General features: G+C 50.0%; 2 protein-coding genes across 2 annotated transcripts in view; one reads left to right on the forward strand and one right to left on the reverse strand.

Annotated features, from left to right (window-relative positions):
* The window catches only part of Fads3 (fatty acid desaturase 3), an 18,829-nt gene extending 9,959 nt beyond the window's left edge, over positions 1 to 8,870 (forward strand). The window contains exons 2-12 of the mRNA XM_032891583.1: positions 695 to 805; positions 1,312 to 1,509; positions 2,712 to 2,813; positions 2,920 to 3,042; positions 3,299 to 3,359; positions 3,805 to 3,881; positions 4,290 to 4,387; positions 4,800 to 4,896; positions 5,041 to 5,120; positions 5,239 to 5,364; positions 6,583 to 8,870. Coding sequence (XP_032747474.1) covers positions 695 to 805; positions 1,312 to 1,509; positions 2,712 to 2,813; positions 2,920 to 3,042; positions 3,299 to 3,359; positions 3,805 to 3,881; positions 4,290 to 4,387; positions 4,800 to 4,896; positions 5,041 to 5,120; positions 5,239 to 5,364; positions 6,583 to 6,634 — 1,125 coding nt within the window. The 3' untranslated portion in view covers positions 6,635 to 8,870. The remainder of the gene's footprint in view (positions 1 to 694; positions 806 to 1,311; positions 1,510 to 2,711; positions 2,814 to 2,919; positions 3,043 to 3,298; positions 3,360 to 3,804; positions 3,882 to 4,289; positions 4,388 to 4,799; positions 4,897 to 5,040; positions 5,121 to 5,238; positions 5,365 to 6,582) is intronic.
* A 3,989-nt stretch (positions 8,871 to 12,859) lies between these two features.
* On the reverse strand, positions 12,860 to 51,927 carry Fads2 (fatty acid desaturase 2). The gene is made up of 12 exons (XM_032891586.1): positions 51,398 to 51,927; positions 41,609 to 41,719; positions 38,662 to 38,859; positions 38,456 to 38,557; positions 32,125 to 32,250; positions 19,332 to 19,392; positions 19,010 to 19,086; positions 15,115 to 15,212; positions 14,845 to 14,941; positions 14,267 to 14,346; positions 13,382 to 13,507; positions 12,860 to 13,036 (listed from the first exon to the last, which is right to left on the reverse strand). The coding sequence occupies exons 1-12, from the start codon at positions 51,602 to 51,604 to the stop codon at positions 12,985 to 12,987; spliced, it is 1,335 nt and encodes a 444-aa protein (XP_032747477.1). The 5' UTR covers positions 51,605 to 51,927; the 3' UTR covers positions 12,860 to 12,984.
* Positions 51,928 to 70,554: the final 18,627 nt, after the last annotated feature.

Below are 70,554 nucleotides of genomic sequence, written 5' to 3' on the forward strand. Positions count from 1 at the left end.
CACACACACACACTCTTTACCCACTGCTGTGTCAGTGAGAATTGGATAAAGTTAACATCTGTGAGCCAAACCTTATTTTATATGCTGTTAAAAAAAAAGGCTATGGCACACAGAAAGCTTTTCAGAAGGGCTAAACTTGTTCATGGATGGACTTAGTCTTTCTGGAGTTCTTTCAGGCATATTGAGAAAAAAACCAGTACTCGATGATGCAGACGGGGCATGGCAAGTGAGGGCTGTTAAACAGGGTACTTGGGGCCTGGGAGGACTAGAGAGGGCTCATAGGTAAGGCTTACTCTCCTGGTATTATGTATATGACTGCCCAATATCTAGTTGACTTTCTGTCTGACTGTTCTGTCTGTCGATCAACAGCCTTTTTCCCCCTATTTTTAAAATTTAGATTTATTCAACTTTTGTGTGTGATTGTTTGCCTGCTTGTATTTATGTGTAACACACGCATGCTTAGTGCCCACAGAGGTGAGAAGAAGGCATTGGATCCACTGAACAGGAGTTACTAGTGGTTAGGAACCAGCATATGGATGCTGGGAATCTAATCTAGGTCCTCTGCAAGAGCAACAAATGCTCTCTTATTCACTGTGCCATCTCTCCAGCCCCTCAATGGCTTCCTCTTCTTGTTTCTGTTGGTTCTTCCTGGGCGCTACTTAAGCTGTTCACTGATTTGTCTGTTCTCCTTCAGGATGCCTTCCACGCCTTCCACCAGGATCTCCATTTTGTGCGCAAGTTCCTGAGACCCCTGTTGATTGGAGAGCTAGCCCCAGAGGAACCCAGCCAGGATGGAGCTCAGAATGTGAGGGAACAGCTGGAGGTCTTGGGGACATTGCCTGTTGCCAGTATCAGCTTGTTCTGTATTATTATTGGGGGATGCAGGCTGGGGCTGGGGCTGGGGCTGGATCCCCCTTCCGGGCCACAGTCAAAGGTGAATTCATAGCAGTGTTCTGTAGAGGTAAGCGTTCTAAGCCTGACTTAGCTAGGAACTTGCCGTGGGTCTCCAGTGAGCTCTCTTTCTGCTCCAGACACAGTGGAAACCCAGTCCTCCAATGAGGATATTTCTGAGCTTAAAGGGGTTTCCTCTATTGGCTCTGATTTTTCTGCTTATCACCCACCCCACATCTTTGGGGCCAGGGAGAGACTTGGCCACAAGCTAGTTCCTCAGGCCGTACCTGTCTGGTATTATTGTTCCTCCATTTATCACCCAGCAGTGGGAAGTGGGGAGGCATAAGGAAGCAATGGTAAGTTTCTGGAGACTGTGGCAGTCCCTGCTTCCTCATTTGCTGGACGGCTTCCCTGCCACAGGCCCAGCTGATCGAGGACTTCCGAGCCCTGCGTCAGGCAGCAGAGGACATGAAGCTGTTTGAAGCTGATACCACTTTCTTTGCACTCCTGCTGGGCCACATCCTGGCTATGGAGTTGCTGGCCTGGCTTATCGTCTACCTCTTGGGTCCTGGCTGGGTGTCCAGTGTCCTTGCTGCCCTCATCCTGGCCATCTCTCAGGTAACTCTAAGACAGCGCAGCAGATGTGGGGTTCAGAACATGTGGAGACGCAGGACGGTTCTCTTATGAATGAAAGAATGGATTGGTAAATGGATGAATAGTGAATGGGTGAATGAGAAAGTGAGACGCCAGAGGCCCTTAAGATCCACCAGATCCAGAGTGCCACAGCCCTATGTGTGACAAGACTTGTGTAGGTGAAGAAAAGATAATCCTTTGCTGCCTGTCACAAAGGTCACAGTTAACACTCCTGTGACAAAACAGATTAGCAAGAGAAAAACGTAGAAAATTTATCTCATCATAGTCTTGTGTGACACAGAAGCCTTCAGATTAAAGAGCAAAGACCAGAGTGAGCCATCTATTAATATTTTTTAAAGTAGTATTTTTTAAAAGATGTATTTATTAATAACTACACTGTAGCTGTCTTCAGACACACCAGAAGAGGGCATCGGATCTCATTACAGATGGTTGTGAGCCACCATGTGGTTGCTGGGATTTGAACTCAGGACCTCTGGAAGAGCAGTCAGTGCTCTTAACCACTGAGCCATCTCTCCAGCCCTTTTTTTTTTTTTTTTTTTTTTTTAAAACATATATGTTCTGTAAAGCAGGAACAGCCTGTAGGAATGGGATCCAACACGGAAGGTCTGTGTAATGGAAATAGAGTGAAAGAATCTGAGGCAGTGGAAACAGACCGGCTCAGAATCCTGGCAAGGCGTCTGCTCAGTCTTCTTGACCTCTTTCTGAGGCCTTCTTCCTTCCCAGGTGTGGGATGGAATGCTTTTTGAAATGGGTCTGATAAGCTCTTATTAGATAAGATAGCCCTTCTTCATGGTCAGCGCCAAGGCAAAAGGGAAAAAGAAAGCAATGATTTCAGGCCTTGAGGAAGAAGAGCCCTTGTGTCTATGGCCTGCTTCAGGTAGGGTGGAGAATTGTAGGCTGTGTTATTTGCCTTGGGGGATCCAGGGGAGCAGGAGACAGGACACTGTGAGAAGAACAGAAAGTTTGCTTCTAAACCCATTATTCAGAGGCATGATGTTTCTAACCCTGACGTTTCGATGCAGGCGCACCACCAAACTCAGTCGCACTGGTCTGGGTAAAGAGGCAACTGGTTTCAGTAGCGCATGAAGCCCTAGCCGCGGGTTGACCTCTGGGGCCAGTAGAGACTGGCACCTTCCGCCTCTACTCTTGACCTGTTCTCTCCCCAGGCCCAGTGCTGGTGTCTGCAGCATGATCTAGGCCACGCTTCCATCTTCCCAAAGTCCAGGTGGAACCATGTGGCCCAGCAGTTTGTGATGGGGCAGTTGAAAGTGAGTGTGGACCTGGGTGGGCATCTGGGCTGGGTCTGTTCAAGTGTCACGGGCACCAAGTCAGATCACAGTCTGACACGACCCCTGAGATCCCTTCTCCCCACAGGGCTTTTCTGCCCACTGGTGGAATTTCCGCCACTTCCAGCACCATGCCAAACCCAATATCTTCCACAAGGATCCAGACGTGACTGTCGCACCTGTCTTCCTCCTGGGGGAGTCATCTGTGGAGGTAGGTGGGATGGGCCATGATGGCTCTCAAGAGAGGCCTGCAGCTGAGGGGACTTGGCAGGGCCTGAGACCTCATGCTTGCTCCCCAGTTCATCCTGCGGTCTAGCTCTAGCCCCAGCCCTTCCCCCATCTCCTAGCCACCTGAGGATGAGTGGCTCAGTGGCTAGAATCTAGAGTTGCCTTTGACCTTGGCCTCAGCCAGCCCCCTGATCTTGGCCTGGAGAGCTGTTCTCCCCAGCCGACGCCTGTCTCCACAGTATGGCAAGAAGAAACGCAGATACCTGCCCTACAACCACCAGCATCTATACTTCTTCCTGAGTGAGTACCTACTGGCCCTTAGGGGTGGGTGGGAATGTGACAGAGCTGAGCCTCAGCCTATGCTGCCATCCTGAAGGCTCCCAGCCACCTTCTGCTCTGACTGTCCTCTTTCCCACCCTCCCTAGAGTCCCTTTGCCCTCAAGTGAGGGTTGTCCAGAGTCCTAAAGTATTTTGTAATTGCCTCTGCAAACAAGGACAGGGTAGACTCAAGGGCAGGAATGTGTAAGGCTGGCTCCTTACCTACACAAGGGACAAGGGAGGTGGGAGACAGGGCCATGAGCCAGCCAGCAAGGGACTGAGTATGAATAGGGCCTTGTGGGAACTGTGAGCTCAGCTCAGTGTGAGGTCAGCACTTATGTCCTCTGGGTGTTCCTCCTCTTCTCCACCCACACCACTTGGGTAGCCCATCCCTGTTCCTGCATGCCCTTATGCTCCCTTCTTGCAGTTGGCCCACCGCTGCTCACCTTGGTGAACTTTGAAGTTGAAAATCTGGCATACATGCTGGTGTGCATGCAATGGACGGTGAGTGGGTACTGCTCGGGGAGCATGTAGCTTTCTAGGAGAGGGCTTCAGGGGACAGCACTCTCTATCCCTGAGTGTGAACGAATGAGTGTATATGTGTGTGCACTGGTGTGATTTGTACGTGCTGTGGAAGAGCCCCCTTCCTAGGTAGAATCACTGGATTGACTGCCAGGCAAATGTGTCTCAGGCACAGGCTTCCCTAGTGCACCCTTCAAGGCCACTGCCATGGTCAGTCCTGCCTGTTGATAAGGAGGGGACCCTTATTTTTCCTCAGCCATAGTAGCAGGAGCCCATTGAGGGACAGAGCCCTGAAGCAAATGGGAGTTGAATGAGCCCAGCCCTTCCTCCTGCCTCCCAGGTCCCCCAACCCATGGAGGCCACTCAACACTGCCTCTGTCCTCCTCGTAGGACTTGCTGTGGGCTGCCAGTTTCTACTCCCGCTTCTTCTTGTCCTACTCCCCCTTCTATGGTGCCACTGGGACACTGCTCCTCTTCGTTGCTGTCAGGTATGGCCAGATTCAGAGTTACAGGGGGTGGGGAGGTCTCACACAGGTGGCAGGGGACTTTGACCACGGCCCTCCATGTCCTGCCTGCTGTCCCTCTGCAGGATGGATGGCAGTACCACCTCTTCAGGTGGCTAATGCGCATAATCAAACACTAGCAGAGGGGCCAGACCCTAGGGCTGGCAGGTCTGAGGACAGAAGCTTGGCTTGGTCATGGCTCTGTGGGTGACCCTCTTGAGAAAGGTTGGCCTGGGCTTAGCCTCACTAAAGACACTGCTCTATGAAATTTCTTTAAATGCTAAGGTGGGAGCAACTAGGTACTCCCATGGTATAGATGGGCCCAGGTCTGGGTTCAGATGCATGCCAGCTTCCACTCTGAGCTTCATGTGGAGTGGTACTGAAGCCTTCTTCACAGGGTGCTGGAGAGCCACTGGTTCGTGTGGATCACACAGATGAACCACATCCCCAAGGAGATTGGCCACGAAAAGCATCGGGACTGGGCTAGCTCTCAGGTAGGTACTGAGGAGCCTGGTAGGAGGGTATCCCAGCTGGGGAGTCATAGACTGGGAGGGATCAGGCTCGGCTGAGGCTGCCAGGTGGTGGGGTCAAGGTTCTAAGCCAACCTCTCTCGCTTGTACCCCTCCTGACCCTGGCAGCTGGCAGCTACCTGCAATGTGGAACCTTCTCTCTTCATTGACTGGTTCAGTGGGCACCTCAACTTCCAGATTGAACACCAGTGAGTGTGGCCTGGAGGGCTTGCTGGGTATGGGGTGACTCTGTGGGGTCCCTGGAAGATGTGGCCTGGGTGGGCTCCCTCTGGTGGTTCCCTACTCAGATCTGGTCTGCCCTTCCAGCCTCTTTCCCACGATGCCAAGGCACAACTACCGGAGGGTGGCCCCCCTGGTCAAGGCATTCTGCGCCAAGCATGGTCTACACTACGAGGTGAAGCCCTTCCTCACCGCCCTGGTGGATATCATCGGGTAAGACTACACTGGGCCCCTCAGGTTGCATGTCCTAGTTTCTTCCAAGGCTCTCTCCTGACTAGGTCAGCATCTTCTGCACCCTTGTCCTCTGAGGGGGCCCTTCCTAAGAACTGACTTTCTAGAGCTTTCCTGATTAGCCAGTGCTCCCCTTTCCCCACAGCATGGAGGGCTCACATGGCAGTGAGTCTGGCAGTCTGAGAGGCTGTGTCCCGGGAGCTAGAACTTACGTTCTAGTTGAAGAAACAGAAAGCAAGCAGTGTAGGCCTGGGGAGAAGGGTTAGTAGGTAAAGTGCTTTCCTTGGAATTGATGAAGACCTGAGCTCAGACCCTCAGCAACCCATGTAAACATCCAGGAATGACGGCATGTGCCTGTAAGCCCAGTGCTGGGAGGCAGAAACAGGGATCCCTGGCACTTACGAGCTAGTGAGCTCCAGGTTTAGTGAGGGACAACACATATGCATACATTGAGTGGGACGAGAGGGAGTGTTAGTGGTTAAACAAACACGCGCTGTTTAAACGAGTACATGACAGAACTTGAGAACCATTTTAAAAACATAATGAGAATGAGAACTAGGGTGGGGGCAGGACAGGGGGTGCAGAGGGCAGGCGGAGGGTGTAGTGTTGTTCATGGCATAGCAGGCGTAAAGTATGGCGAAGACGGTGTGTGAGCAGAGGCGAGAAGCAGAGAGACAACTGGTCACTGGGTAGAGGGGACCTGGCTGAAGAGTACTCCAGATAGAGGCCCTGCAGAGGTCCCTGGGGTAGGAGCGCGCTGAGGGCCACTAAGTGCTTGTACTTGTCCAGGCCGTGATGAGTGGGCTCAGCCCCCAGGAATAGCCTTGGAAGTAGGAACAGAGGTTGGATACTAGACCTGCAGACAGCTAAATATTATTCTTTTCCTGGCTTCTGTGCTTATCTTTGGCATCCTGATGGAGTAGCTTCTGTGTCCCACGTTTTTGGGTTACAGAGCCCAATGGGGAGAGGCAGAGGAGCGATGGCCAGACCCGCTGAGGCTCAAACCCGACTTGGCCACCTGCCATGCACCTCCTTGTTGCAGTCCAGATTCCACTCTGGTTAATGAGTACCTGGCCCCACACAGCTGCCTGTCCCGGGGGATGGGAACTCAGAAATGTCTTCACTGGACACTTCTTATGGGACACAGGGGGATGCTAATGCCTTCCAGTTGAGTCCCTGATCCCCATCCCTACCTCTCAGGTCCCTGAAGAAGTCTGGCGACATCTGGCTGGATGCATACCTCCATCAATGAAGGCAGCACCCTCGTGGGTTGTGAAGGGGGTAAGGGTCCAGACTCCAGCAATCACCAAGTCACTGGGCAAGATTGACAGCCATCCTCACCCCCTGCTGGGGCAGCCTGTCCGCCTGCCTGGTCCTGCTGGCTTTCCTCAGTCCTCAGCATTTTCTGTTCAGGAACCCTATGGCCATGGCACATGTCCAACAGGACCAGGGGTGGAGGGAGCATACTTAAAATGACATGGTGAGCATAGCATGTTTTCCCAGAGCAAGGATTGGAGGAAAACTTGTTATTTTTATATATAAAAACAAAACAAAACAAAACAAAAAATCAGACTCATGGAGCCAAGTGTTGGATTTTCATGGATTTTGGAGCCAAATCTGCCTCAGGTGGAGATGGGATGGACTGTAAGGGTTTCCCTTCCACCCTAAGCGCTCTGGGTCATGGAGGCAATAGCTACTCCATCTTGGCTCTACTCCTCCATGGCTTGTTCGTACATTGAGCAGCACTCCAGGGTGAGCTATGTATCCAAGGGCCCAAGGTTAAGGATCACACCTGCAGGAGCCTGGGTTAGGGGATGGGAAAGCCTGTTTTGTCTGTACTGGCTTCCTAAGCCCTCTCTATGCAAGAGGGCCCAGTAGTGGGAGCTCTGCTAGACTTGGCACTGCACCACAGTGGTCGTGCCGAGCAGGTAGCAACTCGAGTGTGGTCGTTCTGTCCCCGAGTCCTTGGAATCTACCGACTGTTTCTTGAGCAGGAGCTAACTTCCCACTTGGCCTCAGGATCTTCATCTGGACAATGGGTACAGTTGACAGTTGACTGCACCTGTCACCCTTTGAACAGCTCCAGGTGGAAATTTCCCTTTATCTTGGTTCTCTCCCCAGAGTGTTAAGGATGTTCCCTTCTCCTCAAGCTAAGCACGCCAGTCTGGAAAGGCATGCATCCCTTCCCTAGTGCTAAAAAGAAAAGAAAAAAAAAATCAAACTCAGTGCTGTAGGCATACTAAGCAAGTACTCCACTACTGACCTAAAGCCAAGCTCAGTGAGGAAGGGGAGGGACAGTGGGTCCTTTCAGCTCCAGCACCGACACCCCATGGCTCCAAGCTGGGCTGCAGAGCTTCTTTAAAGAGGTTTCGGCAGCTTTAGGCTGTAGCAAATGCAGCAGAAATGCCAAACTGGGGTCTCCTGTAGGAGCTGAGGCCTCACCACCAGCTGTAGGGTCGACCCCACCCTCGCTGCACTCCCTGTGACCTCCTTGTCCAAGGAAGTACCAGTAGAAGCCTCCTAGGGGAGCTAAGGTCCATCGTGTGCTGGGTCCTTACCTTGATCCACTCCACTTAGCTTCCACCTCCCTTTTCCTGGGTTTAGGTGGATGGGGATAAGTCATGTATCTGCTAGGACTTAAGGCTGCCTGACCTCAAGGGAGGAATTCAAGTTCTTAAACCCAAAGTGACGAGAAATAAAATGGAAGCCCTAGGAAGGCTCTCAGCAAACGGCTGGGCTCATACGTGTATTTAAAAGCTTTATGTGTGTGATCCCGTTGCCTCTGGGCTGTTTTTTCCTTGAGACAAGCTCTTTGCTTTCTCTGGACTTTATTTTCTTCCTCAGGAAAGGACCGAAGATCCCTTGAAAGGCACTTCTAAGCCCTGTACACATACTTGAAATCCAAGGTACTTAAGCTGAAACAGGAGGATGGCAAGTTCAAAGGCAACCAAGGCAACTTGATAAAATCCTGCTTTGAGATGCTAATAATAAATAAATATTTTAAGGGTCCAGGGAACGTCACTCAGTAGGAAGACTTCCAGCCTGTGTAGGCCCTGACCGAGTTCAAGCCTCCCGACCCCCGACCCCCAACACACTCCTATTTCATGCCTCGAAGCAAATTTCTTCTACCTAGAGTATGTCACACTGTCTATACCTCTGTTTCCACTGCAGGAAGTCCCTTTTCCCATCCCTAATTTAATGATCCTAGTATCACATAGGTATGGCCAATGGGGGTGGGGGTGGGCATCCCCTCGACACGTCGTCTGGCAGCACTTGGTCTCCACTGTGGCAAGATCAGATTTCTGTCGGTGTCTCTGGCATGCCTAGGGACATGTCCTGCTCAGAGGACTCACCCAGCCTGCAGCATCACCCACGGGTAGCCACATGACAGCAGTGTGGACTGTGTTTCATGCTGCCCCTAGTGGTGGGCACGGGGAGTGTGCGCTCTCCCTCCAAATCCAGTTATCCAATAAAATACCCTGCCGAGACCCCTGCCTTTAGGTCTCTTCCTTCTGCTTGGAGCCCATTACTGATAGGTCATCTTTGTCCCATCTTCCCCTGTCATCTATGCTATTGCTCCTGGCAGTGGGTCACTCCCACTCAGCTGAGTCCTTCCTGTAGAGATTATAGACCACACTTATTAAGGGGACAGGAAAAGGCCTTGGCAGTACCTTTGAAAGACCCTACTGTCTCCCTTTCTACTTTCTATAACTGAAAGCTTCCAGAGGGAAGTCGCAGCTCGTTTGTTCTTTCAGTCGACCAATAGCTAAGAGACTGCAGTGGCCAGCTCACATGAGCCAGCCTCTGCCTTTGAGGGTGCGGCTGCTAGTGTGGAGATAAAGGCCTTGCGAAAGGACGATGTGTAAACATACTGTGTCCTTAAAGGTGTCAATATTTTCCAAGCCCTGCTTCCTGGTACTAGTTCTTTTAGGCATTATTAGCTCTTGGACCAAATGGTTGGAAGAAAAACCCAAGTGCCTTCCAAATCCAAAGAAAATAGCCTTGATGCTGGCAGAAGGCCGTGGGGCCTCTGTGATGTGTTAAGACGCTGGGTGGTTTTGTTTCATTTGTCTGTGGAACCAGTCAGGCTAGAAATGTGCAGTCCTGTCAATCAAAAGAACACCAGTGTCCAGAACCTGTAGCAAGTCTTTTCCTCCAGCCCATTCACAGGTCACCAGATGATCTGCTGCTGTCTGGCCTGTCTCACAGCAGATGTCCTCAGTACAGTCCTTTCCAAACCAGCATAGCCAAGCCAGCTGAGCCGAAATGGGCCAAAGGCACGGTAGCCCAAGTGGCTGTAATCTCTGTCCCATACCTTCTTGCCTGAGGCCTTCCCTTCCCTTCCAGTGGCCCCTCGGGCTCCCATGGGGTCAGCTGAGCATATTAGGAGCTAGTCAAGCTGCTGATCACCTCTGGCCTTCCAGTTACACACACAGATAGACACGTACAGATGTGTAGGCTGCTCCAGCAGCCCCTGAGATGCCTGAGTCTGGTGTCTGGCGTCTGGCGTCTGCTTACACTACCTCAAAGATGGTAGGGTGTTTTATTTTTTTCAGTAGCATCCCATTCCTTGTCATTTCCTCCACTTGGACTAACTGCCCCACTGCCTGCCTCTACCCATGGGGCCTCCTGGACAGTATGACATTTGGCATGATGGGGGAAAGGGGACGAGATGGATAGAAGCACGAATTCCCCACGCATGCTCTGACTCATCTGCTATCACTGTGCTGCCTCGGGGTGAGTATCTTCCCCTCTCTGGTCTCAGCTTCTTGGCCTGTGAGATGTTAGGGTCTCATTAAGCTAGGCTTTGAATATTAGAGAGGTCCATGACTTTGTCAGGGGACAGAATGTACCCCACAACTTTGGGGATATTGGTCAAGAGCCCCTGAGGGTTGAGTTGAGCACTGTAACAAGAGGAGCAGAAATGGAGGTCCTCTGCTCTGGACTTTAGGGGGTGCTCCAGGCAGGAGCTAGGAGGATGTATGGGAGTCGGTAAGGTAGTTATCACAGAGAAATTACAAGCTCATGGATATGAGCCTAGATTTACCCTCACAGCTGAGACCTCTTAGCCCTGCCGTGTTCCCTTCAGTCACCCTCCTACCCCCCAGATCTCTGGGTGCCAGATGCCATAGACCCCACATTCACACTAGGCAGGGTTTGGCCTGAGACAGTCTGGGTATTGGGGGGCCAGGTCCAGTGCAAACGGCAAGTAGAAGACAAGCGTAGGTAAGTACTGAAGATGTGTTCAACAAAGTCTGCCACCACCAAAGTCTCCAGTGGACTTATCAGTCAGGTGAGGCCAAGGATCGTGGAGACTGACAGAAGTCAGCCTTGGAGGCATTTTGTCCCACAATTTTCTTTTCAAGGTGGAAATGTGGCAGTGAGTACCCTGGAGATGAGGTGGAGTAGGACTTATCCAGGGCCACTCAGCGCATCGGTGACAATGTCTGCCATTCCAAACCCTGTACTAGTTACAGTGTAGTCACTGGTAGTCACCCCCACGGAATGCCTACTCTCCCTCTGTACTTCTATGGATAGGTTCTGGTCACCTGTAGAGATGAGATCTCTGCTGGAGGTCTCCCCAACCTTGCTGGGAACAGCTATAAGGCTAACAAAGACCTCGGGAGTACGGGCCACTCCATGCCTGATGGCTCTTCTCTGACACCTCTGGAGTGACATGGCCCTCTGAGCCTGTTCAGAAACGGATGCTCCGAGAGAAGCAGCATGGGTCCAATTGCAAGGTGAACTGGGCAAGTACCCCAGGTGCAGATTATTCTGGCTTCCCAGGCTGCAGGTCAGATGGACCTAGGACCAGAGCCCTCTGTATGAACTGTTACCAGGGCAAAACTATACAGACCTTCCCTAGGCTGTAGAGAAGCCTCCAAGTGGGCACAGCAACACAAAATGAAAGCCTTGGTCTCCAGAACCTTCACTGTCTCTCTTGGCGAGAGGATCAGGGTTCTGTTCACCATGTGCCTTCACAGTCAGGCCTTTCTCTTGTGGGGCAGTACCTCCCTTCCTCCCAGACCCTGCATTACCACCACCCCTGTGACACTGGCATACGGGAGCACTAGTCATCCATTGATCTTTCTGAACTAAGGGCAAGTGAGAAAGAAATTACTTTCTTTTTTATTTCCCAAAAAAAGTAGAGGCTGGGAACAAGGTGATACAAATTACTGTTTTACTGCCAGCTCCTTATGGGTTCTCTGCCTCTGGAGCAACGCCAGCTGGTCTTTCTTGGCTCATGGAGTCCTAGAGGGCTTGCCCAGTGCAGGCCAACCGCTTCCTCCAGTTTACATATTGGTTAATCCAGTTAGATCTCAGAAGGACACAGCATGGGTCCCCTCCTCATATAGCTGATGTCCCCCCTCCCGCCCGCCCTCACATTTCCCTCAAGCCCTCAGTCTCCTCTTCCCTCTACATTCTTGCCCGAGCCTCACTGGGTACCCACAATGGCTCTCCTGAGATACTCCACCCCACCCTGTTTCTCCTGTCCTCCTGATAGCAGCAGCCTCAAGCCACAGCTTATACGGTGGCCTTGATGGCAAAGCCTAGCTCTACCTGAAGAGACTTTTGGGAGCTTGGCAAGGGGCATCTGGTAAAGATGGATTGTCCTAAGACCCAGCCAGCCTTCTGTTACTCTCCTATCAAGAAGCATTCTGTAGGAAATGTTAACACAACAGCTAAAACAAACAAACAAACATCTGTAAAGACAAGGGATGGGCCAATGAGAAGCTAAGTGCTGGCCAGACTGGCAGCTCTATTCTGGGGAGAGATGCTCAGGGGCGCTCCTGCAAGGTCACATTCTCTAGACCAAGCATCAGGAACTGGCCAGAGGATTTGGAAAAAGATCTGATCCTTCTAGAATCTTGGGCCTTTTATCTAAGAAGCACCTGATTGTAGTGGGAGAGGTTAAGGCTCCAAAGTGGTCAGACCCTCCTTCAACCTGGCTACTGCCTCTCCTGAGACCATACAAGGAACACTCCCTTTGGTTTCTGGAGTGAAAAAGAACCTGTACAAACTCTAGGGTCTGGAGTTGTGAAGGCGGGCACGAGAGGACTTTGCCTTGGGCCTCAGAGTCTAAGCTGGTCTTTGGCAGCCGGAAGGAAGCCCTAAGTACCAATCCCAGCCATGGGAAGGGCACTCAGAACGAAGCATGTCTTCACCCAAATGGCTACACCGTAATGCTGGCAGGGAGTGTAGAGCCAAGTCCTGGACCCCTGCTCCACAGACCCCCAGAGTGTGTGTGGGACTAAAGGGGCTGGGGACTAGGCTGCAAGGAGCAGAATTTTTTTACCAGGATCTTTAGGTGCAGAAGTTAGAGGCTGACACCTGGTACAGCCACCTCTTCAGCTCTTTGGGAGAAGGGGCTGGGAGGCAGAGGGGACAGGGCTAGGACTGACAAAGGGGGAACTCCATGAGGATAGGGTAGGTCGGGGTGAGGGAAGAAAAGAACAAGAAAGGATGAAAAACCAAGCACGGGGAATGTGAGCCAGCAGACCCTTCAGTCTCATGAGAACCCTTCAGAACAAAAGCCCTCCCCTCCCTCTGGCTGTCACCCAACTGTGCCCCCTCCCCAAGGGTGCCACGAGGTCTGCTGCTTCATTTGTGGAGGTAGGCATCCAGCCACAGCTCCCCAGACTTCTTCAGTGAACTGCAAATAGAGAAAGAGAGATGTCCAGGGCTCAGGAACCAGGATGGAAGGGAACCTCGGCTCCCATGACATGTAGGAAGTCATGCTAGGGTGGCAGGTGCTTCCTCTCAGCTACTAACTAAGGCTTGCCACTTACCACAGGAGCTGTGGGCTACTGACTAATGCACCCCAGGGAAACCCCTGGGAAAGGAGAGAGGGGAGGTTCTCTTCTAGCCCTGGGTGGACCAGAGGTCAGGGGTCCCTACTGTGAGCCCAGCCATGTGCCTCTCTCCTCCTCAGCCCCACCTCATCTCTGGCCCCTCACAGTACATCAGCGCTCCAGCCCTTGCCAAGCTCACCCCTCACCTCACAATGTCGAGCAGGGCCCTCAGCAGCGGCTTCTCTTGGTATTCAATGCCATGCTTGGCGCAGAGAGACTTCACCAGTGGGGCAATCTTGTGCAAGTTGTGTCTTGGCATAGTGGGGAAGAGGCTGGGAGAGCAGGTGGGCAGAGTGAGTGCAACCCAAGACCCAAGCTCTCCACTTCTTCTACAACCCAGGGAGGCAGGCAGGTCTGAGGTCCTATCTGAAACCAGGACAAGACTGTGGCTCCTACCAACTGCCTGCAGATGTTACTAGTGGGGTGTAGAGTGGCAATTTATGAACAGGGGCACTCCAGAAAGCCACATTGGTATTGAACGGCCAAACACAAGGGTCTTGTGTTTAAAAAAAAAAAGAGAGAGAGGGGGTATCAGGGTTCATGCTCCTGGTCTCTGCCAAGGCAGAAGACCCATGTAAAGTCAGCGCTAAGCCTCAAAAAGAGGAAATGAAAGAAACAGATGGGAGATGAGAAGATAAGAGATGATATGAAGGCAGTGGCAGCAGGGAAGGGACAGTCCTTTGGCCACCTGTGTACCAGATAGGCTATCTAGCTGGTCCTCAGTTCCCCAGCCATAACCAGGACCATTATAGGTCTGCAGGGTAGTCTTGCAAGCTTTCTGTATCTGCAAAGAGGCCACACATGAAGCAGTGTAGTCCCCACAGAGCCTGGACAGCAATGCCTCCAGGGCACGCTGGTCCCAGAGCCCTTCTCCTGCCCAGCTGTGCTCTAAGATGGGGCTGTAGTCTTACCAACAAGAGGAGATAAACTGCTTGACACCCTTGGCCTGTGGGTTAGTGGCCACCGCCCTCCCGCTCCATGTCTCCCCTCTTCCCCCTCCCGGACAGCCAGCCTTGCTGGGCTGCACTCACTGGTGCTCAATCTGGAAATTGAGGTGCCCGCTGAACCAGTCATTGAAGAAGGACTGCTCCACATTGCAGGTGGCTGCCAGCTGCAGAGGGGACAGGGGATCAGTGGCTGGGGTGTAAGAACAAAACCAAAAGTCCTGGATGTATCCCATAAAGGTCTCCTTAACCAGGGTCTCAGGGCCCCTCTCTAGGTCATACCGTTCTACCTGAAAGCCTCACCCTCCCAGATTCCCGAGTTTCCTCTGGTAGATTCTTATCACTCCTTCCATATTTCCTCCTGAGTTGTTTTTAACTTATCCTGGCCTTGGACTCCTGATCTTCCTGTCCCCACCTCCCAAGTACTAAGATTATAGGTATGGGCCACCACGGGGTGTGTATATTGTGTGCCAGTGATAAAACCCAGGATTTTATGCATGCTAGGCAAACATGCTACGTCCCCCCCCCAACCTTCCTACCATCCTTTCTTGCTCTGAGGCTGCCGAGTAGCCCTAGGGAAGGTTTGTATAGCCCCGGGCCCACAGAGGCAGGCATGGGCATGGGGCAGCTTTTCAGGGTTTCCATTTACCTTTGCCCCCCCTCACCTGGCTGCTGAACCAGTCCCGGTAGTGATCAAGATCAATCTCCATGACAATGTGGTTCATCTGTGTGACCCACACAAACCAGTGGCTCTCCAGGAACCTAGAAGACAGCGCAGCTCAGTGCCGAAGCCTCAGTGTGGGGGATGGGCAGCCACAGAGAAACAGACCCATTGTACTTACCCTACCCCCCATGGCAGGTACAGGGTTCACATCACAGCCCCATCAAAACCAGAGCTCTCAAAAGCATGGGGTGAACCAGCAAAGTTGGGGTACCTGATAAAGTTGAGGAAAACCAGGGCTCCTAAGATGCCATAGAAAGGGATATAGGTGTAGAAGAAACGTGCATAGTAGCTGATGGCCCAGGCCAAGTCCTGTGGGAGAAACACGATTAGACTTAACCTGCCCCGCCCTCCTTGGCATGGTGACCACAGAGGCATGTATACACACAGCTAACACTGCTTGTCACAGGTGTTCACAGGAAAGGAAGTTGGACACTGGGCCCACAGTCATGCTTGCCTAAGCCACCTGCTTGTATGGAGTTTGCATGTGAGTTTCAGGAAAGAAAGGGGATACTGACTAGAAGGTAGCCGGTAGGTTCAGAGGATTCTGATGTGAGCCTCTAACATGTGGCCAGGTCCTGGTTATCCTCAGCCTCGCCCCTAGTCAGGCACCTGGATTTCCTTCCTTTCTGAGGAGAAACAAAGCCAAGGGACACATACCATCCCTGCCAGCAACCCAGACTAGGTCACTTCTCCGGCTGGACTCTCCTCTTGGCCCTTCTCCCGGTCCCTCACTTTTTTTTTTTTTTTTGAGCTGGGGACTGAACCTAGGTCCTTACGCTTACTAGGCTACTTGGTTCTACTATTGAGCTAAATCCCCAACCCCCGGGCCTCCCTTTTGTCTGCCCCTCTTTGGTGGCAAGGTCCTAAGCTTGAATGGCTCCCCTGGGAAGTCTTCACTCTCTGTCACAGCCTCCCAAGCAGACCCTCATTCTGCTGAGAAATCTATGTCCCTCCATTTTCTCTGCTACTCATGCTGTGTGTGTTGGCTGGACCACAGCAAGAGTCTCCCTTTGCTCTCCAGCTGATGGTCTTCATGTATCCAGGGCAACCAATGACCTGTAGCAGATCCCAACTCCGCTACGACACCCTCCCATGTAAGCCGAGTGGCCACAGGCTACAGGACCCAGGTCCTTTTGCCTAAGCACCCTGATCCTCTTGGGGCCTTTGCACAAACTTTTCTAAGTCAGGAGTGCTCATGACCAGCCATGTTTATGCAGGTTATTTCATCAAGGACCCACCTCTTCGAGGCAATGGGAAACCCCACAAAGACATGCTGGTGAGATGGTTCAGTGGTTAAGAGCACTAGCTACTCTTCCAGAAGACAGGATCGACTCCCAGAAACCACATGGAGGCTCACGGCCATCTGTAACTCTACTCCCAGGTGACTGATACCCTATACTGGCCTCTGTGGGCACCAGACAGTGCACAGATATACATGTAGACAAAACACATACACATGAAAACAAGACAGAAGATCTTAATATGACAACAGAATCGGGCACACTGGTATCTTGGTTCGGGTATAAAATGAACAAAACCAAGAGTCCATTGATAGTGAAGACGTGGCAAATTCCAGAACGATTTAGGGGACAAGGGTGGCCCTTGTTCAGGGCTTGCTTGGTTGCAAGAAATTGAAACAGGTACTGGTGTCATTCCAGGTGGCCAGAGCGCTGCCAGCTAAGTGGGAAAGGGGATGGGCACCTTGGGAGGGCCAGAGTAGGAACAGTTACAGCAGCTGGGAGTGGCTGAATACAACATGCTCAGATCCAGGTGGCTGTCTTGGTCAGATGAAGCGGGGACAGCGAGTTCTAATTGTACTTTGATCACCACCCCCATTTTTTTTTTTTTTTTTTTTTTGGGTGCTGAGTTTGAACTCAAGGTTTCCTTCATGCTAGGCAAGCACTCTGCCACTGACAGCCCCACTTTAATCTACTGTGTAAATGTAATGCATTAGTATGCATGTGTGTATATTGTGTGCATATGCATAGAATTCAGCAGGAGACGCACACACACACACACACACACACACACACACACACACACAAAGAGGGGTGGGGGGGGGAGTGGAGGCAGGAAGATTGAGTTCAAGGCCAGCTTGGGCAACATAATGAGAGCCTATCTCAAAATGAAGTAAATAAATGTATGGAGAGCCCAAGAGGTGAAGGATTAAAGGCGTGTAGTATTACACCCAGCCTTTGATGGGATTTTAAAAGGCTAAGAAAGAACATCCAGTAAGGGGCTATGCACTTGTCCTCTCCTGAGGGCAGGGACCATGTTTTCATCATAGACAACTCTGCTTATGGTGAGTTTTCCTCAGGGCTTACTCTACCATGGGTAGGTACTTCTCTTGTATAGAAATCACAACTGTACTTCAATGTAAACCCAAGTTTACCTTCTCAAACCTACACACAGCCTGCCTCCCTCTATGGAGGTACCTCTAAGCCTGTTGTTTGGGGTAGAAACATGCCCTCGGTGATGGCTAATCTTGGCTGTCAGCTTGACTACATCTGGAATCAACTAAAAGAATCACGGAGGAATGAAGCCTTTGCCTTTTTCTACTTGTGTTCACTCTTGCTGGCAAGTTCATCTACCTTGTTGCTGTGGCATTCCTTCACTGGTGTTGGAGCCTACTCTCTAGGAATCCCTACTAGGACTCTAGCACCAGATTGGGACTTCTGAGACAGGCAGTCTCACACGCTGACCAACTGCCAGATCCTTGGCTTTTCTGTCAGAGACAGTCATTGTGCTACTCTATGATCACTGCCTGTAAGCTACTCTAGTAATCGTGTGTGTGTGTGTGTGTGTGTGTGTGTGTGTGTGTGTGTGTGATCATTCTGTCATTTCTGCTCTTCTAAAACTCTAACATACCTTCCAAACTCGTGACACTGACATTCTAACCTCCAGCACCTCAAATGACAATGTCTGGAAGTATAGGTCCTTCCTAATGCAGCAGGACTAGTGTCATCCTATAAGAAAGTAACAAATTCAGCTCAATTGATAAAGTGCTTGCAACTTTAGTGCCCAAAGCCTACACACAAAAGCTGGGCGTGATGGCACCCACTTGTAATCCCGGTGCTGGGAAGTACAGCCAGGCAGATCCTGGGCCTTGATGAATGGCCTAGCCTAATCCGTAAGCTCTGGCCAGTGAGAGGCCCTATCCCGAGAGCTGACACATGTGGTTTTGGTGGATTGAATGAGAATGCTTCCGCAGAGGCCCATCTGTGGGAATACTTGGTCCCTAGCCGGTGGAACTGTTTGGGAAGGATTAGGAGGTGTGCTGTTTCGGAGGAGCTGTCACCGAGGGTGGGCTTTGAGCTTTCAAAGGTTCACATCATTCCCATTAGCTTCATAGTTGTGTCTCAAGATGTGAGCTCTGAGCTACTGTTCCAGCTTGCCTTTCTGCTGCCATCTTCCCCGCCATGGTGGTCATGGACTCTCACCCTCCGAAACTGCAATCCCCCAATAAACTCCTTCTTTTAGAAGTCACCTTGGTCACGGTGTCTTATCACAGAAATAGAAAAGTAACTAAGACAGTTATTATCTGGCCTCCACATGCACACATGTGCAAGCACGCCTACCAACTGACATGCAACACACACACACACACACACACACACACACACACACACGAACAATGGAGGAACGCCTGAACACAGATATGAAAAGGCCTAGAAGGAAGATGATGTAAAGAGAGACAAGAGAACCTGGTCACCTACCAGTCAAGGAGAGGGACCTGGACCCCTCCATCCCCTACCTTACTCCCCAGCCTGAAGACAACTGATTTTAGATGTCTGTGAGGGTGAGAAAGAGAATAAGTTTCTGTTGCTGAGGTGATCCACTCCTGGTGGGCTATGTTAGCCTCTTGGCACACTGCCTTCAGGAACTTCCTAAGGGACTCTCTAAGGACAATGTTTGCTAGGTGTCTTTAGACCTGGCATGCTATGGCCTTCTTGGCTCTGGTGGCCTCAGAGACAGTTTCTTCCTAAGAGTGACAAAGCAGCTACACTTTGAGGGAGATGTCTGGGGACCCGCATGCCCACAGAGGCACCAGGGGCAAAGTGCTCTAGTCAAGCTACCCCACCACCAGCCATGACGTCCTGACTTACCACCCAGTCTCTGCGTCTGATCATGGTCATGATGATCTGGTACTGGAAGTACATAGGGATGAGCAGCGGTGGTCCGACTGTAGAGAGAACATGTGCCTGTCAGAGTGAAAGAGTCTGCTTGACCCACCCGCAGTCAGGTGCCTGGGAGCCTAGGTGATGCTTAACGGGGCCCATAGGTGTTTCCCCAAGCTGACAGCTGGCACCCCTCTCTTGAATAGGTCTGCAGTCATTTTCTCAGTTTGCAACCGGTATGAGAGGAAGTGAGCCAGAGGGGAGTGCTGGGGTGAGAGCAGGGTTGGGGAGCTCAGGCAACCATACTCACTCAGGAAGAAGTATTCATGCTGGTGGTTGTAGGGCAGGTATTTCAGCTTCTTCTTGCCATACTGAGGAGAAAAGACAGACAGTGAGCACCAGCCTCTGGTCTCCTGCCTCCAACACACTTTCTGCACCATCTCCTCAGCAGAGACCTCGTCTCTTTCCCATCTATCCCTATCTGGGTCCAACAAGGCTAGCGGCTGTCGATTTCCTTGGGCTTGGCTGCTCATGCCAGTGTTTTTATTGGAGCTTGGGTCAGACCCCTGGCCTGGGCAGCCCGGTGAGCTATGCTCAGGTACCTGTCCTGAGTGGACCAATTAAAGAAATGTGTTAACACAGAGAGAGAGAAAAAAACCCAAAACCAACCAACCAACCAACCAAACAATCACCAGAGACGAGGTTACCTTGTGAAGGAAAAAAATTAAGAGGTTAAGTGAACCCCGTCGCCACCACACCCTCACCCATCTTTTGGATTCTAAAATGAGGCTTTAAATCAAAGCAAGAGGTATAAGTAAGCAGGCCTGGTTATGGTGTGGCTCTGCTCATCACGGACACATCTCTGACTCTGTTCCAGTCTTCCATGCAAGGTACTCTGACAAGTTCTCAGAATTGTGTGAGATCTCTTTCTGGGAGACCAGCTCCTCCCCTGGCTGGCACGAGGCTTCGGCCTTTCCCTTCTCCCAGCATGCAGTTTCCTGGGGGAATTTCCAATTTCTTGGGGTCTATTGCGAGTCAAAGGGATCAGGCAGAAGCTTCTCTTTAGAATACTTTCATTCCTGCCAGCGCTGTGAGGCCAAAACCTTGGCCAGCCCTCGGGTCGGTGGCTGAAGTTCGGACTCACAGTTAATCACTACCCAAGGCCGGGAGAAACCCGCCTGCTTTGTGTTGTTTTCTTCTGCTGTTGTTTTATTGGGAGACTGAGGATGGACTGCAGAGCCTAACCCATGTTAAACAAGTCCTCTGCCACTGAGCCACTGACCTAGCCCTTTGGACGTGAACAATAAAAAAGCTCACACAAACCTAAGTACCCCACAGGGAGTTTTTGGGGCTGTCGCTATCCCTTTGGGAATGACAGAGGCTCCTAGGTCTCGATGGGGGTGCTCCCTGGAGACTATTAGCAGTTAAGAGACCCCAAACAAGGACCAGGAGTCCTTAACAGTCACCACCCCGGGAGCATCTAGTCTCTGGTATCTTGTGTCATTTCTATAGGCTAATCACTTTCCCCCAGAAGCCAACTGGACAAAAGAGGCCATACAGAGCTGGAGAGATGGCTCATCTATTAAGAGCATTTATTCTTCCAGAGGACCCAGGCTTGGTTGCCAGCACCAACATGGGACTCATAAGCAACTCTAACTCCAGTTCCAGGGGATCCGATGACCTCTTCTGACCTCTACGGGCACTCTGCACTCATACAGTGTGCAGACACATGAGCAGGCAACCAGTGTTTGTTTGTATGTATGTGTATGTACATATATATATATATGTAAAATTTGCATGCAATAAATAAAAGGTGGTGTGCCTGGAGACAGCTACTGTGTACTCATATACACAAAATAAAAATAAACCTAAAACAAAAACAAAAAAACCACCCACAGAAATACTATAAGATTAAGTTTTCATTTCCAGACGTGGGATATGGGGCTGCTTCAGACTGACGTCCACAGCAGCTGACTATGATTTGCCTCATGCTCTAGCAGGAGTGTGACTTTTGCCAGCTACAGATAGCTCCTGCGATTGTGTGACATCTGGAATTCTGGGGACTTTTCAGAGGGTGATAAATGCTAGGGCCCTGAGAGGCAGAGTGGACCGTGGCTGGCTGGAGGTGTCACTGGTCACCATTAGTTAAGTAACCGTGCGCAAACAACAGGAAGTTAGATATCCTGATGGCAAAGATCAAACTTGCCCCAGAAAACTCAGTGCTCCCGATCAGCAGGAAGTAGTCTAACGATAACACCACCCCCTTTCTGACCCCTGACTTTATTCAGGGACCTCTTTCCTTTCCTCTCTATCCTTGTTAATTCTCCTATCTGGGGTTAGGGGGGTTGAAGAAAAAGGTGGCAGAAAAAGAGTGGAAGAAAGAAGAACCCACAAAACAGCTAAGACAGGCTGCGTTAAGCTCATGCTTGGAGTCAACAGACCCAGACCTCTTAGCTGCTGCTTCTTGGCAACACAGAGCCCATGCAGGTTCCCAGGCCTCTCTGAGCATGTCTGGCTTCCAGATCGTTTAGTTGCTAAGTGTTGCCCATGGGAACTTGGACATAATGATAAGCTGACTCCCAGACAATGCCACCCTTTCCTCTCCAGACCCAAGACTTGAGTCACCCCCTTCAAAGGAGGGGTCTCAACTGAGAAGATGCCTCAGTAATATCGGCCTAGAAGCAGGCCAGCAGGGTACTTTCTTCATTAGTGATTGATGTGGGAGGGCCCAGCCTGTTGTGGGTGGTGCCATGTCTAGGAAAGTGGTCCTGGGTTCTATAAGGAAACTGACTGAGCAAGCCACGAAGGGCAAGCAAAGTGAGTTACAGAAGGAAGAAAACTTGGATGTCTCCTAGGCTGACACTTCTGTCCTCCAAGTGAGAACACAGAGTGGAAGGTGTGTGTCAGAATCACAGAGCTCCATGGGCTCCCACAAAGCAGGGGGGTGTGGGCAGGAACAGAGTCCAGCCTGTCCCCAGAATGTGCGTCTTGGTGCCAGTGGCTATGCTCACACGCCTGCTGAAGAACAACCAGAAATGGTCCTTTGTTCTTCGAGGCCTCCTGTGCCTGGGCAAGGATCTCATGCTTTCCCAGAAAGTATGTTACGTACACGCAGTCAGTCATTAGGGTCAGACCTGAGGCTGGCCTTGGAGAGGTCAGAGCCAGGGAACCTCAGAGGGGCCTTTGATGGTTTCACAGAAAAGGGAGGGGATGTGAAATGCTGGCACAGAGGAAAGAGAGGCACACAGGCTCCTAAGGTGCCCAATGAGTGGAGAAAGCAGCAGCCTAGGCAAATGTGTGGACAGGCCCTTCGTCCTGCTCTGACCTCCTCTGAGGAACTGGCATCCAGGCCCAGCCGTGGAATGCAGGATTCCCAGCCACAGTGGCCTCCCTTACCGATCATATCTAAGCCCACAGTTTATCTGTCCCTCTTTTTTTTTTTTTTTCTCTTTTCTTTTTTTTTTTTTTTTTTTGGGGGTGGGGACCGAACCCAGGGTCAAGTGCTCTACCACTGAGCTAAGTCCCCAACCCCTTATCTGTCCCCTCTTAAGACCGTGCTGGATAGTTTTATCTCAACCTGACATAAGCTAGAGTCACTGCAAAGGAGGGGGTCTCAACTGAATAGATGCCTCAGTAATATCGGCCTAGAAGCAGGCCAGCAGGGTATTTTCTTCATTAGTGATTGATGTGGGAGGGCCCAGCCCGTTGTGGGTGGTGCCATGTCTAGGAAAGTGGTCCTGGGTTCTATAAGGAAGCAGACTGAGCAAGCCACGAAGGGCAAGCCAGTGGGCTGCACTGCTTCCTGGCCTCTGCACCTCAGCTCCTGCCCGAGATGCTTGCCCTGCTTGAGTTCATGTCCTGACTTCCTTCAGAGGTGGATTAGGATGTGGAAGTTAAGGCAAACAAACCGTTTCCTCCCCAACTTGTCACAGTCACGGTGCTTGATCATAGCAATAGTAACCCTAACAGAGACTGAGCATCAGGAAGAACCTTCAGATCAGCAGAGGTCAAAGGGCGCCCTTAGAGGACCATAGGAGGGGTTGCCAGGTTGTATTTCTGTAGTAAGTACTATTTCCACTGGTTTATGACCACGGTGGAGGATGACTGGGACCGTAGGGCTGCCTCCAGCTAGCAAGCACTGTTGGTTCCCATGCATGCTTTCCAGCATCCCAGGCTGACCCACCAACATGGCCAGGCCACCCCAGGCAGAGGCAGGTCTCAGCACCAGCCTCTATGGATGCTCGACCTTAGGGTTGCAGGGACTCAGCACTGGAAACAGTTCTCCATTAAACCGAACTGCTTAACCTCCCTGACCTCTGAGTTCCTGGCTGCGAAGTGGAGGTATGACGTGTACTTCATAGGGATCGCAAGAGCCCAGTGGACGGATCGTGAGCCGAATGTCAGTGACAGTAACAGCCGCATGCACAAAATGACATGCTGACATAGCACTGCATGTGTGTTTCCTACTCAGTGTCCTCTGAAGGACAGCTACAAAGGGGTGTGTTAGGGTATGGCTGAACCAACTCTCTTATCTAAAACTCGTTTGCATGGTTAGTACTGACTGTCAACTCCCTGGGTGATTCTACATCCGAGTTCATTGAGGTTGGAAGATCTGCCTTAAATGCAGGTGGCACCACGACATGGCTTAGGGTCTTAAAATGAAAAGAAGAAAGAAAAGGAAGAAGAGGAAGAGGAGGAGGACGAGGAGGAGGAGGAAGAAGAGGAAGAGGAGGAAAAGGAAGAGGAGGAGGAGGAAGAAGCAATCTGAGCACCAACTTTTATCCCTCCCTCTGATTCCTCACTGGTTGCCCTTGAACTGTAAGCCAAAGAAACTCTCCCTCCCCTAAGTTGCTGCTTTTCAGTCAGAGCAATGAGAAAAGAAACAGGTAAACCCACAAAGCACAAACTGTGGTCTTAGGGACACATGACTCTTTTATTTGGTCAATAGCTTATTAAGTCATGAGACTGAAGAAAGAATGGACAGAAGTGTTTTCGAATGCACAGAGCTAGGAGGGTGCACACACAGCTTCTTTTCAGAAAGCTGGACTTAGCCAACAGAGCCATTCCCAAGGGCTGCAAGCTGGTGTCCCAGAAGGTAATTCTCTGACATGGCCATGAGTATGTCATTTCTTTCCTGCCTTAGTGGTTCTAGTTACAAAACGTCGATGACAGCTCCTGCCTCTCGGGTTACACAAGGAGTAAGTGGGGCGTACGCTGAGAGTCCTTGGGGTGCAGGTCCACAGGCTCACTCAGCCTGTTTCTCTTCCTTTCAGCTGGGAGCTACCAGCCCGAAGTGTGGGGAACAGAGGACACTGCTCATTCCCTTTCCTGTCTAACACAGGAAGTTTGGGAGACAACACGATTGGAGGGGAGGGGGCAGAAAGACAAACTGTACTTTCACCAACGAGGTAAGTGTGGCTTGTGGCCAGAGCCCAAGATGGAGCTGGTGGCACACACAGAGTTCTCACTGAACTGGGACAGCTGAAGCCCACAGCTGGGGACCAGGCAAGAGCAGTGGGCAGGAAGTGTTGCCAGCCCTGGCAGCCAGTGTGACCAGCTTCTTCACCAGCCACAGGCCGTATGTGACAGTCAATACGATTGTCAACTCAAGATCTAGAACCACTGAGGAGAAAAGCTTCCTCTGTGAGAGATTACTTAGATTAGTTCATTGAGGTGGAACCCTCCCACGTGGGTGGCGCCATCCCTTAGGCTGAATATGAAACAGAAAGCAAGCTGAACACAGCATTCATTTCCACTTCATGCCTATGGAAGTAATGCGCCCTGCCAGCCTCCGGTTCCTGCCACCATGCCTTCGCTACGATCATGGAATGTCTCCCCTGGGGCTTCAAGCCAGAATAAATCCTTTCTCCCCTAAACGGCTTCTTGTTAGGTTTTCACTTTTGCAGCAGTGAGGAAAGTAATTAATATATAAAATTAGTACCAAGAAGTATAGCCATTGGGTGATAATCCTGGCCATGGCTGCTGATGTTTGGGACTGGCCTTTGGGAAGAAGGTGGAGTTTGGAGCTGTAAGCTGAGGAAGTCCTAACCTGCTGTAAGCTGGGATTACCAGGCTGTTCTGCTGGGAAGGTCAGAAGGCTGAAGGAGTGAGGGAGGGAGGGATGGCTCAGGAGGTTTCAGAAGGGGACAAGCAAGGAGTCTTTCAGTAACTGGGTTAGAGGCTGCTTGTGTGATCTCCTGGCAAAGAATCTGGACACATTCTGCCCATGTCCTGAGAACCCGTGTGAGGCTGAATTAAAAACAATGGACTGACTAATGTGTTTGGTGGAAGAAGTCTCAGGCAGAGGGGGAGCCGTGTGTGGCAGTTCTTACTGTTCTGATCCAGATCTACAGCAAAAAAGAGCAACGGCGGAGGGGGAATATTAGAAGTGTGCGGCTCAAACAAAAAGATGTAGCTGACTCTCAACCTAAGACAGAGGCCGAGACTAACCAGAGGCTGTGACTGTGAGAGGGGCTGTGACTGTGACAGGGGCTGTGACTGTGAGAGGGGCTGTAACTGTGACAGGGCTGTAACTGTGACAGGGCTGTGACTGTGAGAGAGCTGTAACTGTGACAGGGGCTGTGACTGTGACAGGGCTGTAACTGTGACAGGGGCTGTGACTGTGAGAGGGGCTGTGACTGTGACAGGGCTGTGACTGTGACAGGGCTGTGACTGTGACAGGGGGCTGTGACTGTGACAGGGCTGTGACTGTGACAGGGGCTGTGACTGTGACTGGGGCTGTGACTGTGACAGGGGCTGTGACTGTGACAGGGGCTGTGACTGTGACAGGGGCTGTGACTGTGACAGGGCTGTGACTGTGAGAGAGCTGTAACTGTGACAGGGGCTGTGACTGTGACAGGGCTGTAACTGTGAGAGGGGCTGTGACTGTGAGAGGGGCTGTGACTGTGACAGGGCTGTGACTGTGACAGGGGCTGTGACTGTGACAGGGGCTGTGACTGTGACAGGGGCTGTGACTGTGACAGGGCTGTGACTGTGACAGGGGGCTGTGACTGTGACTGGGGCTGTGACTGTGACAGGGGCTGTGGCTGTGACAGGGGCTGTGGACTGTGACAGGGGCTGTGACTGTGACAGGAGGGGCTGTGACTGTGAGAGGGGCTGTGACTGACAGGGCTGTGACTGTGACAGGGGCTGTGACTGTGACAGGGGCTGTGACTGTGACAGAGGCTGTGACTGTGAGAGGGGCTGTAGTGGAGGTGCTGTAACTGTGGGGAGGGCTGTGACTGTGATAGGGGCTGTGACTGTGAGAGGGCTGTGACTGTGAGAGGGCTGTGACCCTGTGACTGGGGCTGTGACTGTGAGAGGGGCTGTGACTGTGAGAGGGGCTGTGACTGTGAGAGGGCTGTGACTGTGGGAGGGGCTGTGACTGTGAGGAGGGGCTGTGACTGTGAGAGGGGCTGTAGTGAGAGGGGCTGTGACTGTGACAGGGGCTGTGACTGTGAGAGGGGCTGTGATTGTGAGAGGGCTGTGACTGTGACAGGGCTGTGACTGTGAGAGGGGCTGTGACTGTGGGGAGGGGCTGTAGGAGAGGGGCTGTGACTGTGAGAGGGGCTGTGACTGTGAGAGGGGCTGTGACTGTGAGAGGGGCTGTGACTGTGAGAGGGGCTGTAACTGTGAGAGGGGCTATGACTGTGAGAGGGGCTGTGACTGTGAGAGGGGCTGTGACTGTGAGAGGGGCTGTGACTGTGACTGGGGCTGTGACTGTGAGGGGGAGTGACAGGGGCTGTGACTGTGAGAGGGGCTGTGACTGTGAGAGGGGCTGTGACTGTGAGAGGGGCTGTAGTGAGAGGGGCTGTAACTATGACAGGGGCTGTGACTGTAACAGAGCTGTAACTGTGACAGGGGCTGTAACTGTGACAGGGCTGTGACTATGAGAGGGGCTGTAGTGAGAGGGGCTGTGACCGTGAGAGGGGCTGTGACTGTGACTATGACAGAGGCTGCAAATGTGACAGGGGCTGTGACTGTGACAGGGGCTGGGACTGTGACAGGGGTTTGACTGTGACGAGGGTATGACGGGGTCTGTGTCTGAGACAGGGTCTGTGGCTATGACAGGAGCTGTGGCTGTGACTGGGGCTGTGACAGGAGCTGTGGCTGTGACTGGGGCTGTGACAGGAGCTGTGACTGTGACTGGGGCTGTGACTGTGATATGGGCTGTGATTCTGTCACAATCCCTGAATGGTACCCACGGAGCTATAGATTTTGGTGTTAGCCATTCTGGGTATCAGTCCTGCCCTGTCCCTGTGCCCTCTGGGATGTGAATGTTTGCCGTGTGCCAGTCTACGTCAGGAGTAAGGACTTGGGCTTTGATGTTACACGGGTTCACAGAAGAGGCTGCCAAGTCTCACGTGTGACTGTGCACTTGCACTTCTTTAAAAGGGTGCATTTTTACTTTATTTACGTGTGTATGTGTGCATGCATGAGTGAGGATACCCATGGAGGCCAGAAGAGGGTGTCAGATCCCCCGGGCTGGAATTACAGCACGGGTTGCTAGGATCTGAGCTCTGCTAGGAACGAGGTCTTCTGGAAGTGCAACAGTCGATTTTAACCGGCTCCTGCGCTTATACTTATGAACAAACAGTATTGGAACTGTTAGTGGACACTGTTGAAGCTCGACTGAACACATTTTGCCCTGTGAGATGCCAGGAGACTCCAAGAACAAGCGGGGGAAGCTTACAGCATAAAAGGGATGTGTTCAGGCATTAAGAGATGGCACTGTGACAGTTACTACTAATTATTAACTTGACAGGCTCCCCGGACTCACCAAGAATATTGCCTTTAACTCGAAGTCCTCATAAGCCCTTCCTTCTTTAAATCGCTTCTTGTCAGGCATTTTGTGGCAGTAAGAAGAAAAATAAATGATAAATCTGACACAGGCAATGCCATGTTTCAGGTTTGAAACGAAGTGTCTGAGGCCCGACAAGGGCCTTCTTTGTCTAGGGCTGAGGGGCGGTTTGGCAGGAGTTGCCACAAGGTCAGTTGCTGCCACTGAGAACTCACAAATGCATAATCAGAGCAACGAGTAACATGGCCTCAGCAGGCACTGGCAGGATGCTGGATGACCATGCAAGTCTCCAAGAAGAGAGCCACGTATGTCCTAGGAACTGCCGCAGGGACTGAGGTCTGCTAGAAGCAGGGAGATAAGGGGAAAGCTTGGTGTTTCCTAGGTGAATGGAGGAGGAAGCCCTCAGGCAGGTAAGCTGTTCTAGGAGCACACAGGCTAGACTCTGAGGACTCTAATGTAGTGAAGGGCTGGGACAGCAAACAAGAGTGTTGCATACACCACGGTTTAATAAGGGCTGAGAGTCCCCACCCAGTGCTGAGACCCCAAGCAGGAACGACAGAGTGGTGCCAGTAGAGAGCAGACATTGGCCTCCTTATTTATGAGTACAGTTGATTCATTGCCTTCCCAGGGCAGTTAAACCCTGGGGAAAGCTAGCATCATGAAGGAGCCTCATGGCTTACCACCTAGACACAATGACCCAGCCATCAACTGCATCCTGGATGCTGGAGAAGCCCCGTTAGTAAAAGGCCACACGTACACCTCAAAAAGGAGCACGCATGAGGTATTATGCAAGGCAGAATGCTTGGGCCAGGCCACATGGCCTGCATCCTGAGAGAGGACCAACAGTCTAGAGCAGACATTGGGGGATAGGAGAACTCGCTCTGTTGTTTGGGAAGGGCAATGAAGCCCCTCAGTGGCTGAGGGCACTGGCAGACTCCAGAGGATGTAAAGGCAGACCATTTCACACCCAACTCCTACTGGGGAAAAGTTACAAATTGAGGTCCACTGAGATGGCTCGGAGGCTAAAGGAAGTTGCTGCCAAGACTGATAACTTCAGTTAACATCCCAAGAACCTACACGGTAGAAAAACAGAACTGACTCCTACACGTAGTCCTCTGACCTCTTACCATGGTCCATACCCTCGCCCATGGACCACATACCAGTTACATGCATCAGTGTAAAACCTATCCCCCACCCCCAGGCTAAGAGCTGAGGTGTGAAGCCATAAAACACTGAAAATACTTTATGTGGAGAGCTTTGTTAAATTGAAAGGAATATCCAGAGAGAAGCTGAATGCCTATTGCCACATAAAACAAACTCAGAACACCCTCCCGGATGTCATAAATATGACCAGATAGTGGAAGTCTGCTCTTAACATTTCTCTGAATGGAATGCCCTTGTGGCTGGTCTTCTCTGGTCATCACTGAGATAAAGGCTTTGTCAGGTCTGGAGCCTGGAATGGAGGCTCAAGCCCCTAAGGCATAGCTGTTGGGTAATTGGGGCTCTGTTGAGATGGCTGGACTAACTGTCACCTCAAGTAGAGATCAGGATTCCTTTCATCCAGCATGGCCTTTTGGGCACTTGCACAAAGTTAAACCAGAAACCCAGGAAACATGGGGCTTCTCTTGTGAACATCTGAATGCCTGAGAGGGTTTCTATGGTGATGTTAGCCTCCATCTTCAAATGCTACTGCCACCATCTCCCTCCCAAAGCCAGCCAGCATTGGAGAAGTGAGATGGGACAGAACTCATCAGCTCCTGTGCTAAGCCTGAACTGAGCTAAGCCGGGTTTCTTTTATTTATTAGGGACTCAGGACTGTGTGGTGAGAACCATCAGTTTTACTACAGGCGTTAAGGAAGTCGTTGTCTTCACTATCAAAAGGTTTCCAAGTAATCAACTACTATCCAAACACTTGTAACCAAAGCTAGCAAGCCATTTCCCAGAAGAGGAACAAAGACAGGTGTTGGGCAGAAAATGAAATCCCTGCCTAGCCAAAGTTCAGAACTGTGGCTGAGCCCTGTGCACCCTGGATCAGACAGGGCTACAAACCACAACTGAGCGGGGCAGACTCTCTCTTGTCTGTTATAGGCCTTGGATGCCAACACAGCTAGGACACTCCTTCTACGACTCTGTTTACGGTGGCTAAGTTTGTATTCTCTCACAACTGCTTGCTGAGGGTCTGCTCTGCCTAGTGCTGTGATTTCTCCTCCCTGTACTGGCACTGAACCCCAAGGACTTGAGCATGCTGGGCAAGGACTCTGCCACCGAGCTACATCCACAGCTTGCCTTGTGTTCCTCCTTAGTGTATGATCTCCAACACACACACACACACACACACACACACACACACACACGGATAGCTTTTTTTTCTCTTCCCTCCTTTTATGAATTAAACCCTAATATAAAGGCTCTTATTAAAAAAGAAGTATAGGGGTTGGGGATTTAGCTCAGTGGTAGAGCTCTTGCCTAGCAAGTGCAAGGCCCTGGGTTCGGTCCCCAGCTCCAAAAAAAAGAAAAAGGAAAAAAAAAAAAGTAGAATGATTCCCCCCTCCCACCCTCCTTAAAAGACAATATCTTGCTATGTAGACCAGTCTGGCCTCAAACTCTTAGTAATTGCTCTCAGTTTCCTGATGTCTGAGATTAGAGGCATACACAACCATGCCTAGAGTGAGAATATTGTTTAAATGTAACGAGGGTGCTTTATTTCACTTACTTATAGAGTTGTTTGTTTATTGATTGATCGATCGATCGACTGACTGAATGTGTTTGGACAGTTTGCCTGTGTGCATGCCTGTGCACTACTTTGCATGCCTGGAGAGGCCAGAAAGCGTGTGTAGGATCCTCTGGGACTACAGCTAGCAATGGCTGTGAGCTGACATGTGCAGGCGCCAAGAATCAAACCTGGGTCCTCTAAAAGAGAGGCCAGCATTCTTAAGTTCTGAGTGCCTCTCCAGCCCTACTACATAATTTTAAAATTAGTATTTTTTAAAATTAATATTCTTTAAAATTCCCCCATTATATGTATGTGTGTGTGTGTGTGTGTGCACGCGCGCACACGTGCACGTGTGTGCATGTGATTCACTGTGCATAGCACATATGCAGAGGTTGCAGAATAATTTAGGGAGGTTGCTTCTTTCCTTCCATCATCGTGGGTCCCAGGGATCAAACTCAGATCATCAGCCTTAGCAGCAAGCACCTTTACCCACGGAGCCTCCCCAGTAGTCCTTTATTGTGTTCGTGCCATTTGACTTGGACAAAAGTCTAATTGTCTAGACCAAGCTAAGCTACAATTTGAAATCCCCCTGCCTCTATTTCCTATCACCACGCCTGGCTGGGTGCACGTTTGCTAAAGAAAATTAGGTGACAGGGTGGAGAATCACAGGAGGAAAGTCAAGAGCTCAGCGGGAGAACATGTGCTCACCACGGCTCAGGCACTGAGTTTGAACCCAGCACTTCCCCCAAAGGGGGAAATTGAGATCGGTAGCCCTGTCAAATGAAATAGTGTCGTGCTGTGAGATACAAACAGGCGGAACACAGTCCCCAGGAGGATGACACCATCTCCCTGGACTTGTGGAACAAGGTCCTCATTAAGAGAAGTACTGAGATGCAGAATAGAAGGTAAGTGCTTCCTTTCTAGTTTTGTTTTTAAAGAAAAAGGATCTATGCATGTTCACGTGCAAACAGAAAATATTGAGGGCTGGAGTCAGGGCTTAGCGGCAGGCATTTACAAAGCTATCCGGCATCTCATTAATGGTTTAATTAATTAAGAGTAATCTCAGTGGAGTTATGATACTAAATATATATTTCTATACTGTTTCAATGTTTGTACCAAGTAGGTCCTGTATTTATAATTAAAAATAAAACGATACTAAAGTGTGGCTAAGTAGAAGGAAGTGTCCTAGCAGTCAAAGATCTGAAAGGTTTGTCCTGGCCTAACTGGTCAATGACCAGACCTTCCTATTAGCACTTCCTGTCTGCGCAAGCCTTGCTTTCTCATCTGTTTCGACAGGCTGCTGTTTTCCAGATAATGCTTCCTGCACATGAGCTGGCCCACTGGACCTATCCTGGAGGCCTAGAACTTTGCCTTCCTGAAACATTTGACCCACTTTCCTGTGGGCGGGAGGGACGCCCTGAGTCTGTTCAGGAGTCCAGGACTCTGGAGGAAAGCCACTCTGTAGATTGCAACTGGGATAGCGGGATGACGAGGAAAGGGTTCTGCGTGGCAGAAGGTGCCGATATCCCTACAGGACTCCTTCCCTCCTCCCGTCACATCTCCTCATCAACAGGATCCTCTCACTCCTACCTCAAGGGGCTGCCACTCTCCAAGGACAAACACGTGCAGGCTCTTTATGTCGGGGTCCTTGTGGAAGATGTTGGGCTTCGCATGGTGCTGGAAATGTCGATGGTTCCACCAGTTGGCGGAGGCACCCTGGAAGGGGAGAGGAGCTAGGTAAGCCACAAAGACCAATGAACTTACCGGTGGTGGGCGCTGCTGGGAACCGAGTCCTGGTACCTCTGTTGCCAATAGCCAGCTTTTCCCATCACACATGGGGTTCGTGCCTGGAGTCCGTGGAAGTCAGACTATAGTTCTGCCCCTTCTGAGTACTGCCCAGAGTACTGCTCAGTTCTGAAAGAAGTCAAGTCACTTCTCCAACCTCGGTTTACCCGGTACTGAGCAAGGAGAAAGCACTTCAGAAAGAGTGGAATTATCTCTCTCTGTCTGTCTGTCTGTCTGTCTGTCTGTCTGTCTGTCTGTCTCTCTCTCTCTCTCTCTCTCTCTCTCTCTCCCTCTCCCTCTGAAGGATTCTCAAAAATAATCAGGACAGAAACAACTCAAATGTCCAGGAACTGAAAATACAATGTGATATCCTTACCACAGAATGGATTAGGTAAACTACAAAAAGGAATGGGCTGGGCCAGTAAGAGGGCTCAGTGAGCGAAGGGGCCTGCCACAAAGCCCGACAATCTGAGTTCAATCTCACTAGAAGGAGAGAGCCGACTCCTGAAACTTGTTCTCTGACCTCTACTTATATGTATGGTGTCCCTTTCCCCAAAAATTAAGTACATAGGTAAATGTAAAAAAGCCTTTTTGTTAGAAAATAATGGACCCCTAACACACAAGATACACAGAGATGAGCCTTGGAAAAAACACAAAGCAGAAGCCAGGAAAAGAAAAAATAAAAACCCAAACCCTGCTGCTCACAATCTCCGTGATCCTCCAGGTGTCCCTGTGCAGTGAGCAGTGAGGAGGAAACAGGGCTGGGGTACAGTGCTAAGGGGCTGTTGATTTGTGGGGCTTAAGCTCTGTGTGATGGGGATTCTCTAAACTTGTATGCTCTCGGTGTCAACGGAACGGCTCTGCAAGCTACTCCACGTATTCACTTTAAGTGGGCAAACCGCCCTCTGTGTGTCTTATACCTCAAAACCAAACTGCTTGCCAAGGGTCGAAGGCCTTTGCGAAACACCTGAAACCACCAGAGGAAAATACAGGGCAACACTTCAAAGTCTAAGCACACACGGGCATTTTCTGAAAGCACAGAGCAAGAATGAGACAGAACAGGAGACAAACTTTGTTGGCAATTCATCGGACAGAAGAATTATGGCCGGAATGCATAAAAGGCTACAACACGAGACATCAGGAGAATAAATGATCCGCTCAACAAAGCAGATGAATTTATGTGGCTGCTGTCAGAGAAGTAAGTACAAATGGCCAGTCTTTGAAAAAAGTTCACCATCTTTAGCAACAGAGGAACTGCAGGTCACCACTATACCGAGACTCCATCCCTGTCAAAACAGTCACCACCAAGAAAACAAACAACAGCCCCCTGCATATTCGTAGCAGATGTGCAGCTTGGCCTTCACACAGGTCCCTGACAACTGGAGTGGGGGTTGTCCCTGAATCTGTTGCCTGTCTGTGGATCCCCTTTCCCTGACTGGGCTGCCTTGTATGGCCTCGGTGGGAGAGGATGTGCCTAGTCCTGCAGTGACTTGATGTGCCGGGGACGGGGACGAGTGATATCAGGGGAGGCCTCCCACTTCTCAGAGGAAAGGAGGAGGAGGGGAGCGGGGAGGAGCTATGGCAGGAGGGACTGGGAGAAGGAGGAGGATGAGGAGTGGATATTTGGATATAAAGTGAATGAATAAATAAATTAATGAGAAAAAAAGAAAGCAAACAAATGCTTATGAAGGTGTGTGCTGGGGTGGGAGTGTAGATTAATCCAGCCAATATAGAAAAAGCATAACAATTCCTCAAAAACAAAACAAAACAAAAGTACTACACAATCCAGCTCTACCACTCCAGAGATAAATATCAGACACACTTGAAGTCATGTTCACTGAAGCGCTACTAAGAACAGCCAAGAATACCTGTAATCCCAGTGCTTGAAAGGTAGAGGCAGGAGGATCAGGATTTCAAGGTCAGCTCAGCTATGCTGGAGACCAGCCTGGGCTACTGGTCACACAGACAGACAGACAGACAGACAGACAGACAGAGCGAGCGAGCTGTTATGGAGTCTGCCCAGGCACCTTTCAGTAGGTGATGGATAAAGAAAACACTGTATATACTAAACAGTATGAATGAGTCACGAAGAGGGAAATTATGCAAGTTTTCAGGGAAAGGAACAGAAAGAGATCGTGTTAAGTGAAATAAGCCACACATTTTCTCTCAGACGTGGACTCCAGATTTTAAAATAAAGACATTACTGTAGAAGTGAGACCATCTGGGAAGGAGTGAGACAGGAAGAGGAGAAGGCACCAACACTAGGAGGTGGCAGAGGTCGAATATGATTGGTGTCTCCTACGCATGGGAGAAAATGTCCTGATAAAACCTAGTATTTCATACAAGTCGCGATGCTGAAAAATTAACATAGACCTACCAAGAAAGGAGGGAAGGAAGGAAAAAAGAAAGGAGAGAACAAACTGTGTGTGTGTGTGTGTGTGTGTGTGTGTGTGTGTGGTGTGTGTGTGTGAGTGTGTGTGTGTGTGTGTGTGTGTGTGTGTGTGTGTGTGTGTGTGTGTGTTCCAAGTGTTCCTGGAACTAGGGGAATGTATCTCAGTTGATATAGTTCTTGCCTGCCATGAGCCCCTTCCGATGAACGCCGCTGACAACCAGGGGGAATCTAACATTTAGATGACACTGTGGTCCCACAATGCAGGAAACATAGACAGGGTATCTTTGTATTTATTTGACTGCCATTGACTACTCTGTCACCAGTTCTCAAAGGTGTGTCACTCAACAAAGTTGCCAGGTGGCCCAAGCAAGACTCAGGTCTTTTCTGTCCCTCCATCAGGTGAAACAGTGGCCCATGGCTGGCTCTGACCGTCTACGAAGAGGTCTATTTGCTCAAAACAAGCTTCTCACTTGTGGAGTGTTTTGGACATAAACGCAGTGTCTGGACACTGAGAGCATGGATGGAGACAGTTAGAAACAGCTGTGGTCTCTGCCCCTGTAGACAGCAGGCTTCAAAATCCATCACAGCAAAAAAGCAGCGTGTCAGAGTGTGGGAAAAGTCCCAGGCTTAAAGAGTCAAATGATGTGTTTACATCTGAAGCCCAAAGGAACAAAATTGCCAAGAAAAGCATCAGATGGAAAAGTCCCTCATAGAGACACTGGGGAGCGAGGATGTCAACAAGTAAGCCAGCTGACAGCCCATCAACCCAGAGATATTTCTGGAATGAGGATTGAGACCCGTGGAGGAGGTGGGACACAAACTTTGGACTTTGGACCAAACACTAGGATATTTTGATTGTTTATGTTGCCTTCCCTGCTTTGAGTCTCTCCCATTCTTCATCATCAGGCAAAGCCCCACCTATCAGTAATTCCTCCTACAAGGCACAATGGAGCCTCAACTGCCTGAGGAGCAATGATCAGCCTTCCGTGTTCTCAGAACGAGGAGTGAATGCTGCCTTCTCCAAGCCAGCTGCTGGGCTGGGCCAGGGAGGCACTGGTGAGCCAAGAGACGATGTGCTTATCTGGGCCAGGCTGCCTTGGCCTCTCATGTACTAGGACTGGGTCACAGGGTGCACCAGCACACCTGGCAGGAAGACTCCTTAGCAGCTGTGTAGCCAGCAGAGCTGGGCAGTCACAACGTGGCCTGGGGCAAGAGAAAAAGTGTGCACTAGCAAATGCGTCTGTGATCCTTTCAAAAGCGACTTTGGGGGCCATCTTGTTTTCAAGTGAGACACTTTCTGAACTTGGCATACTTAAATATTTATAATTACTTTATCTTACATCTAAATGCTGGTATAACAGAAGGGCTGGGGTTGTAACTTGGTGGTAGACCCTTATCCAGCATGAGCACGGCCCTGGTTTCAATCCTCAGCACTACGGAGTTTTTTTCTTAGTAAAGGAAAGACATAATTTTTTTTTTGTTTTGATACAAATAAAATACTTTTAACAGGCTTTTAAATTTTTGAACATTTTATATTTTGGTGTCCTGGAGTTAAAGGATTGATCATTTAAGAGATGACATATCCAAACTGGGTCTAGCAATGTGTGCAATTAATCCCAGAACTCAGGAAGCAGAGGCATGAATTTGAGGCCAGTCTAATCTATGTGGAGATAATGAGAGGCGAGGGGAGGAAAAGAAAAGAACAACACCGCAGGTATAGACATAAGAGTGTATGCTTGGTTTTGAGAGAGGGTCTCATTTAGCCCAGGCTAGCCTTGAACTTGCTATGTTGCACAGTATGGCTTCCTGCTTCTGATCTTCCTCCTCCACACCCTGAGTGTTGGGATCATCCGTGTGCATCACCACACCCAGTTTACACAGTGCTGGGGATGAACCCAGGGCTTCAAGATGCCCAGCAAACATTCAACTACCTGAGCTACATCCCCAGCTCCCAGAATTCCAATTTCACCAGCAAAGGCTTCTGTAGGGAAGCAGCTCTCTGTCCTGCCCTTGTTTGTCTGATAGATACAAGAGCTGTGTTTCAAGTTGTCCATCAAGGACACAAGGTCTGAGCAGGAAAGGCCCTCAGGACCCTGCCAGAACCTGGGAATAGAACACAGTCTATCTTTGTTTGTGGCATGGGGAGAACAGGGGTAGTAGGTAAAATGTTTCCTTCCTATACAGAGGAGGACTTTATGCCACAGAGGACCGTGCAGAATGAGACAATGCACTTGTGTGTATCCCCTCTTGAGGTTCTGGGAAGAGGCCAGGTTCCCAGCCTTTGAGGCTCAGGTCCAGGTAAACTGCTAGCTGGGGACTGCTGGGCAGCTCACGAAGGCTCACCCGTAATCCAGTCCACAGCTGGCAAGCCAAGGGTGCAGTGGAGGCCACAGAGTGGAGATTTTTAACCTGGACACAGGGCTCTTCCCCTGCTGAGGGAGGAAGACAGTCTTAGGGACCCAGCTTTTCTGAGGAAGCAAGCTATTGGGATGCACTGACTACAGGAGGCAGCAGGATTTGTTGGAGAGAGCGTGTTATGGTTTGAGTACGGCACATCACCAGGAACTTGTGGGTTGAATCCTCAGTCCCACACCAACGGCACTATCTTAGCAGATGGTAGGCACTCGAGGAGATGGAGCAGATCAGCAGAAGGGGGAACACCTTTCAAAGTTTCCTCTGCTCCCTGGCCCCTTTCTCCCTCCCAGTCTTCTTCCTGCTTGCCTTGAGCTAAGTGGCTTTTGCCACATGCTCCTACCAACAGAGTCGCCTTGGGCCCACAATTAGCACTGCCGAGGACTGTGCCGAGACACTTTTGAAACCACGAGCTTCTGAAAGAAGAGCTCCTCTCCTGTGCTGCTTACGTCTGTTATTCTGTTACAGGGATGAGTACAGTCGGCAAGAAATGATTGCCCAAGCAGAGGTGACGCCAATCAGCTCAGATCAAGGTCACCAGCAGGCTCGGCTTCATGAACTCGCTTGACTTGAACCCTTCCCTCCATGGGTCACGGCCTCGTGTGAGCATTTTACACAACTTGCCCTGTAGTTTAGTTAAGTATTACACAGTTTGATGTCACTCGCTAAGGACTTAATCTAAAATGACAGTAGAGGTGGTTTGCCATTCCCGATTTACAATGGCTTTGGATTCTGTAGCAGCCAAGCCACAGACCATTAACCAACTAACACCCTACAGTGCCTTCTGTTGCTAAGCTGTGAGGTTCGGTGGATGAAGTGAGTTACACACATTTTTAACATGGGATATTTTCTATTTACAGAGGGCTAATCTAATGGGATGGTCACTCAGGCTGCTGCCGATATACCCCCCAGCCCTCAGACTACCTACCTTCCTTCCTTCCTTCCTTCCTTCCTTCCTTCTTTTACTGATGCTTGTGACCACTGAGCTATCTCTCTAGCCCCAAGTCCTTTCCCTTGGCCCCAGTTTTCAATGTGTGTGTACATGTGGCTACATGTTTGAGGGGAGGCTTACATGCGTGCACGTGCACCCGCAGGCTGAACAGTCTTAAGTGGCATCCTGAGGTACACTGGCCACCTACTTTGAGACAGAGTCGCACTGGCTTGGAGCTTAGCAAGCAGTCCAAACCACCCGGCCACTGAACCCTATGCTCCTCCCGTGTGTGCCTCCCCAGTGCTGAGATTACGAGCACATTTTTACACATGTGAGTACCAAACTCAGATTCTCCCACGAGATTTACTGACTGATCCATCTCCCTTAACCCCAACACTTACCTTTAAGTGGCCAATGACAAACTTGTGGACAATGTGGTTCCATATGGATTTCTTATAGACAGAAAGGTGGCCATAATCATGTTGCAGCCATCCAGCTTGGGCCTGGGGAAAGAGGGCTGTGAATGTCACTGCGGCATCAGCAAGTAGCCAGGAGGAATCTGAGAGGCGGGGACGTTCAAATGGTGGTCAAGGATGTCAGGCCTCACCTGGGAGGTAGCGAGGACAAAGGCCGTGATGACGGTGGGAATCCAGCCATTGCCGAAGTACGAGAGGATGAACCAGGCGATGCTTTCCATGACGATGATGTGGGACAGGAGGAGAAAGAAGAACAGGTGGTTGGTTTTGAAAAGGTTCATGTCCTCAGCAGTCTTCTTCAGGGCCCTGAAGTCCTCAGTGATCTGAGACTGGTGAGCAAGGACACAGAGGAGAGTCAGCCGCTAGACCTTCCAGGGGGGCATGCGATGGAGCACAGTACGCACTACAACTGTGGCAAGCACCTTGATCGCCGTGTGAGCCCAGTCACTAGGTGCTGCAGTGGTCGCCATTACCACAGACAGGAGTAAGTGGCGGAAGGTAAGTCTGACTTCACATACCAAGTGAATCAAGTCAGTCTCAGAAGGGCAGCTAGCTCGCGTTTTCTCTCATTTCCCTCTCGGATTCTACACTTCATACATGTATGACATCTTTTATGTACAGGTGACACTAAACTAGAGGTGAAGCTGTATGGGGACAAGCAGAACTAACAGGGCTGGAGAGATGACTCAGCAGTTAAGAGCACTGGCTGCTCTTCCATAGGATCAGGATTTGATTCCCAGCATCCCAGTGGTGGCTCTCAACTGTCTGTAACTCCAGCCCCAGGGGCATACAACAGCCTTTTCTGGCCTCCAAGGGCACTGCACACATGTGACACAAAGACATACATACAGGCAGAACGTTCAAACACATAAAATAAAAATAAAGGTTAAAAATAAGGGACTAAAGGAGGGTTTAGGAAGAGAGTGGAGGGACATGGGACAGCATATCTAAGTACACTGTGACTGTAGTAATAGTAACAATATTTCATTATAAGCAGCATGTCCCTTCCACACCACTGTTCTCAGGAGCATCATTTACAACAGGCAGAAAAGGGGAGCAGGAGCCAGGGAGGAGTGACTGCAGTTCTCACAGGGGTGTGGTTCTGAGCTGGTTCTGTTCCTGGCTCCCACACAGGGCCACTCACAGAATTCCAGCTCCAGGGGGCCTGATGCCCTCTTTGGGCCTCTATGGACACCCACATGTACATTCTTATCTCTCTCTCTCTCTCTCTCTCTCTCTCTCTCTCTCTCTCACACACACACACACACACACACACACACTTTTTTTAAGTAGAAACTATGCAAACATCCAATAATAAGGGGCTAAGTTCCAGGTGTACGTAACCTTTGACATTGCAATACAACACTGTCATCTGCAAAGTCCATACTTGAGAACTTTTTCTAATTCAACTCACAGCGCGCGCGCGCGCGCACGCACGCACACACACACACACACACACAGAGTAAAGTTTTAGTAAGTTTATAATTTTGTGTTAGGCTGCAGGTTGAGCATGCATGCCTGGTTGTGTTCTACTCATATAACAGACTGTTCAGCCTTGAAAACATGGCATGCTGGTACACTCTGTGTTCTATAGTGGATAGGGCTTATGCTAAATGAGATAGGCCAGTTATAAAAGGATAAATCCTTGCATGAAGCTGTCAGCACGAAACCCATCATTCTGTACAGGCGATAGACCTGCACTCCCACCCTTGAGAGGGGGAACGTAGACTGGGAGGGAGTTCAAGGGTAGCCTGGGCTACATGAGACCCTACATCAAAACAACAAAGAAAACAAAAATAATGAGAATACACTCTAATAAAATGACAAACGCAGTAGGATTCCATTTATGAGGTGCCTGGCGGAGTTAGGTGCTTAGAGGCAATAGCATGGTAGTGGGGCTGAAGGGAGTGAGCAGATGGGGTGGAGGGCACAGAATGCCAGCTGGAAATGATGTAAACGTTCTAGAACCAGGGATGGTTGGGCCACCGTGCAAATGCTGTGTATTCCACTGAACACCACACCTCAGAGCCCTTTCGTCTTTTACTACCTGACGGTGCAGGTGCAGATGGGGTCCTGCTCATGATGCCAGAGAGACCTCGTGAGTGCTGAGCCCAACAGCCAGGGAGGCAGCCTGTTCTCTACGGAGGACTAATCAGGAATCCAGGCCAGGAAAAAGCCTCTGCCCTGCCGGGCTTTGCTGAGGCCCTAAGGTAGAAGCTAGTAAATAATTACTCAGGCAGGGAGCAAGAAGGGTTGGCATGGTCTGGTTTCCTCCAGGAAGCTTCTCTGCCCTGGACGGCAGTCAGAGGTGCCATCTCTCTAGGACAGGCAAGGTCGCCTGCTGGCACCAAAGCCACACACCGTATGCCTGTTGAAGGGGTAATTGCCTCAGCTCTGACGCCATCGTGTGCCTCTTAGGGCTTCAACCATCCAGGACACCAGGGTGGGTACTCTCAGCCCTGTTTAGGTCCAGGAGAAGCCTAGGCTCCACTAGAAGGGTGACTCTGGTAGAGAAAGGTAAGCATTGTGTGGAGGGCAAGGGAGGGGTTCTCCAAGGTTAGAGAAACTCCAAAGCATGCTGTTCTACACAACCCCATCATGCATGCCAGGTCTGGTGTAGAAGCTGTTTTCCCACTCAGCCTGCGAGGCCTGGGGAGTTACTATACATACCTTTGAAGCCCAGCATTTAGCAGGCACATTTATCAACAGTTCATGCCGGCTTGCTGCTTCTGCCCTTTGTTAGATAGTAGCATGCCGGGGGCTGCAGAGATGGCTCAGTGGTTAAGAGCACTGACTGCTCTTCCAGAGGTCCTGAGTTCAATAGCATGCCAACGTCTGGCAGCTTTGTGTAAAGAAGGGGAGGAGCAAAAGGACCAGCTGGGAGAGACTATCATCCAGTTGGTGGCTCTCAGGGGATGCTCTGAGGTCCTCCCTGACCGAGTTCCTCAGGGCCTCCTCCTGGACTGGCTCCAAGACTCTCCTGACACAGCCCTGACAGTGGGGTTCTGGGGAGAAAGTACTCTGACCCCTACTATCCAGCCTCATCCCACCCCCATCAACGTTACAAGTCCCACTCACGCTTTTGCCCCGGTCCAGGCTGGGCTCCTCTGGGGCCAGCTCACCAATCAGCAGGGGCTTCAAGAACTTGCCCACGAAATCCAGGTCCAGGTGGAAGGCACGGAAGGCATCCTGGGAAACAGAGAAGCAGGCTGGTAAGACCGAGCCCCAAACCTGTGCTGGCTCCTCCCACTCTCGGAAAGAGAGCGTTTTGCCGCAGGTCCAGTGTCTGCTCAGAGACCAAGTGGGGCTTCCCACTCCTCAGTGGCAAATGCTTACTCCAGACTCCACCACAGAACATATCCCCAGTGCAGGGCTCTAGTAGCAAACCATAACCATCCTGAGCCTCTGAACTGTGCCAGGCCTACTGAGCTGGTCAAGAATTTGTGGACAGGTAGGTCTCCAGGGAGAGCAGGTAGGCACAGGACTCAGAGAAGACAGCCCCAGCCTGCTCCTGAGCTGAATGTCCTTCAGTGTGCAAACTACACCACCCACCACTCCAGAGATGTCCTTTTCCACAAGGTCGAAATTATCAGTGAAGAGATAAGACTCAAGGAAGGGGTTGGGGATTTAGCTCAGTGGTAGAGCGCTTGCCTAGCAAGCGCAAGGCCCTGGGTTCGGGTCCCCAGCTCCGAAAAAAAAAAAAAAAAAAAAAAAGACTCAAGGAAGGGGTTTAACTCAGTGATAAAAATGTTTGCCCAGCATGTGTGAGGCGCCCAGCTCAGTCCCTAACACCTAGGAAATGACTACAGCCTGGAAAATATGTTTAGATGTCCTGAAACAACAACAGAAAAAATAACATGGAATCATGTAAAAGAATTCCTGCGAAACCTGGCACAGGGTTTCGGGGATTAAACTAATACTGAAGACATGGGTTGCACTTTATTTTATTCTCATACGTTTGCAAACTTTCCCTGACGTTACTATTATGTTCTGCATTTTAATATCTCTCGTTCCGGAGACGAAGCAGAAACACGCTCAATTCTGACCATATTAGAAAATGCACAGGAGATTAAAAAAGATAAGTAATCACCACGTGGGAAGTCCATCAATGCTAATACTGTAGTGTCTCTGCCAGCTTCTTCTTCACAGTCCATACACGACAAAAACTATCTCCACAAAACCAAGCATCTCTCCTAGAGGTGAGCCTCACCACGTCCCCAGGAGGCACGACTGGATGCGCCAGCTTCACCTTATTCTGCCTCCTGCCACTCATCCACAACGAGGCACTGCAGGATCGAGCTGAACAAGCCATGTGGTACCAGGAAAAACCACCAGAGAAATCGACAGAGTGAGGCAGAGAGAGGTGAGTGTGGGGACACTGGTCTAAACGGAGACATACAGACCACACACGTTCACTAGACAGGTTCCTGCTTGGAGGAAACACAGAAGCTACATAAGAGTTTGGGGAGGTAGATGTGAAAATAAAAATCGGCATTGGATTTTTGATCCAATGGGGATTATTAATTTTTTAAAAAGCAGGGTCTCCTATCACCCAGACTGGCTCATAAACTCCTATGTAGTCAAGGAGTGGAACTCTTGATCCTCCTGCTACAACCTGTGCATGGTTCACTGGCCTGCGTCACTATGTCTGGTTTATGCAGTCCTGGGGACTGAACCAAGGCGCATGCTAGGCAAACTTCTGCAGGGTCGGCTACAGCTCCGGCCTTGACTGTTTTGTGACTTGACAGAGGTATTATGATTATCACAGAACACTCTCATTCCTGGGAGAAGATGCTGCAACTTTTGGCTGTTTTGCTTTTAAAAAATTAGATTCATTTATTTAATGTATATGAGTATTTTGTCTGCATGTATGTATGTATGTATGTATGTATGTATGCATGTATGTATACCACGTGTGTGCCTGGGGCCCAAGAGGGTCAGAAGAGAGCACCAGATCCCTTGAAACCACAGTTACAGATGGTTGTTGGCCACCAAATAGGTGCTGGGAATTGAACCCAGATCTTCTGGAAGGGCAGACAGTGCTCTTAACTACTGAGCCCTCTCTCCAGCCTGTTTTACTTAAAAAACTTCTTTACACTATTTATTTGTTCGTTTATTTGTGTGTGTGCTGTGTTGGTGTGCCTGTGTGTATGTGTGTGTGCACGCAGGTTGACCCAGCAGATGTGGAATTCAGAGGACAATGTTTGAGCTGTCCACTCTCTCCTACTACCACATGATCCCAGGGACTGAAGTCAGGCCACCAGGCTTGGCTCAACTGGTGATTCGCCTTGCTCACCCTGGTTTGCTCTTTTGAGAAAGTGCATCATGTCACTCACGCAGGCCTCAGATTGATGTAGCCCAGGTTGCCTGGAAACCCTGATCCTCTTGCCTCTATCGTCTGAGTGCTGAGATTGACGGCGTGCGCCACTAAACAACTTAATTTCAAAAGCAAATTGTCTTCACACACAGAGAAAGCAAGTGAGATTAAACATTACTATTAGTAATTTCTACACTGGGAAAGAGGATCGCATCTATAATAATCCCAGCAAGACCACCACATACAAATCTGCAAAGTAACATTTCCTACAAGAGAACAATGGCGGAGTTTAAAAACAAACCCACAGACAGAATCTCCCCTAGCTGAATGGAAAAGGTGGGATTAAACCAGGGGTCAGAACAAAACCATAGAGAGAAGCCTGCTGTCCAAGGAGGTTCAGGCAGACAGTGAAGAGGAAGGCCCAGTTCTGCTAGCCCCAGGTTCAGGCTTCTTTACCAAACAACAACGGCAACGACACACACAGCAAAACTCTGAGAAGAAAGTCCAGCAAGATGCCAATGGCAGAGTCCCCTCACTATAGTCAGGAAGTTCCCCACACATTTCCTCCTTACTTGCTGAAAGGTAAAGTTTGGTGGCTAGCAAGCACCTTATTCACCTCAGCTCTTCCTGACCACTCACGCCACCCACTCCTCCATCCAGGATGCCTCCAGCTACCAGCAAACCTGAACCCTGTCACTCCTCAGCCATTTGCACAGGGCCCCAAGGCAGCCTCAGCTCCCTGAAATCAGGTGAGGTACACAGTCACAGGCTATGTCCCCAGGCAGTGAGGTCCTGAATGCTGGGGAGCACAGCCAGACTGCGATCCAGTCCAACTGCCTCAGGGAGTGGCTCTCCCTCATGCCTCTTACCTAGGCTGCTCCGTGGAACCCGCTCACTGTCCTGGCTGACTTAGTAGCCTTCAGAACAGACTCCTGAATACAGGTTTCTTCCTGCACCTGTGCTAGAGCTGTGGCCCCCTGCTTCATTGTTACCTTTGAGAAATGTTTTCTCAGCCACACTTCTGGAAACAGCCCTTTCTAGCCTTAAGCTTCTCCGGGACACCGCTGATCCCTCTTCTTCATACCCATGTCAGGATCACAAGCCAGGAGGCTAGGGAACAGCTCAGTGGATTAAGTGCTTGCCATGCAAATATGAGGCCTGGCCTGGGAGCCCCCAACACTCACATAAAATCCCACCTGTCTGTGATACCAGCACGGAGGAGGTGGAGACAGGAGATCCCTATCTGACTAGACCTGCTGATTCATCAAGACCCAGGTTCAGAGCGACAGACAATCTGTCTCAGTAAATAAAGCGGACGGAAATAGAGGAAGGTATTCAATACCAACTTCTGGCCTCCACAAGTACATGAGCACACACACAGACACACACACACACGTGAACACAACACACCTGAACACTCACACCCACACACCCACATGTGTGCGCGCACACACACAAATGTCACAAACTACAGATATAGCTCCTTTGGGGGCAGTAATTGCCTAGTATGCCTGGTGCTGTGGGTTCAATTCCTAGTGTGGCATAAACCAGGTGTGGGGGTAGAAACAGAAGGATCGGAATTTAAGCTGTTCTCCCGCTAGAAGGTGAGTTTGAGGCCAGCCTGCAATACATGAAATCCTGTCTCAAAAAAACAAACGCACAAAACTGCACAAACTGGGTGGCATATTCATTGGAAATCCTGTCACCTGCCACCGAGAGATGGAAGGACCACATCTAACCTGTGGTGACCATCCCCACACCTTCACAAGAGTTCACAAGGCTCAGAGAACCGCGGGGCCCAGTGGCTGTGAACCCTCTAATCCAGGATGTTTCCGTCCTGTAGTCCAGTATAGACTCGGCGCCTATCATCTTATATAACCCAATCAATACTTCTGGAACACGGGAGCTCTTCATCACTATAGGCATTCACGCTTCAGGTTGGTCTCCTGGCAGCTGTCACCGCACAGGTGAGGCATCAAGCCAGGTGGGTGGCCTGTGTCATCAGCCTCTGTTTTCCCAGCTCTGATTGGTGGGGCATTTTGTTGTTGCCTTTTGTTTGTGCGGTATTAAAGCACCGTGCCACCCTAGCCTTTCGGTCCTGCTATATTGATGAGAAGAGACCTAGGTGGTGACCTCACTTGTCCATGGTCACACCCCAGGAACTGGCTGGTCAGAGCCTGGACTAGATGGCTGACTTTCGATTTTTCAGCCATTAAGACGAGGACCTCCCTTGAAATGAGCTTTCTCTTCTTTGGGAACTGTTCACTTCAGATGTCACTGACTCAAGGCGGGTCATAGCTGTCCCTTGAACACTGTAACTCCGAACAGCTGTCTGGTTACAGGGATGTCAGGTTGCAGAGTAGGCCACAGTGAAGGCAAGACTGGACCAACCCAAATGATGATTTTGGAACAAGAGTTAGAAACAGGCTCTCTTTCTCTGACAGGGAGAGAAGCCAAAGTTTTTCGAGGAAGCAAGGCAAGACACGGGGAAAGTAGAAGGGGTAGCCAACAGGTGAGGGGCCCTGAGCAGGTGCCCAGTGAGGTCAGGCTCAGATCCGTAAGCACTGAGCTCGCTGCTGTCCTCAGCAGTCATGGCAGTGACTTCTCTAGGCACTGCTCCCCATCCCTGCTACCTCTGGGCAGAACTCACTGTTCCTGCCCTTGCACTGAGCCTTGGGCACCAAAATCTGTGTCCGACTGTGCCCAGGTTCTTCTGCACAGCAAAGGCACAGTAAGCTAGCTTCCCACATCTGGGAATTCAGGCCAGGATTCAAGGAGTACAAGCTCGATTAATAAGGGTACATGATTCGTGCTCCTGGATTCTTTGATGACTTCTCAAAGCAGGAAGAGAATCAGGAGAGATCAGGAGAGAATCAGGTAGAGATGAAAAAGATGACAGTCACCGGGGACACTGACTTCTGACTTTCTGCAGCACATAGGTACAGGCTGAGCAGGAAAGCCACTGGCCCTGTCCCCTCCAAGGAGAAGAGGTTGAGGAGGTAGGTAGCATTCTGTGGCCCAGGAACTCCTCAGCAAGAGAACACCTCGACCACAGGATGTGAGGACTTCCCTGGCTGCACAGGAAGTCCCCACAGAGACGGACAGGAAGTCCCCACAGAGGCGGACTGGGCCTGAAAGCATGACGCCATCTCTCCCCTTCCATTTTCATGTCTGTGTGCATATGTTTTTGCATGTGTGCATTTGCACGCTTGTGCATGCATGTCCGAGGAGGCCCATGAAAATGATGTTGAGAATCACCGGCGATCGCTCCTCCACTTCATTCATCAGGGCTTCACAATCCAGCTGAGTTCACTGGCACGGTGAGCCAACTTGTTCTGGGGACCCTCGCCCTCTGCATTCAGGGGCTGGAATTACATATCAGCTACCACCCCATCCGGTATGTCATGGAACCTGAGCTTTGCTCTCACCAACAAGCATGTTAACTACTAAGCCGACTCTACAACCCGACTTCATTTGTATTTTATTAGAGCTATTATGGGGTGTGTGTGTGTGTGTGTGTGTGTGTGTGTGTGTGTGTGTGTGTGTGCGTGCGTGTGTGTGTGCGCGCGCGCGAGTGCGCTGGGGCTGGATATGGAGTTTTTCTCCCACCAAACAGCGGTGGGCAAGAGTCAGATGCTTCCTACTCAGATGACGGAGAGCTGTCCTCCAGGCCTAGAAACTCCCAACTCATTTTCTCTTTCCATACCCATGCTCCTGCCCTGTCTATAGGGGCACAATTCCATTTTTTCCAACTACTGCTTTTTCACAGGAACAATATAGGAGTGGCTCAAAGATGGAACCCTTCCCTGGTCCCCCTTTCCTTTTTTGGATGCTAAGAGGTAAGGAAGCAAGGCAGACAGGCCAACAAGCACAAACAAAACAGGACAGGCTGGAGAACAGGCTGAAGTCGGGAAGTGGAGGACCCGGGTTGAAGCAAGAGAAAAGGAGGAAAGGACAAAAGTCCAGTAGATGCAGGCCACTGTCTGTGAATTATTCATCTTTGTGTTGAGGCCCTGATCGGAGCCCAGCGCAGAGCCATGGAGACGCTCAATGAATGTTTCATGAGCTCTTGCTGAAGATGAAAATTCACAAGTGGGCTGGTTTTGTACTGACTAGATTCCCGAGAAAAGTGCAAACACTGGCTTGGGACACGGGTGCCAGTTCTTTGTACCTACAGCAAATCTCAGACAGAAGAAGCTCTGGGGGACCAGCAGGAAATAAGAAGAGGGGGACGGAGAGAGAGAGAGAGAGAGAGAGGTGAGGCTGCAGATCCCGAGTATGACTGAACACACCTGAGAGGACTTCTGAGCTTTAGGACAGGAGGGCCGCAAGGCTGATCTGAGTATTAAACGAGATAGCATACACTAGTGGGTTTGTGGGCTGCAACAATTACACTGCTTATTTCCAGTGACAGAATCTCACTATGGTACCAGGCTGGCCTCCAAACTTGGGGTTCAAATAATCCTCTTGGCCTAGTCTTCTGCAAATCTGGGACTCTGAGCACGCGTTGCTTAGGTGGCTTTTAGTAGTATGAGTGAGGCCAGGGTCTGACTACAGAAGCACCAAGTCCTTCTAAGGAAGAAGTGAGCACTTCTGAGGTTTTTGGGTTTTTTTGTTTTTCTTTTTTTCTCCAGGAACAGAAAATTCTAGACTGATAACCTAGATTGACCTCAAAATGGCCTCCTTGGCTTCTGGCCTCACCTTCTAGCCTCTTGTGAGAACATCACAGATATCCTTTGCACACAAAGGTAACTCTGTGTAACAAATGTAAGAACTCCAGGGAACCAGCTTCTATCTGCTGACAGTCTGTCTCCAAACCTCACAGTCCATCCTCCATCCCTCTCTCAGGTTCTCAAAAAGAAGGCCAGGCCCCTAAGGGACAAAGCTACTTGAGAAACAGCCTGTGGAGGGATCCCCACATCCCTTTGAAGATCTCCTTGTTGTCCAAGGCCTTTTGCCAATCTGATCTCAGACAGCATAAGAAGAAACAGGGGATGCCAAAGAAAACCTCACTGCTTACTAAACTGTTCTCCAACTCTGTCTCCATCAAGTGTGTTTTGTGTCTTATTTGGGAAGATGGTAAGTTCAATGTCCTGACATCAAATGAGCTTGCTTCGATGTAGTTTCTGTCTCTGCTTCTCTGCGAGTACTTCACATTCTAGTTGCTTCATTCCTCTCATGTCTCAGAACTTTCCACTGTGTCTGTCTGGGATCCATTGTGTCTGTCTAGGGTCCACTGTGTCTGTCTGGGGTCCATTGTGTCTGTCTAGGGTCCATTGTGTCTGTCTGGGATCCACTGTGTCTGTCTGGGGTCCATTGTGTCTGTCTAGGGTCCACTGTGTTTGTCTGGGATCCACTGTGTCTGTCTGGAGTCCATTGTGTCTGTCTAGGGTCCACTGTGTTTGTCTGGGATCCACTGTGTCTGTCTGGGGTCCATTGTGTCTGTCTAGGGTCCACTGTGTTTGTCTGGGATCCACTGTGTCTGTCTGGGGTCCATTGTGTCTGTCTGGGTCTCACTATTTATGTCAAGCTTTGCTACACACATCTTATTGGAACAGGTGAGGGTGTATCTTCCATGGGCATGGGGATGGGGTAGGGGTGTCTCCACCTAGTGACTCTCTCCGTCCCACAAGCCCAGGGATCACACCTGGCCTACAGTGACTCCCACCTTACCTCTCCTGTCATGGGGCATTAACATCCCAGACACCAGACTCAGAACCAATGAAAATGACACAGGAAACAGGCAGAGAGGTCGTCAGGTTTTCAGAACTTAAGAGCAAGCTGTCCAGGTGTCTGCTGGGTTAGATCTGAACATAGACATTGGGGAAAACTGGGTCAGGAAAGCCCTAAAGAACTTTCAAAACAAGGATGAAATACGTCTGGCTTCTTCAATAAACTATAAAGTTCAAGGCTGTTGTGGGCTGAGCTTCCACACAAGAAAACCTACTTATCGCACAACATGGGACATTTGGCTCAAACCGATCACAGCTTTGCTTTACTTCTTAGGAAACTTTTTGGTAAGAGCCTGGAAGAGGGAGGAGCCGTCTGCAACTCACCTACAGAGTCATGCACACGCCAGCAGACAAAAAAGTAGAAAGACCTCCCAGGCAGGCGCTGGAAAGTCATCTCCCTGGGAAACTGAGGACTTCTCTGGTTGTGAAAAGGTCCAAGAGAGCTAGGGCACTCAAGGAACTTGAAAAGCTTGCGCTCTCCAGGTCTGGTTAGCATCACCAGCCCCACGAGCAAGGAAAACAGGCTTGAGGCAGTGTCAGCTCTCTCCTCAGTCTAGAGTAAGATTGGGTCCTGTTCATCAAAGCCCCCAGTCCATTGATCAGAAGCTGGCCACCTAGGCTGGTCTCAAAGAGAAAAGATGTGGAAGCTAAGAATTGAAACTAACAAACTTGGGAAAGAAAAGCCCACACACAGGTCGGCATCTGGACTTCGATGTGGAGTGCCTTCTGAGACGTTTACCCCTCTTCTCAGCCTCTTTCCACTCATCTTTCCCAAGCTCTCTCCAGAAACATCTTTTCCTCTGCTTTCAGCTCACCAAGAAAGGTGCCAAGAAAGGTCTGGTTTTCCTCCTTGACTTTGCTTCTCCTCTTACCCACCTGACTACACAATCCGTTTATGGGTGGGGGTGGGGCCAGGCACGATATGGGGTACTATGCAAATAGAGGGCAGACCCACATTTGGGGTACATAAGGGTAGCCTCAGTTCCACAGAGGTCCCTGAGATTTCAACAACCTCCAGAAGTGCAAGAGGGGAAGGGCGATTCTGACAGGTTCTAAAAACAGAGGGCTATTGAGTTGAATGCCCGATAGTAACCCCAGAGGCACATGGACCTGTTGCCAAGCCAGTCTTGGTGCTACTAGATTCACCTTCTAGATCCCCTGCGGACCTGAATTTTGCAAAATTCAGCCCGTTCGCCTTCCACCAACTCCCCGCCAGGATTTCCCAGAAGGCTGGCACTTGGGAGTGAGTCGGGATAATCCTCGGGAGCGGGAGCGTGGGAATCTGAACTACTAGGCAGTCTCTGTCGGGCAGCCATTGTGGACCTTTTCAGACAGGAGTCCAAGCAGGAGCGAGTCCTGGCCAGGAACCAGCTTTCCTTCTCCGCCCCCCACCCCGGTCTGGCAGGAGAGTCCCACATATGGTCCGCTCTCAGGCTCCTCTCCGCGGCGCCCAAGGGTGGCCATCTTCCACTTGGGGAGCGCCAAAGCACCAAGGCCCGAGCGCCCCCTTTGGAGAGTCCCTGGCTCCGACTGGACCAGCGCGCAGCATGCGCTGTGACATGCACCAGGCAGTTTGCTACTGATGGGACTTTCACAGAGGTGCTAAGGCCTGGTGTTCAAAAGGCTCGACCCAAGTCTGCCCAGCGGACCCAGAGGAGGACGATTCCGGGAGCGAGATGAGAGCAGTAGGTACTTTCTTTCCCTGTTGGACGTCCTGCGCTCCATGAAGAACTGGAGATCTGTTTGGCGCCCAGGGACCCCGGGCTCCTGACACCAGCCTGCAGCAGACAAGAATGGCCGGCACCCCCAGACTCTTACCGTAGCATCTTCTCCCGAATAGTGTCCGATGACACGGTGCCCCCCTGGGTGCCGCTGGGACCATTTGGTAACGTTGTAGACCTTGCGGTCGATGACGAGCCACCGGTCGGTGCGCAGGTTGTGCTTCTGAATCTCCTCCCAGCGGAAGGTGGGCATCGGAGCCTGGAGCTCGGTGCTCCCCTCTCCCTGGTTACCTCCCTTCCCCATGCTGCCTGTCTACCCGGATGACCCGTGCGCTACGGCCCTCCGGGAGCCCGCGGCTCGCAGCACCGACGGTCCCTCTCCCGGCCGCAGTGTGCGGTCGGCGCCCTCCTCGCTTTCAGCTTTTGTCTTCTACTCCTCCTCCCACCGTGCCTCCTCCCCTCGCCTTCGCTCCTCCTCGCCTTCACTAGCTAGGCAGTACCCCTGCCTTCCCTCAGGAGTACCCCTGGCTTCCCAGTGCCCCCCAGCGGTCCCCTTCCTCCACCCGCCCTCGGCCCGCCTGCTGTGGACTTTTGCCTCCAGTGAAAACTCCCGGGTAGCTCAGGGCCTCGACACCTCCTCCCCCCACCCCTCCGGCTCCCCCCGCTCCGGGCTCCGCATCCTCCCGAGTTCCCCGCCACCCGGGTTTCCACAGTGATCAGCAGAGCGCCTGCACCAATCAGGGCTCGTCGCCCCGCCTGCCATTGGCCCAGGAGAATCTTTCGAAGGCCAGCGGGCTGGAGCGGCGGGTCCCCGGCTCCCCCTCCCTCGCGTCCGCCCGCACGGAGTTAAGCCCTGCTGGGCGGCCGGCGACGTGTCTGACCTCCTCCTCCTCCTCCCTTCGCTGGCTGGAGCGGAGAAAGCCGGAGTAGATCTCTGAGGAGCTGAGAGGGAGAGCGGGGGCGGCGGCTGGGCTTTTCTTTGCGCGCTTCAAAGCGCGAGCGCGCTCGGCCCGCGCTCCGGGAATTTGCACCTGATGCTCGCACAAAGGAGGCGCAACGGCTATGGTGACCAACACTCGGCCTCCGGCTGGACAAGGGCCCCTGTGCTGTCTTGGCTAGGCGACGGTCTCTCCCTGGCTAGCTGGGACGCAGACTCCCGTATCTCGCATTGTCTAAGCGACCCATATTGTTTGTTGCCTTCCAGCAACCTTCCTAGAGAAAGGAGTCAGAAGTGGGTTTCTCTTTAACCAGGGCTCTGACTCCTTTTATCAGACCATCTTGGAAAAGAATTGCAGAACCTCTGCTTTCTTCCTCGTGCTAAGTGCCGCGGGGGTGGCTCCTGGGGAGGATGCCAGGATGAACTGGACACCGTTCCTGTCTTTGACTGTAAAAGAGTTCACAAGCCTGGTTGGGAAACATGGAAGCAATAAAAGCCCGCAATTGATTCGATGATAGTGCACCAATTACAGGAAAGAAAGACGCTGATACTAAGGGAGTAGCAAGAGGGGCCTGTTCACTAAAGTCTCACCCCAACCCTGTAATATTGTTATAGCTCACTTCAAAATTAAGAGTCTGAGGTTAAGAGAGATAAAATGGTCAAAATGCACATGCTTAGCTATCGGCCCTGCTTGGCCTCTCCCACGGCCCTTTCCAGACTTTGGGCTCCCTAGGACCTCATGATACTGGTCCAAATGAAGTACCTGGTGCAGGGAGTAATGGCATCCCCACAGTCCCTCCCACGGTGTCCTCATCCCATTCTGTCCTGGCATCCGTCAGGAGCATCTTTTCTTCATTCCACAAACTCCAGGCTCAAGGAATGTGAGTGAAGCCACAAACATCCAAACAGTGCCGCCTGCCTGCCGGAAAGATAAGAAGTAGGTGTGGTGGCCGTGTCCATACTGTCAACAATCAGAAGCCTGAGGCGGAATATTGCCAGAGTTCGAGGCTGGTCTGGGCTGCAAAGCAAGATCCTGTAGGGGGATGGGACACAGCTATGCATACGGAGCAAGACTGGCTTTTATACATGTTAACGATGTGATATAATAAAGTCAAGAAAGCGGTTTTGCATTGGTTTGTTTGTTTTCTAAAGATGGATCACCACAATACACAAGCAACGTTAGTGAGGAAGGTTCTGAGAGTTCTCAGAAGGATGACAGCAGCTGGAAGGGAGCCCCATACGTGCCTCACAGCAGAGACTTGGAGGTGAGAAAAGACCAAGTGTAGCTCCAGGAACGGGCTACAGCAGGCTCCAAATAAACCCAGGAATAAATGGGCAGCCCAGCCGAGGCTGGCAGCGAGTACAGTGCAAGTCAGTAACATCCCCAAGGGCCTAAAGGTGGACAAGGACTGAAGGTTTCACAGTGGGGAAGAGTATTAGAGAGTCACCAATCGAGGGTGTGATGGATGGGACCTGCTACACAAAGAGAACTGCAGGGCTTGGGGCTACGCCCAACCAGAAGAGTATTCGCCAAACATGTACTAGGCCCCGAGCTAGGTTCCCAGCATGGGGGTGTGCACATAAAACTCTAGACTCAAGAGGTAAAGGCGGGATGACCTGAATGAAGTTTACACAGTAGGTTCAAGGTGAGCTCTTGAGACCCTGTCTGGAAAAAGGAAGGGGGGGAGGGTTGAAGAGATGATGGGGGGGTTGAAGAGATGATAGGGTGGTTAAATGCATGTCTCGCTGTTTCAGAAGACCCAAGTTTGATTTCCAGCACCCTTTTGGCTGGTTCACAGGGCCTGTAATTCCAGCTCCAAGGGATTCCAGGACCCTCTTCTGGCATCCTTGGGTACCTGTACTCACATGCACACACCCACACACAGACACACATAATTAAAATAGTATCTATGGTTTGTTTGTTTTTTTCCCCAAAGAAGAAAACTACAGCGTCAGCTTGGGGTCAGAAAGGGATGCAAGCAAAGTCAAGGGAAACCGCTGGATAAGCTCAGTGTTCTTGGGGAGGGGACAGGAGCCTGGATTACACAATGGCTATAGGAGGCTGACAGCACAGCAGATGTGGCCTGACACTGTCCCCTGCCCTCTTCCTGTTCCTCCCTGACTGTCCTTCCTGCTTGCATGGGCTGGTGATGTTATTTACTCAGGGAAAACCTTACAGTATCCCACCTACCCTAGAGCCGCTTTGGAAAGGTGGCTGTCTCAGACGCAGGGGCGCAGTTCCTTTGGCTTCTGCCTGTCCCTCAGATTCTGGCTCCCTGAACCCCCAGCAGCACCAAGAACTGCAGTTTCCTGGGACACCACCAGAACATCATCATAATTATTAATCTTTATCAGGAACAAGAGATCGGCTTGGGTGGCATGACTTACCCAGCATGCCAAACGGGCAAAAGACCAGGCCCAGTCCTCACATGTGTGGGGAGACAGAGTCTGTAGGGAGGGCACTCGTAAGCATGGCTCTTACTGAATGGGTGGGAACACATGTCCTGCTTGCCCTTCAAGGACACTCTGGAGCCTGCTGCTCTGTAGAAGGAAGAGTGTAGCTGCTCAGGGTTAGTGAAAGAGGCTCACACCCTTCAACCACTCAGGACCTCACAGGGTGTTGGAGGGAACAGAAGATATGGGCACCCTGTGAGCAAACCCAGTAAAGAGAAAGCTCAGAGGAGAGCATTCGGCTGTGTTCTATCGCTTCTTTCCGTTGTTAGTCAATATGGCCACAACAGCCCAATCTTTAAGATTCTCCTTCACGTTGCCTTTCACGTTCTCAACCCCCAACTCTGAAAGCTCACGTGTTATCTGATCTGCTGATAGTCAGCCCATGCTTGCTTTACCTCCTATCCCTTCTCAGGTCATGGCGCACTTTCCAATTCTAAAATATGTTGGTCAGCTTCCAGTGACAGTAACAAACCCCATCAGATCAACCTAAACCTGGACAGGGTTGGTCTGGACTCAACAGTTTTAGAAGCTTCGGCCCATGTCGGTTGCTCTTGTTGTTTGTGGTTTAGCAACAGGACAGAACATGTGCAAGAAAAAGATAAGGGTTAGGAAGGGTCCCAGGGCTGAAAGATGGCCCAGTCCGTAAAGTGTCTGCCACACAAGCAAAGGACTTGAGCTCCGATCCCCAGCACCCACATGGAAGCTGGGGTAATGGTGTGTGTCTGCAGTCCACTTCTGGGGTTAGGGGTAGAGAGGAAGATCTTCAGAGCTGGTAGCAGTCTACCCGGTTGGTGAGCTCTGGGTTCAGTGAGAAGCTGTCTTAAAAGATAAACTGGAGAGCTATAACTGGTGCTAATCTCTGTTCTCCACATGCACAACATCCACACATATATGTATGCACATGTGCACCTATACACATGCACTCTGACACACACACACACACACACACACAGAGAGAGAGAGAGAGAGAGAGAGAGAGAGAGAGAGAGAGAGAGAGGGAGAGAGGAGGTGAGGATCCTACTGTTTCCTTCAAAGGCATTATCTCCAATAATCAGAAGATAGTCCCATTAGGTTTCACCTCTTAAAGGCCTCATTGTCTCCCAATATTGCCACATCAGGCACTCTGAGGTCAGCATGGACTGCAAGAACTTATCTAGATGCTGGGAATGCTACCACACACCTTAATCCCAGGACTCAGGAGACAGAAGAGGGCAGATAGGTCTCTGTGAGCTGATAGGTGATACACCCAGGATTTTGGGAAGAAGTGACTTTATTTTTATGTAAATTATGGTGGGAGGGGGTGCTCTGCTCCTACACAACAAAAAAAAATTGCACCTCTTAGTCTGAAGATTGTCGTGGTGCTAGAAGATGCTATACAAGCATCCGAGGGAGGGAATCAATCAACAGTCCTACCCAGCTGCAGCATTGTGAGCCAATGGTTATCCAATACAAGCCACTTAGCCCTGAAATCATAAACACACTCATGCACGTGTGCACACACACACACACACACACACACACACACACACACACACAACCAAAACAGAGACTTAAGGTTGCATGTATATATATTTTCGTATACGTACTTGTATATATGTTAACAATAATAACCAAAGAAAAGCTATCAATTTGATAGGGAGCATGGGGGAGGGAACGTGGTTGGGTGGGGGAAAGAGGAAGGAGGAAAGTGATATAATTATATTTTTATTAAAACATGAAAGTATTTCAATCTAAGAAAAATATTTTTAAAGGAAGAGGAACAAAAATAATGAGTGAGTGACTGGATACTAAATCCTGGAGTGCCAAGCTTGAAGAGGCCTAAGGAGAGAATCAGATGGACTGCATAGGTTTAGAGAGGCGTCCTTTATCCGTGAGTGAGCACATCAAAGCATGATGGATAATGGCTGCACTACACACTCAGAGAGCCCTGGTGGGGGGGATCCATACCTCGTCTGCAGTTCTCACATCAGACAAGGTTGCTGCTTTTACATGGCTCGATGGCTTTGTCATGGGAGAGCATTGACATGATGGACAGGCCACTGGTACCAGAGAGTCAGACCCCTGTCTACATTCTGGGCCTTGTCGGACACATCATTCTGGACCAGATCACTTGATCTATCTGAGCCTCAGTCTTTTCAACTGGAAAGTGGGTGTAAAGCCTCTCTCATAGGATTATGAAGATAAAAATCAGACAATTAAGATGAGAATTAAAAACACCGAGAAGTCTACAGAGAACGCCATTGCTCACCTTGCTGCTGTTGCTACTGTAGTCCTTGGCAGCAGGGTGTTAATGTTGGTGCTAATGTTTGCTTCTCTCATTAAGATTCCTTGGAACTCAGAAAATTGGACATTGAACTGCCTGAGGATCCAGCTATACCTCTCTTGGGCATATACCCAAAAGATGCCCCAACATATAAAAAAAGACACGTGCTCCACTATGTTCATAGCAGCCTTATTTATAATAGCCAGAAGCTGGAAAGAACCCAGATGCCCTTCAACAGAGGAATGGATACAGAAAATGTGGTACATCTACACAATGGAATACTACTCAGCTATCAAAACAATGACTTTATGAAATTCGAGGCAAATGGTTGGAACTGGAAAATATCATCCTGAGTGAGGTAACCCAATCACAGAAAAAACACACATGGTATGCACTCATTGATAAGTGGCTATTAGCCCAAATGCTTGAATTACCCTAGATGCCTAGAACAAATGAAACTCAAGACGGATGATCAAAATGTGAATGCTTCCTCCTTCTTTAAAAGGGGAACAAGAATACCCTTGGCAGGGAATAGAGAGGCAAAGATTAAAACAGACACAGAAGGAACACCCATTCAGAGCCTGCCCCACATGTGGCCCATACATATTCAGCCATCCAATTAGACAAGATGGTTGAAGCAAAGAAGGGCAGGCCAACAGGAGCCGGATGTAGATCTCTCCTGAGAGAGACAGCCAGAATACAGCAAATACAGAGGCGATGCCAGCAGCAAACCACTGAACTGAGAACGGGACCCCCGTTGAAGGAATCAGAGAAAGAACTCAAAGAGCTTGAAGGAACTCGAGACCCCTTATGAACAACAATGCCAAGCAACCAGAGCTTCCAGGGACTAAGCCACTACCTAAAGACTATACATGGACTGACCTTGGACTCTGACCTCATAGGTAGCAATGAATATTCTATTAAGATCACCAGTGGAAGGGGAAGCCCTTGGTCCTGCTAAGACTGAACCCCCAGTGAACGTGATTGTTGGGGGGAGGGTGGCAATGGGGGGAGGATGGGGAGGGGAACACCCATAAAGAAGGGGAGGGGGAGGGATTAGGGGGATGTTTGCCCAGAAACCGGGAAAGGGAATAACACTCGAAATGTAAATAAGAAATACTCAAGTTAATAAAAAAAAAATTCCTTGGAACATTCACTATGCACCAAGGACTGTATTCACAGCTCTAAAACACTCATCTATTTCCCTCGGAATAGTGCTGAAAGGCAGGACCCACCATTCTCATTTCACCAATGATGAAATAAGGCTCAGAGAGGCTGCATAGCTTGTTCAAGGTCACATGATTTCTAAGCATTGAGGGGATTTAAAATCTACGCCATTTCTACTAAACCATACTGCCTGAATGAGTGTATGGGTCTAAACAGTAGGCAAATGGTTAAGCTTGAAGCTACGGTTTCAAGCACTCAAGGACATTTACTGCATTTCCAGCACTTCCAAGGGCAGAGTAAATAAAGGCAAGCAGCATCTGTGGATGTAGCAGCCTTTGCTGGGAGAGAGCATGGCCCCAGAGACCTCTGGTTCTCCTTTCAAGCTCATTAAGTTCACACACATTTGCTCATGTCCAAATATCATAGCTTTTAGATCTAGAAGAACCTCATTTTAAGATGGCTAAGGGCCAGCACAGATGACAGGATTATCCAAGGCTAGATAGAGATAAAGACCTGGACAAGGACTAGAAAGTCTGAGTCAGAAATCCTGACTTAAAGGTCAATGTCTTTGTATGAGTAGCGGGGTGTGTGTGTGTGTGTGTGTGTGTGTGTGTGTGTGTGTGTGTGTGTGCCTGCGTGCGTGCGTGTGTGAGCTTACACACACATTCGTGTGTACGTGGAGGCCAGAGGTCTACATAACTTGTCTTGTTCGAGCAATTTCCATCTTCATCTTTTGAGACAAAGTCTCTCATTGAACAGCAAGCTTGCCATTTTGTCTAACCTGACAAATACGTGATATGTGGTCCAGGAGTCGTGACCCACAGGCTGAGAACCACTGGTTTAACAGGAGTTGCTGATACATCCTGGTGCTTCCAAAAGCCTCTGCGACAACTGTGCGACATAATGTACAATTATGTAAGACACATAGTACGTACACATCTAGATAACAATACGTCCTGTGCACACAGCCAGCATGTTGGAGCTAGTAGCATTTTTAGCATCTAATCTAATCATTTGATTGATCAGATAGGAAACTGGTTTCAGGAAACCAGGCAACTGAGAATGAAAACCAGGACTTGGCTTTTAGTCCAGGGCTCTTTTCCCAATGAAACTTTGAGGAATGCAAAGGGTTAGGCACAAATATCACCCCCATGCTTCTGTGGCTCCTTTTTTCCACATATTTTATGAGATGGGACAGATGAGTTCTGATACGGGGCCAACTTTGTGAGGCTCAGAGGTACTAAGGGAGCCGCAGGGGCAGAGCTAAAGCAGGGAGCTGTGGTCACAGACCTGGGGCAAGAACCTGCAAGGGTACACAGTGCAGCCAGGGCCAAAAAAGGCAAGGTAAACTTAGACCTTTACAACAGAGACTGGGGATATATTCAGTCGGTAAAGTGCCTTGCCATGCAAACAGGAAGACCCAACCAAGTTTGGATTCCTCCTTCCCACACATGATGTGATGGTGACACACACATCTGTAATCTTATGGCAGAGGACAGGAGGAAAGCAGGGCGATTCTTGGGGCTTGCTGGACAGCCAGTCTACATAACTGGTGATTTCCATGTCCAGTGAGAGATCCTGTCTCAAGAAATAAGATGTGTGTAGGAAGGAGGGTGGGGTTGCTAGAGAGATGGCTCAGTCGTTAAGAATACTTACTGCTCCTGAAGAGGACTAGAGTTCAGGTCTCAGCTCCCACATCTGAAAGCTCACAGCCTCCTGTAACTCCAGTACATCCATCCAAAATCCTCTTCTGGCTTCTAAGGGTGCCCTCCCCACACAAATACACACACACAAATGTAATATACACACACACACACACACACACACACACACACACACATTCCTACAGGGAACGCCATCGCTCACCTTGCTGCTGTTGCTACTGTAGTCCTGGCAGCAGGGTGTTAATGTTGGTGCTAATGTTTGCTTCTCTCATTAAGATTCCTTGGAACATTCACAATGCACCAAGGACTGTGTTCACAGCTCTAAAACATTCATCTATTTCTCTCAGAATAGTGCTGAAAGGCAGGCAAAATGACTCATTTGGCAAAGGCATTTGCCACCAAGCCTGATGACCTGAGTTTCGATACTCAGAACTCACACAGTAGAGGGAGAGAACTGACCCATGAAAGCTGTCCTCTAACTTTCACATGTATGTATCTGCACATGCGCAGTAATAATAATAACAATAAGGTGGAGAATTGATTAAGGAAGACATATGTTGGCCTTGGCCTCCATACCCATGTGCACTCCTGTATACATGCACTCACAGTCATATGCACACAGACACAGACACAGACAGACAGACAGACAGACAGACAGAGAAAAAGAGACAGAGACAGGCAGACCATGGATCTAGTGTCTACAGCAGTTAGAAAATTAGAGAGGTTTTCCATGTCTAAGAACAGAATGATCTATTCTGAAGAGAAGAGGCTGGTGAGAAACAAAATAAGGATAAAATGGGGCAGGGACCTTCAGCCACTACTCTCTTACTGAAGAGATATATGGATCCTGGGTAAAATACACAAATGCTGCAACATGCATCAGGTGCCAACTGCTTCCATGGCACAAAGGCCTTGTCAGATCTGGTGACCTGTCCAGATCCCCATAGAGCCAGCTGCACTGCTCAGCCTCGGATCGCACCCCGAGAGGTGACAGAGCCTATCCTGGCCCAGCCATTTAATATCGTAGGTCATCTTCATCTGGAAGCCAAGTGGGGCCGCTGACAGTGAGGAGACCAGGGTGCTGCTTTAAGGGTGCCCAATGGAGGCGCCTCCAACCAGGCCCCTCGCCTTCACTGTGCCTCTCTTCGCCCTTCCCTCTTTTGTAAACATAGTGGTGTTGAGTGGGTTACCTCTAATCTCCCTTCCCATCTGTGATTCTACTGGTGGCTTCAAATTCTCTCTCTCTCACCCCAAGCTCCCCACCCCCAGCACCTGCACCATCCCTCTTTGGGTTATACATTCTACGTTGAACGCTCACTGCCTGGTGCCCACCTCACTTCCATGGCTCCTTATTTCTTCTATTCCAATGCTCACCCTCCGGGCACATGGAGCTTCGCAAGTTCCACAGACATGGCTATGACCTCTTAGTCCTTAGTCTTACCCCTCCTGGCTTTGAAATCCAGTTCCTCCCCTGGCTATAGCACTCTGAATTATGGACCACATTACAAGCCTGAGGAATCCATTGGGGAATCGCCTCTATTAGATAAGTCCAGAGTTCCCTCTTGGGATCCCCTAATATATCACGTGTGTGTGTGTGTGTGTGTGTGTGTGTGTGTGTGTGTGTGTGTAGTGTATATAAAGATGTATGGGTACACATGCATGTACATGTGTATATGTGTGGAGGTCAGGGGTTGATCACTCCAATGTCTTCATTTATCTATATCTATCTGTCTATCTGTCCATCTGTTCATCTGTCTGTCTGTCTATCTATCTATCTATCTATCTATCTATCTATCTATTCCTCTGTCTGTCCATCTATCTCCATCTTATTTTTTTTGAGACAAGGCCTTTTACCACCTTCCTGGCTGCCCCTTCAAGAACTGAGGTTACAGACATGCACTCCAGCATCTAGCTTTCATATGGGTGCTGGGATTCCAACTCATGTCCTCACATTTGGGTGGCAGGCACTTTGCCAATTGGATCATGTCCCCAGCCCTAGAATAACAAAACCTTTCTGTATATGGTATCAAGATAGCTTCCACATGTTCACAATCCACCTGTAAGTTCCTCGTGGATAGAGGCTAAGTCTGACCCAGGGTTAAATTCTTGATGAGGATGCTTGTTAAATATTTGTAGAACTTGAGTGCAAAGGAAACCCTTGGAAAGAAATTGAAGCCATGCGTCTGGCACAGCAGCTGGGATGCCCTGGCTTGCAGGGATGTGCTTCCAGGCCCTCAGAAGTACATATAGTAAAAAGTCACACTGTTGGTTAAAAACTCCATTCACAGACCAGATTCACCTGTCAGTTGCTGTGTGTTGCATGTTTATGCATGTTGGCATGTGTACAGGCACATAACCCACATGTGTGTCTATGCATTTGGGTCTGTGTGTCAGATAGTGATGTCAGGCGTCTCCCTTGATTGGTCTCTACCTTATACACTGAGGCAGGGTCTTTCACTGGAACCCAGAGCTCATTTCTTCTGCTTGTCTAGCTAGCCATCTTGTTTCAAGGATGCCATGCCTCGGCCTCCTGAGTGCCGGGGTTCTGTGTGAGCCACTGCATGTGCCTGGTCCACATATGTGAACCAGAGGAGAAGAAAGCATTTATCACATAGCCAGGTCACCTCAAAGGTGGGAGCCGGCTTCTCGGTCTCTGTGTGTCAGCTGGGCTGCTGAGATAAAGAGCAAACTGGAGGATGCCACGCCTCGGCCTCCTCAGTGCTGGGGTCCTGGGTGAGCCACTGCATGCGCCCGCGGGTTTTGGGATCCGAGCCGTCTTCCCTTCTTACACACCCTTGGACAGTGCTTCACTCTCATTCATTCACACGGCGTTTGAGGGGCACTATGGTAGCTCCGGGATATGTCACTTTAGGTGATGTGACCTACATTTCTCAGAATTCCCTTGCTTGTAGAGTCCTGGGTTAGGGCTAGTTGTGCAGACATACGTGTAAGATTGGGAAGGCAGAAGTGAAGTGCAGCCATTTTGTTGTGCTCCGTAGGTTGTGCTGAACAGATGTTAAGAGGCATCCTATGAATGTCTACTTTGCAGGCCTGGAGCAGCTACTGGACCTACAGGTAATCTAGTGCCAGAACCATGTAAATGGGGCTCTGAGGTAAAGGACAAAGTTTACCTCATAGGTCATCTAAATTACTGAGATTGCAGGGTCTGGGGCCAGATATGTTATTATAGCTTTTAGGGTCAAGACTTAAGGCTATAGAAACCCTCAAAAGCCAGATTCAGTCACCCATCCCCAGTGCACCAATTAAAGAGACAGGCAGAAGTAAAAGCAGAGAAAGGAGATTTATTCAATGTGGTCACACTGAGAAGAGGAACTATAAGAGGGTCCAGCAACCCCCAGGTCAGTCTTCAGGGAGGTTTTGGCTTAAATGGAAGTCAAGAGGTAAGTATACTAACTAAACAATCTTGGTAAAGATGTGGCCCCACCCATTGCTGACCTAGCACTGTCTCTCCTGCAAGGTGGTCTGATAAGTTGTCAAACTGTGACAGAAAAGTTTCCACTTGGCTGGCACCAGCCCTCAGCCATTCCCTACCCTCAGCATGAGATTTCTGTGGAATTTTAATTCTTTGGGGTTCATTGTTTCAACATACTGATAGCAGAAAGGCGGGGCACGATGCTCTTCCCTCTGCCTGCCAGGGGTGTGGCAGATGCAGCCCCAGTTTGCTCGTTACCTCAGCAGCCCACCTGACTCCATGCCCAGCAGACACAAATATAAACCTTTGTATAGGCCAGGTAGCCAGCTCCCAGCTTCGAGGTGACTTGGCCACGGGACAAAAGCTTTACTTCACACTTGCCTTGTTGATGGACCTGTCTGTGTATATTCTCTGACAGGCACCAACTAAGTCCTGGGCATAAGATATAATTTTCTTGGAACTTATATTCCTGACTACTGAGCCAAGTATGGCATAAGCCTAGAATTCCAATACTCGATGGGTGCAGTTGTGAGAATCACAAGTTGGAGGTTAAGGCCATTTAGCAAGAGTCTGTCTTTCAAAGAGCCACTGCCACAAGAAAAGAGAGAAGAAAACCCCAGCTTGGAGATATAGCTCAGTCGGTGGAGTGCTTGCCTAGGACATGTAAAGTCCCAGGTTCCTCCCCCAACACCCCATAACACACACACGGTACCACATGCCTATTATCCTAGCACCGGAGAGACTGAGACAGGAGGATCAGGAGTTGAAAGCTAACCTGGATGGCACAGAAATTTTGAGGTCAGCCCAGGCTTCGTGAGACTCTGTGCCCCCAAAATAAATAAAAATTCTGGGCAGGTGAAATGGCTCAGTAGGTAAAGGTTGCTTGCCACGGAGCCTGACAACCTGAGTTCAATCCCTGAACCCACATGGTAGGAAGAGACTTCTACATGTGTGCTTTGTTACGCACATGTCCTGCCATTCTAATAAATAAAGGTATATAAAATTTGTTGCTGTTTGCTCAGTCGGGTTTAATGAGAACCCCATGTGCAGTGCACAGACCCTGTTTCTTTGTGCACTGACAGGCTGAGGTAGCTAGTCCTCTCATGGCGCAGTGAGCTGCCTGGCTCCTGAGAGGATAAAGGGGACAAACAGGAGGACAGGGCAGGGACACTGGGGTGGGGAAGGAGTTATGAGCCACAGAAACAATGTTTGAAAAGTCTCAGTGAAACCCACTACTTTATATGTTAATTGGAAATAACAACAAAGCCACTTGATCGCCTGGGCCTTGGGGCTGTGTCTACTCAGGTCTAAACCACAGACCTTTGGGCTCTGCGCACCAGTTGGCTCAGCCAATCAACTGGAAGTTATTTTTCTCTGTGTTAATTCTGAGGCCAAAGACCTATGATTGGCACGGGAGGTGAGAGGTCACGGCCACGATAGTGTGCTGCTCCAACTGTCCTGGGAGAAAACGACAGCCGTTTGAGTTTTAGTTTCTGATCCACCACAGAATGAGACTTTCTGAAATATGACAAAAACAAATTGTTGGTGCAATGTCGTAGAAAATGGGACAGAAAAAAATGTCAGAAGAGACTTCAAGAGTGGAGAGGGGTAACACAGAGATTAGAGCACAGTTAGAGGGCTGGAGAGATCGCTCAGCTGTGAAGAGCACTGGATGCTCTTCCAGAGGTCCTGGGTTCAGTTCCCAACATGCATACCCACACGAGCGAGCATGTGCACAGACACACACACACACACACACACACACACACACACACACACACACGCACCTGTAACTCCAGTTCCAGGTTATCTGACACTCTCTTCTGACCTCTTTGAGGTGCCAGGCATGCTCAAGGTATACGGACATATATAACCAAAGCAAAAAAAGAAAGAAAAGGAAGGAAGGAAGGAAAGAAGGAAGGGAGGGAGGGAGGAAAGAAAGATAGAAAGAAAGAAAGAAAGAAAGAAGGAAAGAAAGAAAGAAGGAAAGAAAGGAAGGAAGGAAGAAAGAAAGAAAGGAAGGAAGAAAGAAAAGAAAGAAAGAAGAAAGAAAGAAAGAAAGGAAAAGGAAGAAAGGAAGGAAGAAAGAAAGGAAGAAAGAAAGAAAGAAAGAAAGAAAGGAAGGAAGAAAGAAAGAAAGGAAAAGAAAGAAAGGAAAGAAAGGAAGAAAGAAAGAAAGGAAGGAAGAAAGAAAGGAAGGAAGAAAGAAAGAAAGGAAGGAAGGAAGGAAGAAAGAAAAGGAATAGCTGTTAAGGAGGGATTGATTCTCTCTAGAGCTCTAAGCATGGAATATAACCTGCATTTATCATATTCATCAAAATAATTAAACAAGAGCCCACAAGAGGACTTAGCAGGTAAACACACTTGCCACCAAGCCTAATGGCTTGAGTTCAATCTCCAGAACTCATGGTAAAGGAGAGATCCGACTCCCACAAATAGTCCTCTGGCCCCCACAGGCAGGCCTGCACTAACACACGCACGACAGGAACACACACACACACACACACACGCACACAGTAACGTTATAGAAGATGTTGAAAGACAACCCTGAGAGTCCAAAGGTTCATAGTCTATAATGCTAATTGCTGTGACCTGATCATTACATACTCACACATGTAACATGTTCTCATATTGCATGTCATACATATGTATGCAAATACTGCATCAACTGAAAAAATTGTTGGTGTTTTGGGCAGAGCTTTTTGTAGCCCAGGATGGCCTCAAACTTGATATGTAGCCAAAGATGGCGTTGAACTCCTGGTCTCCTGTCTCCATGTCCTGAGTACTGGGATTAGAGGTGAACCACCACATTCGGCAAGTTAAGACATTTTTGAAAAAGAAAATGGAATGCAGAACCAACTCAGTATCTGAGCCCAGATTTTATTTGCATTCAGGTGTAAAATGAGTTCACCACATTGCTAGAAGCATTCCTAAATGCTGACTCCCAACTATAGCACTTTTCTAGTCTCAGACTGGCAACCGGCAATTTGTGGGAGGTGTAGTGTGCAGACCACACTTTGAGGATGCCTGCCCATGCTGCCGCCCAAGACCCCGGGCTTCTGCCTTCAGCCTGCTACTTAGGCACTGCCACAGAGGGTCCTGCGTCTTTTAGCGCAGGACAAAGAAAAAAAAAAAACCAAGCCACTGAACCACTCACTCAGTGACTTTGCTTCCAGACCAAGCCTCTCCAAGTCCCAGGCTGTCCATCTGTGGGGTGGAGCGCAGGCAGGACAGTTAGATAATCTAAATGACTCTAAGTGTTTTCCCATGATGCCTGGTCTCAGCCAAAGGACTTGTCAAGGAGCACATTTTGGCCATGTGGAAATAGAGACAGAACTAATGGTGCTGTGTTGGGCTCAGCCTCAGCCAAAAAACTCCTGAGGTTTGTCTGACCCTAAGAACACCCACGCTGTCTCTGGCCTCAAGACACAGAAAGACACAGAGGGAGAAAGACTGGTCTCTTTTCTGGGAGACACAGTGCAGACCGGAGGCAGTGGGGTCTGCGGAAAGCACAGGGTCTTTCCTTTAGTCTCTCAAGGCTTCTGGGACAGGGTAGGGCTTAGACCTTTGGACATTTAGACTCCTTTGAAGTACTCAGCAGCAGGGCCAATGGTGTGTCCTGTTTGGCAAAGAAGCCAAATTTAAAAAAAAAACCCATTTGTTTATTTATTTAGTGTGGGGGCATGCACGTGCCACAGCATTCACATGGAGGTCAGAGGACAGCTTTTAAGTCAGGTCTTAGGATCTGGAGAGATGACTCAGCAGCACTGGCTACTCTTCCAGAGGCTCTGGGCTCAACTCTCAGAGGACACACGGCAGCTGACAATTGTCTGTAATTCCAGCTCCAGGGAGATCCGGCACCCTCACGCAGATATGCATGTAGGCGAAACACCACTGCACATGAAATAAAAATAAATAAATCATTTTTTAACAAAAGGGTCAGTTCTGTCCTTCTACCATGTGGGATCTGGGCATTGAACTCAGGTCGTTAGGCTTTTGGGCAAGCATTTTATCACCTGAGCCATCTCGTCCACCCAAGACCACAGTGAAGAGGCTTTCTATGGGTCCCTTTTATAGCACGGCGAGTATTTTATCTATTAAATGAATTTCTAACCCCCAGAGGGAACAAAGAGTGTCCTATTTATAAATAAAGCACACATGTGGGCGCACTATGCGAGCAGATAGGAAACAGATCTGGTTCTTTCCCTTGTCTGTTAGTCCACTCACCTAGCTGGAAAATTCTAGAAATATATGATCCACACGTTTTAAATACACTTTATTGTAGGGTGTCGACATACTCTCTCCACTTCATTATTAATTGTCATTGTTGAACTATTACTGACCCTAATTTATAAATTAAACATCACCCAAGTATACACATACAAGAACGATCACTAATAGGGCCCTGCACTATTGGTCGGGTCGGGCATCTGCGGAATGGATTGGTATGTATTCGCCAATGATCAGGGGGCTTCTGCAGTGTATCTGTATAGGCTTGTGATTTAAAAAAGGGGGGGATATCTTTACGACGTTCCTTCAGGTTGTAATAATGGAGACAGCCTGAGACACACTGACTAGGGGCTCTCTGGTCCTGCCTTTATGCAGCTGGATGCCACAGGCCACTGCAGTTTGGGCACTGTGGATCGCTTCCACCTCTAGGCTCATGAGCCCTGGTCGGCCCACGTGTTGCTCCTTGGCACACCGTGATCTTAGAGTTGTGGTGGGAAGCTGCCAGCATACCTTGGGCACCGCATGAGAAAGCCTGGGAGGTCTGGGGGAGGTCTGTGGTTAGTCCACAGCCTCTGCCCTGTAAGAGCTCCAAGACGGGATCTCAACCCTATGGCTATTCTGGACCCATTATGGAAGAACTCCTTCCTTCTTGCTCCTGGAGCCAACCTCTCAGAGACCCTGGTGGCAGCGGCACCTCAGCGGTTCCCCTCACCCAACTCCAGCACCCCAAACATCCCCTCGTTCCCCATCCCAAGCCCACCCTAGCCTGAGCTGGCCCGCTCTCTAGGAGCTTCCTGACAGCCTCCCTGCTTTCCTCATCTTAAGAGATCTGAAAATGCAGGCTTGGCCCTGTTGCTGCTAAAGGCTGCTCTCATATTTAGAGTAATATAAACTCCTCAGGGCAAGCTATCCTGTGGGTTTAGAAAGTCGAGTTCATTCCTGCCTCATGGACTCGGCCTAGACCACCACCCGTGCCTGAAGTATTCCTCTTTGGCCCCTGCCCACGTTTGGCTCAAAAGTCATACACTGTAGCTTCTCCTCCCCACCCCCGCCCTAGGCCACCCTGTTTCCCTCTTACACTGCACAGAGCTGTCGTGCTTTGAAATGGCTGGTCTGCTGGTTTATTATTATCTTTCTTTCTCCCAGAATCTTAGTTCCTCAGGGTGGGGACCAGGTCCACCTTACCTACTGGTATATACTCAACCTAGCAAGAGCCTGGCACATGCTTGGCATCCATGTTGTTTGTTGGTAGAGTGAATGAGTGACAGGAGAGAGTGGGGACTAGAAGGGCACCAAGATTAACATGTGAAGGAAGGAAGGAAGATTCTAATGGGGACTAGAAAGGCACCAAGATTAACATGTGAAGGAAGTCAGTTGGCAGAGAACTGGAAGCCCTGTCTTTCCTGGGCTACAGTGTACAGGATGTGTGGGGAAAGCCTGAGATGTGTAAGATGGGCAGGGGCAGGTGGCAGGTAAATGACGTGTAAAGGGTCATTAGATTCTCAGACAAGTACTTTTGGATATGTGCCTTTCCCCAGTCACCAGCGCACTCGTTTTCTCAGGAATGCCTTTCTCTTTCCTCATGCACTGTCTCTGTTTTTATTTCCTTACCTTGTGTCTCTAGAGCCATCCTTTGTCTTTCGACACAGGAACTTGGAAATCTCAAGTGCCTCCTGGACTCTGACCCCTGCCTGTAATACATCACACGAGCTAATGCCATTAGGCGGGAAGGGCCAGGCTGGTGGCGACATGCATGTCAGGGGTCAAGGGGTCCAGAATGGGCTCCCCATGGGCCTCCCAGCTCAGACTGTCATTAAGGATCCACATGGGTGGGTGATAAGAAGAAGGGACTGAGGGTGTTGCCCAGTGTTCTCCAGGGGACAGGCCTTTCTCTTCTTGGTCACCTGTCTGTGGTAGCAGTTAAATAGAGGGATAGGGTTAAGCTTACACCTACTCCTCAGGCAGCCTGTTCCCAGAGCCAGAAGGACAGGTAATGGCAGGAGGGCAGGAGGCTTAGTCACCCTCCCTAATGTACCGGAAGTGTTGGAGGCACTGATGGGTTCCTGTCTACCCCTTATGATCAGGGTACTATCATAACTTCTGGATAATTTCCATGAAAAAAAATGCATTTCCCACACACCTGATCCAGCACTAATATAAACTCCCCTGGGTTTTCATCTGCATGGAAGTTTTGCATTTTCAGTCTTCCTGACTCAGGCAAAGGAATCATCCAGAGTGTGTTCTGGGGAAGAAAGTGTAAACAGCACCAGAGACCCAGCATGTACCAGCCTGTGCTGGGTGCTGCAGACCTCTCGTCTCACCAATGAGCCACTGCCTGCAGAGTAAGCTTATTCTAATTTCACAGACTAGGAAGTCACTCAGAGGCAGCTGCTCACCTCACCCCACACTGCGGTTATTAAATGGAAACTCAACAGAGCAGCTCACATCTTCTCAGTCATACAGGTATGCACTGAAGGACCTGTCGTTGGATTACATAGAAATGTCCACTGTTCAATCCACCAGCAAGACAGGTTTCTGTGTGTCAGGGAGTCCTGGTTAACAAAGCCAAATGGCAGTGGCAGGATAGCAGGAGGTCTGGGTTGTAAGAAAGCAAACTAGAGGAATTTCAGTGGCTGAGCCCTAAAACCTCGCAGCCAGAGGGCCGGAGCTCTGGTGCAGTTCATGCTCTGCCTGGGAACCTACAGGCAGTTCCCTCTCCCCTCCAGGCCTCAGTGTTCACAATGGCGAGGGAGAAAAGTTAAACACCCTCCAGGCTGAGCAGCCTTAATCCAAACCGTGTGGTATGGCTACTGTTGATCATTCACTTGAGATTTGGAACCACCTGGAAGACCCGTCTGGGTGTCTGTGAAGGTGTTTCCTGAGAGGTTTAGGTGAGGGGGAAGACCCACACTTATGTGGGCAGCCCTGAACAGGCTGGAACCCAGGACTGGATACAGTGGAGAAATGGCCAAGCACCAGCATTCACAGCTCTCTGACTGGACTCCACATGGCCAGCACCATGGTCCTCCCATCACAGCCAGAGCCACCCTCACTGTCAAGCCTTCCCTGTCAAGATGGAGTGGGTCCTCAAACTGGGAGCCCAAAT

The sequence above is a fragment of the Rattus rattus genome, chromosome 2, assembly GCF_011064425.1.
Source record: "Rattus rattus isolate New Zealand chromosome 2, Rrattus_CSIRO_v1, whole genome shotgun sequence".
Classification (NCBI taxonomy): domain Eukaryota; kingdom Metazoa; phylum Chordata; class Mammalia; order Rodentia; family Muridae; genus Rattus; species Rattus rattus.

Bases quoted from the DNA above. Each gene is read 5' to 3' on its own strand.
- Fads2 (XM_032891586.1), bottom strand. From the start codon at position 51,604: ATGGGGAAGGGAGGTAACCAGGGAGAGGGGAGCACCGAGCTCCAGGCT. The intron at 38,860-41,608 runs GTGAGTGGGACT...CTTGCTCACCAG, and splicing joins GCCTGGACCGGGGCAAAAGC to TCTCAGATCACTGAGGACTT. The intron at 14,347-14,844 runs GTGAGGGGGGGC...TCCCCTCTGCAG, and splicing joins GGGACTGGTTCAGCAGCCAG to CTGGCAGCCACCTGCAATGT.